Here is a 68,818-nt window from a genome sequence, read left to right on the forward strand (position 1 = left end):
GTCAGGTTTGATGCCAGCGGTGACTTCAGAAGCTGTGTTTTCTCTCCATTGAATGGCCACCTCATCACCCACTACTCTGCCATTTAATGTAACCGTGTCTGAGTGCAGGGCAATATCTCAGGTGTCCAAATCTTCCCAGCCTCACCCGGATTATAACGCCTGTTTTGTCCGGTGTATGGAACATACCTTTAATTTCAGCACTTGGGAGGCAGAGGCAGGCAGATCTCTGTGAGTTCGAGGCCAGTCTGGTCTACAAAGCAAGTTCCAGGACAGCTAGGGCTACACAGAGAAAACCTGTCATGAAACGAACCAACAAACAAAAAGCCGGTTTTGGCACTAACTTTGTCTTTAAGACAGTATGTTGCCTCCCTTCTCTGGCCTTTAGTTTAAACATCAGTATAATGAGAAAGTGGACAAAAGAAAATATGTAGAATAGCCTGAAAGTTCTGGATTAACGAAGGAAAGAAAACAGAGAATCTAACATGAAAATAGCAATGTTTAAACTTATTTTTCCCCTTAACGGGGAGAGGTGGTGTGTGTGTGTGTGTGTGTGTGTGTGTGTGTGTGTGTGTGTGTGTGTGTTCCAGGTGGGCCTGGAATATAGCAAGTTCCAGACCAGCCAGGGCTACATAGTGAAACTGTCTCAAAAAAAAAAAAAAAGTTCTTTTTGGTTAAATTTAATTTGTTATTATTGTATTTGTCAGATGACAGCTTGCAGGAGGGAGTCAGTTCCCTTCTTCCAACATGTTGGTTCCGGGGATTGAACGCAGGTCCGGCAAGCCTTTAACTCGCGGAGCCATTTCGCCATCCCTCAGTGAGTGTTTTTTATTTTATTTATTCCTAGACTTTCCACCCCTTTTCCTCCTAGGAATGGACCTGCTGTTTTTTTAAATCGCCCTCTAGAGGACACGCAAGATTCACGGTTTTATGCCTCACTTCCGTTTGCCTTCAACCTTCCTCCTGCGCATGTGCACACTTTACTTCCTGGCAGCTCTCGGGAGCCTCTTGGGTGATGTAGTCCAGGCTGCATCCACTGCGCCTGCGCGCTCTCAGTACGGCCCGTCGGCCGCCGTCCCCGGAAACGCTTCCTTTCCACGCAGCCGCAGGCCGCAGCTATTCGGCCTCTCTAGGCGGGCAGGTCCTCCGCTCGATGGTCCGGTCTGTCAGCGCAGTTTCGGGAATCCACCGCTGAGGCCCGGCCGCGCTCGGACGCTTCGATCCTCGAGCCGGTCGCGGGTGAGTGAACCCGGGAGGAGCCCGGCGGACGGAACGGGCAGGGTTTCCCCTGACGCCGCGAGTGGGTCCGCCCGCCCCGCTTCCCCCACCTCCAGGAATGGTATCGCTCCTGGGTCCCAGGCCCTCCTCCCTCCCGCGGCGTTGCCAAGGCGACGGCCGGCCGGCTGAAGCTCCGTGTGTATCCCCGCAGGTAGCCCGGCGAGCGCGGGCCGATGGCGGGGCTACGCTGACCGGCGGGGGCGGCTGCCGGGCCCCGCGGGCCGGCATGGCGGGCCAGTTTCGCAGCTACGTGTGGGATCCCTTGCTGATCCTGTCTCAGATCGTGCTCATGCAGACGGTGTACTACGGCTCGCTGGGCCTGTGGCTGGCGCTGGTGGACGCGCTGGTGCGCAGCAGCCCTTCCCTGGACCAGATGTTCGACGCGGAGGTAGGCCACGTTCTCATGTTGTGGACCTAAGAAAGAAGGGGTTCCAGCGCCCCCCCCCCCCCGCGCCCCAGTCTGTAAAATGGAATGACTGAGGGCAGGGGGGAGGCGGATGAGTTCACTCTCAGGTGTGTCCAGTCCTGTGATAATGGGAAACGACGTACTCATTTACGGAGTTCACGCTCAGGAACTGCGCGTTTGGGTTAAGTAAAAAGAAAAAGAAAAGAAAGAGAAAAAAAAACTCTCATAGGGTTTTAAATAATTTTACAGTTTTGTGTTGGGTTGCGCTCATAGCTGTCTCTGCAGCATAGCCTGAGGTTGAACACACATGGCAGATACTACAGACCCAGGCAAACATGGTAAGTCTCCTTCCTGAGACTCTCCAGGAAAGTGACTACAGTTCTCTCAGCTCAAATTTTCAGGGTCCACGGTAGGAAAAGGACTAGATAAAAGGGCATCTGGGGTGGTACGGTGGGAATGTTAAGACTTGGTGTCAGATGGGCATCATATTTAAATTCCACACTGTTTGCTGTGGGACTTGTGGTAAATGTTACCTCTCCTGTCTGCAAAATCATGCTGTTGGCATTAGGTGGTAAACTGTAGTGCAAAGAGCCTGCCTGTGTTTAGAGTCCAGTCTAGCTGAAGGAAGCTGACAAGTTGTTTTACCTTTCCAAGCCTTTCCTTCTTCTAGAAAGTGGGCAGAAACATCCTGTCATGTCACCCATGGTAAAATGTTAAAAGGCTCAAAGGGGCCTAGGAATAAGAAAATGCTTTGTGAGCTGTGTGTGTGTGTGTGTGTGTGTGTGTGTGTGTGTGTCACACCTTTAATCCCAGCACTTGGAGGCAGAGGCAGGTGAATCTGAGTTTGAGGCCAGCCTGGTCTACAGAGCAAGTTCCAGGATGGCCAGGGCTACACAGAGAAACCCTGTCTCAAAAAACAAAAACAAAGAAAATGCTTTGTAAGTTATAGTGGAAGCCTAAGAGGTTGTTGTTAGAAGCAGCTGTGATAGATGGTAATGAGCAAAGTTCTTATTTCAGGAGATCTGGGATGGAGTCCTTGCTCTTGTGAGTTACTCTTTACATTGGCTTTTGGATAACTAATTATTTGAGAAGAGACAGTAGTAGTGTTGTGAGATCATGAATATCAAAGGCCTTTGCAAGCTGAAGTGTGGTTCAGATATTTAGTACTTAATAGTACTCTGTCAGTGATAAGTGTTGCACACATACTAGATGCTGAGTGGTAGCACTTTGTGGGAGCCTCCATCCTTCTTGCAAGGGTATATGGAAATCAGGCTTTGTTGCAAAGGGGCCTGATTCACACAGCCTGAGTTCTAGCTCAAGGTTCAGCGAACGGTTTTTGGTTGTGGCCATTCAGCTCTAGCCTTAAAGTACAAAAGCAATCATAAATAGATCAGAAAATAGTTGTGAACTGTGTTTCAATAAAACTTTATATACAAAAGCAGATGCCTGGTCTGTGGAGCCATAGTTTGCTGAACATCCTTTTATACTTGACTCTTGCTATTTAGTCACTGCATCACCTCCGGCAACTTCTCTGAACTCTTGTGTCTTCTTTAGGAAAAGTTTCTTCCCACGTACCGTGAGGCTCAAATGAGATCATGGTAGATGCGTGTGAAAGAACCATGTTGGAAAAGGGCTTTGGTACGGATGCAGAGGGTGTTGTCTTCTGTACTCTGGGATGAGTGCCTGTGTCATAGGCTGTTTGATAGGATCCTGGGGCTCTGCCAAGTCACTTCTCTAGCATATTTCCCTTTGTGATTCCCCCTCAGATCCTGGGCTTTTCCACCCCTCCAGGCCGGCTCTCCATGATGTCTTTCATCCTCAACGCCCTCACCTGGTGAGTATCACCAGCTCTACTGTACATCTTTTTGGGATCTGACTGGAACTAACTTCCTACATTTAAGCAGGAGGCAGGCTGACACTTCTTAGGAATGGTAAATGGGTGGAAGAGCCTATTTCTGTGGACTGGCCCTGTCATGGGTCTCCATTGTGTTTTGAATTAAGTTCAAAGCTCACCTGTCACTGTGTGTGTGCTGCTGCCTGATGGTGTACCCCAGTGTGGTGTGAGTTGAGAGAAGACTTAGACCAGGAGCCAGGAGCATGGCTTCCAGGGGACCCAGGCTCGTTGTGTATATTTCACGGGTTTGGACTAGATAACATCCAAGGTCACTCATGACAACTACCTATCTTTTGAGGATCAGTTTAGCATAGGGACCAAGATCTTAGACTTAAAGCAGATTCACCTGGCTTGGACTCTTCCACTACCTTACTGCTAGTGTAGTGACTTTGGGCAGTTTTATCTCATTTCCTCATCAGTAAAGTGGGGCTAATCTGATCACTTACCTCCTATTGTAAAGTACTGTGTTAATTCATAGGAAGTACTTCAAACAATCTCTTGTACATATTATGACTTTACATTAAAGATGGGAAAATGTCCAGATTTCTGACTTCTCTTGAATAGAGGGAAAATGGATTGATTCCAGGCTCTAAGCTTCACCTGGAAGCAAGTAGCTTCTGTCTGCATTTTACACAGAACGTGTAGTTTCTGGTACTCCCCAGTCTGTCCCACCCGTCCCATTCCTGGGTGGCTGTGGGTCATCTAACTCGTCTTCCCCACACTGTCAGACCCACTCGTGATGTTACCCAGCAGCTCTCTCAGCATCTGATAGGATAACCCTTGTTTCTCACTCCCTTGCTTGCTTCTGACCGCTGCTGCCATCCTAATTGTCCCCAAGAACCTACTGTAAGGCCAGCACCACCCAGTGACAACTCGCTGCTGTCCTTTCCCCACAGTGCCCTGGGCTTGCTGTACTTCATCCGGCGAGGGAAGCAGTGTCTGGATTTCACTGTCACTGTCCATTTCTTTCACCTCCTGGGCTGTTGGCTCTACAGCTCCCGTTTCCCCTCGGCGCTGACCTGGTGGTTGGTCCAAGCTGTGTGTATTGCACTCATGGCCGTCATCGGGGAGTACCTGTGCATGCGGACGGAGCTCAAGGAGATCCCCCTCAGCTCGGCCCCTAAATCTAATGTCTAGAGTTGGGCCCTTCGGACATTCTGCTGGCATTTGGCCCCCTGTCACCTTGGGCTGCTCAGACCTCCAGATGGGGTCCAGCCCGAGTCTGAGAGGAACCCTGGAAATGTGAAGTCTCTTGGTGAGAGATAGTGAGGTCTCGTCACAAAGGCAGGTAGCAGACATGATCACAGCTGCAAGAATGGCCTCTGTCTGCTGGAGCCTTGATATCTGGAGGCCAGGAAGGGACCTCATTGAGGGAAATAACAGATTTGGACCCACGCCACTCTTGAGCCATCACACTGTCACCAGCCTGTTACTTTACAAAAGGAAAAAAAAAACCAAGGATATCTAATTGGCGCAAACCACTCTTCTGGTCGCCTGTCTTACCCTCTGGGACAGCTGGTACCTTTGCCATGTTGCCAAACCACAGTGATTCTGTGTGGAGAAACATTTGGTTTCTGGGTTCGTAGTCACAGAAAGAGATGTAGGTGCAAAGTACTAGGCTGCTGACAGAGGACAGCAGATGAAGCATCAGCACAAGAGAGATGCAGAGCCTGTGCCCCGTTAGACACACACGTGTGTTTGTGTGTCCAAGAACCCGTGACTGACTTCCTGCAGTTCCCTGTGGACTCTACCCTGCTGCTGGCTCTCAACACAGTGGGCTACAGGACCCAGAGAAGAATCCCATCATCCCCCCTTCCCCAACCTCAGCTTCATAATAAAAGCCACTGTCTGCTCTCTAGGAATGACCAGGCACCAGCTCCCACTGGACCTCAGTTGTGGCAAGAGTTTCTTTTTCCTGTCTTATTTGAATTCTGCTGTGGGGGAGGACGCCCAGCTTCCCATTGCAGGCTCCACTGATGGTGCTGGAGGAGATAGGAATTTGTTGTGAAGGCTAGAGTTTGCTCCTAGAGTGCTTTCCTCTGTGAGGCACTGGCAGATGTCCTTCCTAGATACTTCTGCCTGTGTTTACGTTATGATGTCATTATTACGACCAAGAGAGCTCAGCTGTGCACACGAGCTGTAAAGAATTAGTATTCCTTCTTTCCTGAGCCTCGGGGCTGTTTCTCCATTCAGGTAAAATGCTAAGTGCCAGAGTAAGTATGGGAGCACCTAGTTGCCCTAATACTTGGGAGGCTGAGGCAGAAGGATCATGAGTTTGAGGCCACCCTGGGCTGTATGATTAAACTCAGATGTTGCAGTGAATCTCTGTCTCACAAAACAAGAGCAAAATACTGTATCCTGCTCTCCAGCAGCACCTGCCTCTACGATGCCTAGGGCAAATGGCCGTTCCCCTGCTTGTGATCCCTGAGCATGTACAGTGGCATACACTTATTGTGAAGCAGGCAGTACTGCTTTGGTGTCTGGAGCGTGCCCAAGATAGCTGAGTCTCCCAGCTAAAGATGACTTTTGCATCCTCTCTGGGAAGCCTTTCTTGCCTCTTGGCTCTCAGCCTTGTAGACTAGGGAGTCGGAGCTGGCAGAATGAAAGTCCTGGGCAGAAGCTGTGAGTGAGCCCCTTGGTAACTCAGGGTTGTGCCTACACTGGCTGCAGGGCCTAGGCCCAGCTGGGTTTTTGGATTTCCATCTAGGTAACGCCTCAGGCATATAACTACAATGAAGGACTTTAGAAAATTCAGTGTGGCTGCTGTCTGTCTTGAGCTGTGGAGTCTGTTGCTCCAGGCAAGAACATCTCGAGCATTTTCTTTCAGCTACTTATGCCAGCTCCTCCTGCGTAGCTTCTTTGATGAGAAGCCTATGTCTTTTGACTGCTGATTTGATTTTTGTCAATTGAAAAAGCACTGAGAAGAACCAAGGTGACTTTGTTTTTCCCTTTACCCCAGTAATATAATGGTTGAGCTGACAGTTGACTAAAAACTACATGGTCTTCCCCAGAGGGCATGGAAACAGGCATATCTCCGTAGCCTGCTGGCCATCCGCCTAGCTGAAATGACAAGTTTCCATCTCATTGAGCTACTCTGTCTCAAGGCAGTAGGCAGAGTGATAGAAAACAACATCTGGATGTCCTGCTTTGGGCTGCACACATGCACACCCACACACTCAACCTGTATACACCACACATGTAACCCACACAAAGTTAGGACTTTAAGATGTGTATAATTTCTGAAGCAGCAACATGAATGGTTTCTAGAGGTGAGTTCCAGTCGGTGCAGTGGCAGTGACGTTTTGTCAATGTAATAATAAATGCATCTGTTGAGTGCTTAACAGGTGTCTTATCTAGCAGAGGGCCAGAGACTTGTTTCTTCTCATGTGACAACCTCAGGAAGTCCCATCATCCATATCTTTCTGTTTGTTTGGGTTTTTTTGGGGTGGGGGTAGGGGGAGACAGGGCTTCTCTGGCTGTCCTGGAACTCACTCTGTATACCAGGCTAGCCTTGAACTCCACCTTGAGATCCACCTGCCTCTGCTTCCCCAGTGCTAGGATTAAAGTTGTTATCCACCCCGGGCTCCATCATCCATACCTTACAGATGAGGAAACTATGGAACTTGGTGCAGTTACTTGTCAGCCTCAGAATTTGGGCTCTGGAAGTGACAATGATGAGCTCATGCTGCAGATGTCAATCATTAGGGTGTGTAAGTTCTGATTGGCTCAGCAGTCTGTAACCTTATACCTTCAAATCTCAGTCTTTCTAAGTTAGGTTGACTAGAGCTTTATAGACATAACTAGCTACTCAAGAAAAATGAGTAGGCAGGATACAAATTAGGATCATGGGTTACCAAGTAACGTGGGAACGCAGGCCAGATGTTTCTTTCCAGAAAACGGAGCCTCCATCTAGATCAGAAACCTCCCTCCAGCTTCCTAGTGAAAGAACAGACCTCTGTGGAGAGCTTAAGTCTTGGCCCTGCCTCTCCCTTCACTGGACCTGACACCTGAATTCAGGCCGTTTGGAGAGAAATGTGGAGAACTGTGTAATTGCCACTCAAAACAGTTTATAACCCCCAAAGATAAGCAGGGATGTATGGCTCAGAGTACACTAAGGCCTCATTCTAGGCAGCCCTGTCTAGATCAACTACATGGAAGCTGGAATGCACTGGCAGACATCTTGGAGGGAGGAGTTGTGAGGGAAGACCCTAGACCCTCCTAAGTCCTGAAGGGTTCATAACTCAGAAAGGCTCTTCTGGAGGCGGAGTTTCTTGGACTCTCCTCTGTGGCTTCAGAGTGACTTCCTTCTGGTCAAAGGGTAGTCACATCGTGGAGCAAAGTGATAAAGGCTAATGAAGACAGTGTTGAGGCAGGAGAGTAATGGAAGCTGAATCGCCTGGCACTCCCTACTTGAGTCAGTGGGAATGGTAGCAGGAGAGAGGACTAGAGAGCTGCAGAGGGTCGCAGGAGAATTGCTGGGTTGGAGGCCAGTTTGGCTAGGGTTAGGTGTGTGTCTCACTCTCCAACCCCCACCCCTGCAAAAGATAACGGTGTAGTGTTTCCATGTAACTGTACATTTCTTTCATACTTCAGATGGTGCAATGTCAGTATGGTGATGGAGACTATACAGTATTGTTCAGGGAACAAGGAACGTCTACATATTCAGTATGGATGGACATATTTATCCAGTATTTCCCATTTACAGCTGGTTGAATCCCAGGGTACAGAACACATGCATGCAGAACCGAACCCAGGGCTGTGGAGGGCAGATTGTCCTCATTTCTTTGGATTATTGGGGGAATTCCTTAAGATATCACATTCAGCACAGTATTTGGCAGGTAGGAAGTGGTCCATGAGTCTAAGTTACAGCCTTCCTCCCACTTTCCCGCTTTACAGTAGAGGAGCCTGCTTTCTCCTGTCTGCGATACCGCAGGGTGGTTATTATATACTCTCAATCCATGGAGGTGGGGACCACTATTTCCTTTGTTTTGTGGGCTTGGAAGTTAACAGTTCACCCCAACATCACCCAACTGCTAAACCACACCCGTCACCTGCTCAAAAGCCTCACGTTCCATGTGTTTGAGTAAACTTGATCCAGATATTTGGGATGTCTCAGGAAACTAACAGCTAGTCCCCTGTTTGCAGGCACTTAGGTAGCGGTGGCTCTCAAGGAAGAAATGGAACCAAGACTGGCATGTTATGGTACAGAACTGTGAAGGAAGTTTAGGGAAAGGCTGAAGTCCCCCCAAACTGACTTCCCTACATAAGCCTCATCACTTCAAGTCCCCTGAAATGGGTGTTAGTGTCCTCATTTTTTGAGACAAGGTTTCACTATGTAACCTTGGCAATTGCTATATAGACCAGGTTGTCCTTGAACTCACAGAGATCCATCTACTTCTGCTTCCAAATGCTGGGAATTAAAGGTGTACTACTACTCCCAAGCTAGTGTCCTTTAAAAAAAAAATGAAATAGTGAGCTGTGGTGGCACACACCTTTAATCCCAGTATTCTGGAGGCAAAGGCAGAGGCAGAGGCAGGCAAATCTGAGTTTAAGGCCAGCCTGGTCTACATATCAAGTTTAACACCAGCCAATGCTATGCAATGAAACCCTATCAGAAAAAAAAAAATAATAAGCTTGGGATCTGGCTCTGCATTTGTTCCCCTGTGCAAGCCTGCCTGCGTGCGCGCGCACACACACACACACACACACACACACACACACACACACACACACACACACAAAGCAAAGTTCAGAGATCCTGTGACTTAAGTTGTTGAGTTGATGCTCGAGTTCAGTTTGATCTCACACACATTCACACATGTACACCCCTCCAGTTTACTGTTAGAAAGCTATTTCTGGGATACTCTTTCCTCAGATAATGGATTTTACCAAACCCAGAAGAACCTCAGACTTAAGTGGTTAAATCTGGGAAAGTGGGCAGTGGGCTGTAAGCTGATGGCAGTCATGTCTACGGCATGGGGAAGGCTGGAAGAAGTTCTGTTGGGAGGTACTTCCCACCCATGCCCTTCCTTCCCTAGACCATGTTAGACCTCAGCCTCTGCACACAGGCCTCAGCCCACCTCTTCTCTCTGGGCGCAGGGTGAAAGTTGCCAACCTTGTCCAGGCCTCTGAACAGGCTGCCATGAAGACAGAGCTTGCTGCCCTGGCCATCCACCAAGGGATGCTGATCCAAGGTCACAAGTTCACACAGGTTGATAAACAGAAGGTTGGAAGGAGATTGAGTAAAAGTTTACCAGGGTTGATGGGACCCAGAATGGAGACCACCGAGCAGGAAAACAAACAAAAGCTGGAAGAGTGGTGACTGGGGAAGAGGTTGCCGGGAAAGGACAGGGTGCCACAGAAGGGCCACACAGAGTGTTCAGATACCCCTGGGCTCCACCCATAGGAAGAAGCATGAACTGAAGGGGATGGCCTCCTCCCCAAGGCTGAGCGGAAGCAGTATAGTGGGGCAGTCCTGGTGCCGAGTTTGGCTCTGGCTGGCCCATGATCTGAGGCTGCCCCTCCAATATAGATGGCAGTGCCCGGCTTAGTAGGAGGGGCAATGTGAGAGGATGGTTAAGAGTCCTATCTTCCATCAGTCTCCCTCCCAAATGAGATCTTACACCACTGCCCTGCCTCTCCAGAAGGGCTCTGTGGCCCTGCCCTTCAGTGGCTCAAAGGCGGGGTACCTCACCTGCAGGCACACCATTGCTGCTAGCCTCAGAAGAATATAAGAAAGATTCCAGTCTTTATCCAAAGAAAACCTGGGTTCCCCTGACCCGTCTCCTCAACTGTGTGGGCAAGGCCCACAGCTCCTACTGACAAGTAGTGATTCTAATCAGATAAAGTCAGCCAGGGCTCAGGCTTGAAGGTGACCATTCTGTTACACCTGAGCTGTAGGACACAGTGCCAACTCCCCACCCATCCTGGTTTTTCCATGATCTGTGACCCAGGAGGACCAGTTATTGACACCACATGCATTGATAGTCAGTGGTGAGCTGGATTCTGGGATGACTCCATTGGCCTAGGTGGGCCCTCCATGTGACTTTTTCCTCTCCTGGGAAAGCAGGATGGAGATAAGCCAGGAGACAGAGGGTAGACTCTGCTCCGATGACTTTCCTCTAAGCAAGCTGGGCTAAGTCACTTGCTGTCTAGGTGTACAAGTTTCTGCCTCTCCTTGATCACAGGGCCATTGTGAGGCACCTGCATCCGGGGACAGATGGTCTCTGACTTCATAGAGGAAGTGTGCACTGCTCAAAGGAGCCGGCTTGTGTGGGGGGGAACTTGAAGGATTAAAACTTGGTAGCTTTTCTGTTCTGGTTTTAGAAAGTGACTTTAGAAGCCTAGGGATGGACCAGGGTAGCAGAAACCCATGACAAGACACTCCCTCCGCACCTCCCCGCTGCACCTCCCCCAGGATGCCTGTCCTCCATGTTTATGTGATTGTCAGCCTTAGACAGGTGGAGCCAGTGGTAGTATTGTTCAGTGGCATATGGGAGATTTTATTTGTAGACTCACGAAATTCCCTCCTATTTAGCTGATTGCAGGATTTCTACTTCTCTTCTTACACTTCAAATTGCCATCCAGGGTTACAACACCTGCCAGCAGAGATCTCCATGTTAGTCATAAAAATCACCCCCAGGGGGCACCGTTGTCCAGTGAATGGGCACAGGGCCTGGGAGCTTTGGTTTTTGTGGCAAGTTGGAGCTATCTCATCAGGAGTCAGTCAGCCTCTTCCTCTCATGGATGCCTCAACCCATGAAGGGGAGAGTTTCTAGCTGTCTTTGCTTTGTTTAAGAAGTTTTCTTTTAGCATAAGTCTTATTTAAAATATGACTAAATCTATTGAGTTGATTTGGCCTAAGGGGAGGAGATGCAGCAAAGCCCAGTGTGGCTGCTCCCCTCCTTCCTAGCTTAAACACTGAGATTCAGGGCCACTGCGGTGGGTCTCACTCTCCCGGGGTCTCCTGACAATGAGATGACACATACTGGATCCCACATTTCCATTGCACCTTCCCTAGAGCTCAGAGCCACACCAAGATGTATCCTCAGCCCAGCTGTTAACCTGCTGTGAGACCTAGTCCATGGTTTCCTCTCTCTGGGTGTGGAGCCTCCCGGTATTGCCAACCACGGTCATCGAGACCCAAAGCCCTGAGTCTGGGGCTCAGATGTGGGCCTAGCTGAGTGGCTGCCTCTCCCTGGCCTGGCAGTGGTGCTGTCATACCCACCTCATGTGGATGGTGCATAGGCAGCTCAAAGTGACGCAGAGCAGAAACGGGTACAGGAACGCTTGACGCAGCGTAGGGTAGACGATCTGCACATGATCCGGCGCCCCGGGAGGTGGATGCGTGTGGGAAGCCCCTCAAACCAGACTAACTGGTCAGTTACGTCCAGTGCTTTCTTGTTCATCGTGGGAGCTCTGTGATGGTAGGTCTTCAGGAAGACAATTCTGGGCTTCTTAACATGTGGCTTCCTCTTCTGGGCTCTGGTATGCAAGCCACAACTCTTGGATATCTTGGGGACTTTAGACTTTGCCTGCTTTTTTCTCTGTGGCACTACTGCAAGTGACCCCTTTGACCTTTGGTTGGACTTCCTTTGGTTGGACAACCTTTGGTTGGACGTTTTTTCCTTAGATTCCTCTATGGATTTTGCTTTCTTAGATTCCGGTTTCTTCTCAAGGGCCCTAATCCCTTGGAGCTCTTCATTATTTTGTTTCCCTTTCTTGCAGACATCAGTGTCCCTGACAGGGAGAGGAAAGGTTACCAGCAGAGCAAGGGTTCTTCTAGCCCAGTCCTGAGCAGTTGCTATGTTGGTGGTTCAGGGAGCTCATTAATGCTAGAGATAAGCTGAAAGAAATGTCTCTAGAGCCTGGGGGTAGACGGTAAGATTAGTTTTGGTAGAATGGATGTGAGACAGACATTGGCAAGGCAGAAGGCCTGACCAGTATTTGAAGAGCCTAAGGGTATATATGTTGTTGGCATCCACTACTACACTAGGCTTCGGTCTCAGCCAAGAGGGAAGACTGTCCAGTGTTCCTTTCCAATTATATTCTAAAAAACCATAGGGTTCTGAAGAGACTTCTCCAGTACCCTCGCCTGAGCTAGGTCAGAAGGCAGCATAAGGGCAAGGTGCCCCTCACATTGAGATTTACAGACTTTTTTTTTGGTTTTTGAGACAGGCTGGCCTCGAACTCACAGAGATCCGCCTGCCTCTGCCTCCCAAGTGTTGGGATTAAAAGCATGCACCACCACCGCCCGGCTCAGGACAAATACTTTTAAGAGATGTTTCTGTGCTGTAAGAACTATGGTGGTCTGTGACCCTGAGCCTCTGGTTTAGGGCTTCCCGGTTGCTCAGAAGCCACATCAGAGAGAAAAACTTTATGAAGGAAGTCACAGCTTTCACACATGGAAAGAGTTCATCAGGAGTATGAGTACCAGATTGAGCCAGGCAAAGCTCCATGCTAACTGATCCTAGCTGATGACATTGAGGGCCACTAGGTGCCTATTGTCAAGATCTGCCAAGTAGGAGGCAACAAAGCTGCTATAATCTGGAGAGCAATCTTTGGAGACAGCATGCTAGATTCACATCATCTGAATGGGGTAAGACGTTTAATCTCCCAGAGCCCGGGATCTCCATCATAAAACTTGGATAATGTCATGTACCTAGGATTGTCGGGAAGAAGCATCTAAGTGGGGTGTGTACATGTGTAACATTCTAAGCAGAGTGGCTGGCACTTAACAAGCACTTATATAAATGCTCCCCACATTCTAGAGTAACCCTGAGTAATCAGATTCTGAGCAAGACACATGTATCTTCAGATTCAGAGGGCAGTCCGTGAGTCTGCCTCTGGGTTAGGCTGCCAGGCACAGGAGGAAGAGAAAGCTCTGTGCATACACACTCAGTACCACAGTTATAGATGGCCCTTAACTAGGTGATTGTGATCACTGTTACAGCCACAGCTTTGATCTCAGGCAGGAATGACTTCAAACAGGTACTCTGCCAATTGTCAGTTCAATAAAGATACAAATCCAAGATAAATCCCTTCATCTCTTGAGCTTCAGCCCCTGTTAGTAAAACAGCTTGTATAAATACCCGTTGTACAGAGCCCTTGTGTAAAGTAGGCCACTGTTCCCCCATTCCCTCACCATAATGTCTGCTCCTAGGAGAGACAGCTGTTGGATCCATTTTGTGTGTGTGTGTATGAGGAGAGGGTGCGGACGGAGCTCACCTAGAGGAGATCTGGAGGATCTTTGGAACTCTGAGCATTGAATTCCAGCACCTTCTGGCCAGGCTATGCAGTTCTTGGATCCGGCTATTCGAGCTCTTGAGTAACTTCAAGAGGGACAATTTTTTTAATACCTGCCAGGGTCAAGAAACCAGAAAATTAGAGGCTTCAGTCCTCCTGGGACAGCCTTCCATGCCCTATCTGTGGCTTGGCTCAGCTCAGGGCTGAGTCTTCTGGCTCCCATGGGTCACTGGGTCCAGTACCTGGGGTAACACTTCAAGGGGGAGTTCGGCTCCCCTAAGCAGGGGCTAAAATGGAACATCTCACCATTTTAAGTCGGTTCCGCTCAATTAGTTTGCTGACAGGCTGATTTATCTTGTCCTGCAGTTTCTTATCTTGCATCTGAGGGATAGGAAGAGAGGGAGAATAGCATAGAAGGAATCCCCTTGCATGACTTATACTGTGTCTCTCCCATTGGGCTGAGCAGGGTTTGACCAATCCTAGACTGGAAATCTTGTCACTTTGGTTTTAGAACAGAACTGAGACCATTTTAACTCTGCCCTGAGACCATTTTAACTCTGCTGGCCTCCTTTTACCCTTCACCTTTCCCTTTTCTGAAAGGCTCAAAAGCCTGTCCTTGGTGTGACTGGATCCTCTGGTAGGATCCATCCTATGCCTGGACTCCAGTACAAAGTCTGACCTTGGAAACCACTCTATTCTTGGGCCTCTTCTTTTTAGATGGGCTCATGCTGGGGCCGGAGGAGCGAGACTGGACCCAGCACTGCCTGCACCCTGCCCCTCTCACTTCAGCCAGCACTTGGGCTGAGTAACATATGATGGTGCTGGAGCTGCCAGGCAGGGGAGCTGTGACATCACTGAAATGTGTGACAGCATCAGGGCTGTATCTCTGGAGGGTCAGAAGGCCACTCCCATCAGGAGAAACACAGTAGGTAACAGGCAGCAGTGTACATGATCACAACCTTTGAGGTAAGATGGTGGATGCCTCCTTTTAGAGGAAGAAGCTAAGATTTTAAAAGATACATGATTTGCCCAGTTCACACGGCTGGTTGGTGGTAGAGCTCAGAATATAATGTAGGTCTGACAAGTCAATTCATGAAAACTGGAGTTCCCAAACTGCTCCTTTATTCAGCCACATCACATACGTTGCCTGGCACCTGCTTCATTAGGTGCTGTTTATAATTCCTAGAACAAAGTGAGCTTCCATCAGATGAGATCAGGCACAGCTAGGGTGACATGGCTGTGAACTGACTTACACTCTAGTGGAGGCAAATAGCCTCAAATAGTACATGTGCTTATTAAAAGTTTTCCTGGTGGAAATCTAGAAATAATCTGATAATCTTATAGTGCTCTTTAGTATAAATTTTATCCTTCAGTTACTGTTTTGAGTTTTAAAAAAATCAATTATTTTGTTTAAAAATAATTGTGTGTGTGTGTGTGTGTGTGTGTGTGTGTGTGTGCTGGTGGATGTGCCTGCAGAGACCAGAGAGTGTCATCCATTGGAGGTGGAGTTACAGGCAGTTATGATCTGCTTGAGTGCTGGAAACCAAGGGTCCTTTGTAAGAGCAGTACATGCTTTTTTGTTGTTGTTGTTTTTGTTTTTGTTTGTTTGTTTTTTTGTTTTTGAGACAAGGTTTCTCTGTGTAGTTTTGGTGACTGTCCTGGATCTTGCTCTGTAGGCCAGGCTGGCCTCGAACTCACAGATCCGCCTGCCTCTGCCTCCCAGTTGCTGGGATTAAAGGCGTGCCGCAGCAGCCGCCGCCACCGCCACCACCACCACCACCACCACCCAGCAAGAACAGTACATGCTTTTAACCACTAAGCCATTGTTCCTGCCCGTTTTGTTTTTGAAAGAATTGTCTTGCTGTGTTGCCCAGGTTAGCCTCACACTTGTCCTCCTTCCTTAGTGTCCTCACTAAGTTGTGTCACAACTCAGCTGATGTTTATATTAGACTTTTATCTTGCCTAAGTCTTCTTCCTGTGTATGGCTGGGATGTGGTTATGTCTAAACAAATGAGGTACCCACAGAAGTGTTGGTGTTTGCATTCGAACTGAAGAGTCAGAAAATGAAGATGTCGAACAACAAATGCTGAAGGTTTCTCTCATCCTCCACTGACCTGACTGGCTTTGCTTTACCAGTGTTTGCTCCAGGATTTTCTTTCTTTCTCCCCTCACCCCACCCCACCCTTTTTTGTTTGTTTGTTTGTTTTTTGTTTTGGTTTTTTTTTTTTTTGGTTTTTCGAGACAGGGTTTCTCTGTGTAGCTTTGCGCCTTTCCTGGAACTCGCTTTGGAAACCAGGCTGGCCTCGAACTCACAGAGATCCGCCTGGCTCTGCCTCCCGAGCGCTGGGATTAAAGGTGTGTGCCACCACCGCCCGGCTTGTTTTTTGTTTTTTGAGACAGTGTTTCTCTGTGTAACAGTCCTGGCTGTTCTGGAACTTGCTTTATAGACCAGGCTGACCTCTAACTCACAGAGCTCTGCTGCTTCTGCCTCCTGGGTGCTAGGATTAAAGGTGTGTCCAACCATGCCCAGCCTTTCAGTTACTTTCTGAAGGCCAGACCGGTGGCCAGTCATTTTCTTCTGTAAAGGGCCACTACTGTAGGACTTTTCAGCTATAGTTGTAACTGCCTACTTTAGTTGTGTATAAAGTAGACACCCACAGTACATAAGTGAATGAACATGGTCTTACTACAAGAAAACTATTTACAAATACAGCTGATGAGCTGAATTTGGCCCATGCCAACGGGGCCAAATCAATAAAACAATACACTTAAACCCACTTTGTCATGCTTACCTCTCCAGTGAAATACTCCTACTGAAGTTAATTTCAACTCAGTAGTTGGTGTCACTGGACTCAGAGTAGAGAGAAAATACTCAGGAACATGCCTTTATACATCTTATCTACTGCTCTGCAGGTCTGCAGGGTAAAGACTCTCAGGATGACATATAAACGATGGCTTTCATGGTTAGAAAGTGACAAGCATGAGCATTTTTACCTTTGTGTGTGCTCAGTATCAGTCATGTAATTATAAGTTTAGTCATTTAACCTTTGATGATGGCTGCACTTAAGAACCAGCTTGAAGAGTTTCTCAACATGGAGGGGTAGACTTCCTGAGCCTCTGAGTCAGATTTAGCATGTCACTCAGAGCAGATGGAGCTAAGTGCATGGATCAAAGTAAATGGGGATAAGAAGGATAAAGATGGGGTATGTTGTATTAAAAAGTGTGATTGTGCAAGCCTGGAGTCCCAGCTTGGGAGCCTGGGGCAGGAAGATCAGTTCAAGACCAGCCTGACTACACAGAGAGACCCTATCTCCAAGACAAGACAAAACAGGGCTGGAGAGATAGCTCAGTGGTTAAAAGCACATCTCTTAAAGAGGACCTTAGCAGTTTCCAGCACCTGTGTCGAGCAGCTCACAGCCACCTGTAACTTCAGTTCCAGGGGGTTCTAACACCTCTGGCTTCCACAGGTACCTGCACTCACATACGCACACACATACATGTAATCTTTTTCTTAAGACAGGTGCACCTGTGCGCGCACACACGTACACGTAATCTTTTTCTTTAAGGCAGAAGTCTGGTTTGGGAAATACTTATCAGGATGAGATTTGGCCAGAGCCCCGAAGGAAATGGAGGCTGTGTAGTTGACTATATCAGAATGATCCAAAGAGCTTGTGAAAAATAGCTTCTCAGGTGCTGACCAGTCTGACACCCAATCAAGTTTGGTTCCCACTCCATACTAGACTTTCTTAAATGTCCTCTTTCAGTAATATGAAGGTGTGTGGGGATGTTAATCTGCCTCAGGGAAGATAACAAGGGGTAATTAGGAAGGAAGATATCAAGGACAGTAACTTTGTGCCCACTCTTCTGTGAATCCTAGGACTCCTTGGCCTCTCTGCCTGCCCAGGTATCCTTCTCCTTGCCAGTGCATGCCACTGTGGTGTTTGCCAAATGGATTGTACTAGACTGCACATGCTCTGAGGCCTTGGTGCCTGGTAGCTTCATCAGCTCTGTCAACTCCAGAGGCTGGGATCTGCTGTGGGCACCATGGACAGTAACTGTAGGCAGAGCATGCCCCCTTTCTGTGTGCTTTCAAGCCCATAGGCCAAGGAGAAAGGTCCCTCTAGAATGCAGGCTCCTCAAGGGCAGGAGTTTTTGTCTGTTTCATTTATTGATAAACCCCCCAGGACCTAGAACTGTGTCTGTTAGGATCATAGATTATAATCAGGATAAAGACAAAACAACTCTCCCCAAATATTTAACATTATCTATGACTAGGGTAAATGTCTGTGGGAATTAGCGAAGGAAATAAAGAAGTTAGCCAAGTAAAGGATATGAGGTGGGCAGGGCCTGCTCAGGGCCTGCTCACAAGAGGGAATTTAGAGATAGGTGTGCAATGGAATTCTAAGTCATTGTGTTTTACTGGGGAAGAGAGTGGGACCAAGTGTGGCAGGGTAGACCTGTAAAAGTGAGCACGACTTACATGCTATGTGCTTAGGAGCCTGGCTGAGAGCCTAGGAGTCAGCTCTGAGAGCACCAGGAGGGCTCAGTCTGGAGACACTGGCCGGATTGTGCTGGGGCAAGCCTGACATCCTTTATCATTCCTTGGTAGTTCATCCATCTTTTAAAATGTTTATAAGAGTTTACCCTTACAGGAGGTTGAAGCTTATTTCAAAATTAAGTAGCTGGATATGGTGATGCACACCTTTAATCCCAGCACTTGAGAGGCAGATATCTCTGAGTTCAAGACTATCCTGGACTACACAGTGAGTTCCAGGCTAGCCATAGCTACGTAGTAAGACCCTGTCTCAAAAAGAAAAAAAAAGTTAAGTAGAATGCACAGTAATTTTCCATAACCCTCCCAGCCTTGTATGTGAGTAGCCCCCTCCTCACCCCATCAACATTACCAGTTAAGTCTCTGACAGACATACAGTGTGATACATTAGCTTTATCACCCAGAAGCCATCCTTTATATTAGGGTTCCCTCTTGCTGTTATCCACTGTATGGGTTTGGATGAATGTTTAATAGCATGTCCTTGATATTACATCACACAGAATTGTCTATTGCCCTAACAGTCCTGTGCTTTACTGTATTCATCCCTCCTTCTCCACCAAGCACTGGCAGACACTGACCTCTTTACTGCCTTCCAGTATGTCCTGTGATCAAAATAAAAAATAAGTATCTAGCCACTTTTTATGGGCATTTCTTTAATAACAGCATTTAAGCAAACTCTTTTTAGTGCTGAATAATGTTGTTTTCTGTAAGCATCAGTTTATTTATCCTTCACCTACTGAAGAACTTCTGTGACTCCAGGTTTGGGCAATTATGAATAAAGCTGCTGTGAACATCTGTGCTCAGGTGTTTATGCAGACATACGCTTCCCACTCCTTTAGATAAATGCCTGAGACTGCAACTGCTGATCATCTGCTTAGTTTTGTAAGATAGCTCCGAACTGTCTTCCAAAGTGGCGGTAACTCAACCTTTACAGCTTTTGTTTTGTGTTGTTTTTCAACACAGGGTCTTGATACATAGCCCAACCTAGGCTAGAACTCACTATATAGTCCAGACTGGTCTCAAACTTGCAGTCCTCCTGCCTTAACCTCTAGAGTGCTGGGAATGCCAGAACTCTAGATGTGAGCCTTCAAACCCAGCTTAGTCAATTCTGTCACTCTTTATCTGCTTCCACACCTTCTGAAGTTAGAGCCACCTGAGCAGTTCATACCCAGGAGACCAGAGTGTACAGTAACAGTGGCTCATGAGCAGTTTTCCATATTCCATCTTGTTTGCTCTTTCCATTTACACAGGGAAAATACAAGCTTTCACGGGGGAGACAAATCTACCCAGTGACATAGGCGGTAAGCCTTGAATAATAAACATAAGAAAGCTCTTAAAAATAGGAATAGTGAGTGGTGGCACACAACTTTAGTCCCAGCACTTGGGAGGCAGAGGCAGGAGGATCTCTGTGAGTTCGAGGCCAGCCTGGTCTCCAAAGCTACACAGAGAAACTCTGTCTCGGAAAAAAAAAATAGGTATAGTGAAGTTGGGCAGTGGTGGTTCATGCCTTTAATCCCAGCATTAGGAAAGCAGAGGCAGGCAATGTTATGAATTACTGCGCAGGGAGGGTGAGACCCCAAGGGTATCCTGTGAGTGCAGGGAAACATGCTGGGCAGATGCACGCCATGCAGGTTTTTACATCTAGACTGCACATGCTCTGAGGCCTTGGTGCCTGGTAGCTTCATCAGCTCTGTCAACTCCAGGGGCTGGGATCTGCTGTGGGCACCATGGACAGTAACTGTAGGCAGAGCATGCCCCCTTTCTGTGTGCTTTCAAGCCCATAGGCCAAGGAGAAAGGTCCCTCTAGATGAGGCTTTTACATCAGGACACAGGGCAGTGCCGAGGGGGTGGGATTTCAAGGTCAGAATATTAACATTCCTCCAGTTTGATTATTATAAAAGAGGTGAGTTATGGAAGCAAGTGGGGGAACAAGGGTGCTGATTCTAGAGGCTACTTCAAGCTGACAAAGGGCGAAGTGGGGAGGGGGGAACCAGGAGTCATGCATGGCGGGAGGTGGGAGTGAAGAAGCATTTAGTTAGCTGTCATCATGGAGATCTCAGGTGTCTGTTCCTTGAAGTTGCTAGGAGAAAAAAATAGGTTGTCATCATTGGCCTTATGAGCTGGGCTAGTCATGGGAAGAATGATAACTGCCAGAAAGAATGGAACAGAGAAGTGCCCTGGTTGTACAGAAGAGGCAAGAGTGAATGAGTGAGACACGAGAACAGGTACGCCCTTCATTGGGACATCTTGGAAAATCAGGTTCCAGTTGCTAGGCAGGTGCCTGCCTGAGCCTGGAGAGGTGGCACCAGCAGTGAATTGAAGGATGATGTGTTCTTTAGGAGTGCAGGAGCCATCACATCTGCCATTTCTCTGGAGGTGGGGTGCATCCATCCCAGTTGGCACCTTGGTTAGGAGTTGGCACCTTGGAGCTGGTGCTAGCTGGTGTATCTGGAAAGCCCCTTGGCCCAGGCAGGAGAAGGAAACTGCAAAATATGCTTGAAAATGGCTGAGGTCAAAATGTCTCTGAAGACTGTTAATTTTTATCAGACCAGATTTTTTGATGCAGTAACAGAACTTTTCCCAGGGATATGTAGGTATCTGTAAGCCAGCTGGAATAGATTTTTAACAGGAAACTTATTAATGAGCTATCAAGGTGCTTGTAGTCTTGGGTCATCAAACACCATCAGATCTTAGAAGGATAAATTTAAGAAGTGAGACAGCTTTCCTATCTTCATTTAAACAAACCAGGATATACAGAGAGCAGTCCATAGTAAAAAGTTACATTCCTAGTTGAGGGGGACCTGTGGGTGTTATATAGGGAACTGAGAAGGCAGCTGAAGCAAAGCCTGGTCATCAGATGGAATCGGAGATCCCAGAAGGATAAATCATACCTGAGTGCAGACCAAGCAGCTTTCAAATCTGTTAAAAATGACAGGGATCAGTCCATATCCAGTTAGCTATACCCTGGTCTCCATATCATTGGCAGAAGTATCAGAAGAGCATCAATCTTCAGCCCTCCAGGACCATGAGGTGGGAGTTTTCCCATAGAAGAGGGACATAGGAAAGACTGACTTTATTTTATCTAGGCAAAAGGGGTGCAATCAATTCCCCGATGTCCTGCTGTTTGTCCACAGTCTGGGTCAGGTCCTGGCAGCAGGTGTCACATTTAGGCAATTTGCCCAGAGGTCAGTGTTGCCATCATCCAGATGAAGACATCTTCTTCAGAGACCTTGGGTCACTGTTAGAATCTGGAAGTCTCTGTCTGATATAATAATCTTTTTTGATTATCATTTTAAAAGCCATATTCTGCAGATCTCTGAGCATTTGAGGACTGACTATTAGGAATGAATGGCTAACTGTCAGCCAGTATTCCCTGAGTCTCCCGTATCTTAGCAGCTTCCATAAGGCTAGGACTTGCTGTCTCCTGAGAAGGCAAAGAAGAGTAACGGGAAAGATCCCAAGGCCGAATGAGGACAGGAAAAAAGGGCTTGTGAGTCAGGGTGCAGCCCAACTCTGAGAAAAAGATCCTCTGAGAAGAGGAAAAGGACCCTCTTGGTGGACCAGAAGCTCCATCCTGATTGATTTATATATATTTATATAGAAATAATAATTTCTTTTTTTTTTTTTTTGTTTTTTTTTGTTTGTTTGTTTGTTTTTAGGTTTTTCGAGACAGGGTTTCTCTGTGTAGCTTTGTGCCTTTCCTGGAACTCACTTTGTAGCCCAGGCTGGCCTCGAACTCGCAGAGATCCGCCTGGCTCTGCCTCCCGAGTGCTGGGATTAAAGGCGTGCGCCACCACCGCCCGGCTAGAAATAATAATTTCTTAAGGTTATACAATACCTCCCTGGTTCTGCATAAAGGTCAAGTGTCTTATCTTATTGCAGAACCATTTTAATTAACAAACATCAATGGGCATTAGATAGCCAATTAGTCCTCTATGGTAGGGGGTTTCCTTTTGACCCAGTATTTCAGCCTATTCTGGATAGGGAACATGGGACGATGTATTCTCTTCTGGAACAGCTTTGAGCTGGTATTGGGGCATTGTTGTCAGGGCCCAAAAAAAGACTGAAAGGCCAGTCAAAGGCTGGGCAATGGGGCATTTGTCAGAAGCATTTGGTTATCTGACCTGGCTATAGAGGCAGGGAACAATTATGTTTGGCTGGACTGGTCTACATCACATAGACAAGAATCTCTGCTAGCATCTCTAACAGGGAAAGTGCTGCAGGTTGTGGTCCACAACTGCTGCTTCAGTGTTTCTGCCAGCCTGCTGAAAATAGACTAGAGATGAGAGTTAAAATGTATGAATTTATTTGGAGCCTTTTGGCCCATGGTCTTAGTAATTGGGAAGAGCAGGAGTCCCAAGACCAGGAGAGAGAAAAAATGCCTTCCTTAGAAATAGACAAGTAAGGAAAAATAAAAGTTTTAGATAAATTAGTATCATTAATCAATACTGAAATCCATATCGTAGAAGAGCAGACAATGGGTGTCTGCAAGACAGCAGAAATAGACTCATACCCTTGAGTTCTAGCAGAATTACAGATTTATGTTTAAAAGTATGTACAACTGGTATTTATATCCTGAATCATTTATCCAGAGACCCAGTACATGGCATTTTAAAAAGATTTAAGCCAGGCGGTGGTGGTGCTTGCCTTTAATCCCAGCACTTGGGAGGCAGAGCCAGGTGGATCTCTGTGAGTTCAAGGCCAGCCTGGTCTACAGAGTGAGATCCAGGACAGGCACCAAAACTACACAGAGAAACCCTGTCTCAAAAAAAAAAAAAAAAAAAAAACCAAAAAAAAAAAAAAAAGATTTAAAATCTCTTAAGCATTACTGTTGCCACATTATCCTGGCATAGGAGCATGCTGCCCTTAGTAAAGATGGTAGTGAGGTCATATGACCTGCCTGTTTTGACCTTATTTAAGATGGCAGCTTGACCATGTGATTGCCCGTATTTAAGATGGCACTGCCTGACTACATAATCATATCTTTTTTTAATAAACTGAGCAGATAAGGAACAGATAAATTGAAGCATTTAAAAGTTCGTCAGAAAGAAATATAGATGGCCATATCAATCATACATTTCCGTTTGCACATAGGAAATAGACTTTGTGAAAGAAAGATGGAGAAGTAGCAGTGCAGCTTGGTGGGAGAGAGGGACCCGCCCCTGGGCTGTGGCATGGTGTGAGCAGTCTGAGGGGAATGAACCCAAGCAGTGGTGGGGGCGGGGTGGGGCATAGGCGCATTTTTCCATGAGGAGGTGTAAGTCCTAGTGGACTGACCTCCGGTGTCCCAGAGGGTCAGTGAGGGCCAATAATAATGGCACAAGATAGCCAAAGGCTATGGGCTGTGGAATTGAGTGTGCACAAGCTGTCTCCATATGCTGTTGCATAGGGACGGATGGGACTTAGAGCCTGAAAGATGTGGTACCAGTGATCAAAGCTAGACGAATCCTCACTTGTGGGAAAATGGCCAGAAGGGAAGAGCGGAATCTTACCAGTTCGGTGGGATGAAGAGTCCCCGGCAGTGCTCCAGCCTGAAAAATGGCAGGTAGTACAGGATCCCAGAGCTCCTCAGCCTCCTTGTGGGCAGAGAAAGCAGTGGGATTGCCTGGCAACATTGGGCGCCAATGTTATGAATTATTGTCCAGGGGTGGGTTGGTGGGGGGAACCCCTGAGAGTATCCCGAGTGTGCAGGGAAACATGCTGGGCAGATGCAGTGGCGGGCTGGGCAGATGCATGCCATGGGGGTATGGCAGCGGCAGCAGAGGCCAGTAATTCACAACCCATGAATGGACGCTGCATCCACGTGGAGAGTTTATTATAATAGATGAAGAGAAAGATAGAAAAGAGAGAGACAGAGAGAGAGAAGGGAGAGAGAGAGGTCGAGGGTACATACCTCATGGGAGGAAAAGTGGAAGAGAGAGAGGAAGGGAAGGAGTTTTTCCTTAGAATGAGGCTTTTACGTCACGACGCAGGGTGGCACCAAGGGGGTGGGATTTCAAGGGGTGGGTCAGAATATTAACAGGCAGATCTCTGTGAGTAGGAGGCCAGCCTGGTGTACAGAGCAAGTTCCAGGACAGTCAGGGCTACACAGAGAGATCCTGTCTCTAAAAGTAAAAAAACAGCCAGGCAGTAGTGGTGCATGCCTTTAATCCCAGCACTTAGGCAGAAGGGGCAGGTGGATCTCTGTGAGTTCAAGGCCAGCCTAGTTTACCAATCAAGTTCCAGGACAGCCAGGAATGTTACACAGAGAAATCCTGTCTCTAAAAACAAACAAACAAAAATAGTATAGTGAATAGTGAATAGAACATGTCACTTATCATCTTAATTCTTTTTCTATTCTTTGAAGACTTCATTCACATACATAGTGTGTCTTGGTCATATCCACCCCATTGCCTCCCTCTCAACTCCCCTGGGACTCCCTCCCTAATTCATCTCCCTCCCAATTTAAACACCCTCTCTGTTCTTGTAACACATTGAGTCCACTTGATGCTGCCAATATGCTCATGGGTACAAAGTCATCTCCTGGGGCCTGGACCACCTACCAGTGGCCCCCTCTGGTGGGTGACTGAAGATGGCTCCCATAGGCTTGTAGTTTTCCATGCTTAGTCCCCAACTGATGAGCTGTTTGGAAAAGATTAGGGGGTGTAGCCTTGTCAGAGAAGGTGTGGCCTTGTAGGAGAAGGTGTGTCACTGGGAGTGGGCTTTGAGGTTTCAAAAGCCCATGCCAGGCCAGGTGTCTGCTGCTGCTTGTGGTTCAGGATGAAAAACTCCCAGCTGCTGCTCCAGTACCATGCCTGTCTGCTTCCCACCACAATGGTAACAGGTGAGTACCCTCTGGAACTGTAAGCAAGTTAACTGTTATTGTAACCCCAATTAAATGCCTTCTTTTATGAGTTGCCTCGGTCATGGTATCTAACACCACCCCAAAGGAAAAAAGACTCTTGGTCATACATCCATGCACCATAACGCTTGTGTGGTTTGTCCTTCACTTTTGCTGAAATTAAAATATAATTACATCTTTTCTGCCCTCCTATGTCCCCTCCCACCTTGCTCCCTCTCAAATTCATGGCCTTTTAAAAAATTATTGTTACACAATATACATATATATACATATACATGTATATACAAAATATACATATATACATATATATATATGTATACAAAAATACAGCTTGCCAGTATATGATTTTAAGGCTGACCAGTTGGTATTGGATAACCCATTTAGGGGCTTATTCCTAGGAAAGACCATTTCTCCCACTGTCAGCATTGCTTAGGTTGTTTTGTGTCAGCGGGCCTTATGAGATTTGTTTGCCCTTTCCGGGTTAGCATGCCTGTTGGTGTTGTAATTCCTCAAATGTCTCTTAGGCAGCCATGCTGTTGGAGTATCATGGGTAAAGCTTCCTGTCATTTCTAGGAGACACAATCTCAGATTTCTGGTCCTTTGGCACTTACAATCTTCCCACCTCCTCTTCCTTGATGCTCTCTCAGTCTTTCTGTTTTTCGAGACGGGGTTTCTCTGTGTAGCAGTGGCTGTCCTGGAACTCACTCTGTAGACCAGGCTGGCCTTGAACTCACCAAGATCTGCCTGCTTCTGCATCCTGAGTGCTGGGATTGAAGGTATGCACCATCACAGCTGGCCTTCTGAGTCTTAGGTATAGGAGTTGTGTTGTAGTGAAGTCATGGATCTTACAGAACCTATCCCACTTTACTAAACTAGTTTAATTCCCAACTGCATTCAGGATCTTTGCTCTGAACAGTATAATACATCTGGCAACTCTGAGAGATAATCTTTCTCAAACCAAAGAGGAATTGAAAATCTGTTCAATTTTCTTTGAATCTATAATCATTTCAAAATTTTACAAATGACTTTAGGCTGGCAAGATGGCTTTTGGGTAAAGATGCTCGCTGCAAAGCCAGACAACCTGAGTTTGAGTCCTGGAACTCACATGGTAGAAAGAGAAAACTGAATCCTGCAATTTGTTCTCTGATCTCCACATGCGCACTGTGGCAAGCTGTAAGTAAGTAAACGTAAATTTAAAAATATTTTTAAACAGTGAGGAAAGGCCCCTGTCTCCACAAGTCTACTGGCAGGTACAGGTTGAAAGCACCTCACCTGTGACCGAATACTGAACACACAAAGGTGGGATGATTGAGAACAGAGTTCAAGAGCAGAGTCCACAGTAGAGTGTGATGGCACACACCTGTAATTCCACAGTCTGGGGGGCAGAGGCAGGAGGATTGCTACAAGTTCCAGGCTGGCTAGGACTGTATTGCAGAATGCTCATAAAACAAACAGAACAGAGTCAAAATCTTTGTGGAATTCTGTATAGAAATCTAGCGGTGGTGGCGCACGCTTTTAATCCCAGCACTCGGGAGGCAGAGGCAGGCAATCTCTGTGAGTTTGAGGCCAGCCTGGGCTACAGAGTGAGTTCCAGGACAGGCGCCAAAGCCACAGATAAACCCTGTCTCAAAAAACAAACAAACAAATTATATATATTCTGATTTTATAGGATACAGATAGTAAAATAGTGATGATGAGGAGCGGGGGAGACCACTCAGTCAATAAAGTGCCTGCTGTGCATGCATGAGGGCCTGAGTGTGGTAGCCGGAGTCTAACCTTACTGCTGGTGGCAGGGAAGGGGCTGCCACAAGTGGATTCTTGGGGCTCACTGGCCAGTCAGGCTAGCCAGTGTGTGAGATCCAGATCCGGAGAGAGACCCTCTCTCAAAAAATAATGTGAGTAGGTGATGGAGGAAGATACCTGTTGTTGGCCTCTGGCCACACATGCACACATCAGCAAGCACACCTGTATGTACATACTTGTATTCTCACACACACACACTTGTATGTACACACACACAGAGCAATAGTGAAGCAAACCAGTTACCTATTCCCACATTTTAACAATTCAACACCTGTCTCCATTAGCTTGTTATTTATAGCCCTAAATATTTTTGTTTGTTTCTCTGGTTTTTTTATTCTATTTTTATTTTTCAAGACAAGGAGTCTCTGTGTAGCCCTGGCTCTCCTGGAACTCACTCTGTAGACCAGCCTGGCCTCCAACTCAGAGATCCACCTGCCTCTTCCTCCAGAATGCTGGAATTAAAGGCATGTGCCAACACATCTGGCCTACATCATTTTTTACTCTAGATATGGAATTGTCTTTTTTTTTTTAAAAGAAGAGTTTCATTTAGCCCAAGCTGGCCTCAAACTCACTATGCAGATGAAAGGTGACCCTCTGATTCTCCTGCCTCCACCTCCAAGTGTTGAGATAACAGGTACAGGGTACCAGGCCCAGTTTTTATGCAGTGCTGGAGATGAAACTCAAGAACCTGTACATATCAGGCCGACACTCTACCTACTGAGTGACATCCCCAGCCCTAGTTGTGATTCTGTTTAACTTTTTCATGTGTTTCAGCTTACGTAGCCTCTGCCGAATTGTCTTCAAATCCACCCATTTCTCTCTTAGCTGTGTTGAACTTATTGACGAGTCAAAGGTGTTCTTCAAATCCTGAGCATGTCTGTTTCTAGTGTTGCATATGATGTGAGATAGCTTCTTGCTCTTTGCTAAAATTCTGCTCATCTACATTGTATACATTTTCCACAAGAGCTTTCCATGAATGATCATTCTCTTAAATCTCTGTCAGACAGCTACAACATCTGGGCCTCAGGTCTGGTCTTCCTGATTACTATGACTCTTGACAAAGGGTTGTTGTTTTTGGTTTTGGTTTTTCTGGAAAGGGTTTCTCTTTATAGCCCTGGCTGTCCTGGAACTTGCTCTGTAGACCAGGCTGGCCTTGAACTCAGAGCTCCACCTTCCTCTGCCTCCCAAGTGCTGGGATTACAGGTGTGTGCCACATTTTTGGTTTTTGAAAAAATGCTTCCATGTGTGCACTGTGATTTTTGACCAGTCTGTGGACATAGGATGGTAGGCACAATGCCATTTGTACCTGGAAATTGCTGTCTTGTGCTAGGCCACTGGTGTGAGGGACCGAGTTGTCTCTGTCACTGTTCTATCATCTGGATTCCCACAGATCATCTGCCCCTGTCTGAGCCACAGTGGGCCGAAACAGTTCAATAACATTTTAGCTAGTTCTTCTAATTCTTCATACTTTCATGCATGGAGATTTCATATCCCCTCAGAAGGAAATCGGTGCCTGCATTCTGTGTCTTCTTAGGGCCTCCTGTTCTTTGGAATTCACGTTAACTAGTTTCTTTGCAACCTCAGTTCTCTGAAGGTTGACAAAAGCTTTGAAGACTGTCCAATTGTCATTAATGTGGTAATGCTCTTCCCAGTCTCTGCATCCCAGCTGGAAGCCAGAGCATCAAGCCATCTACTTTTTACTGTTCTTTTCAACTCTCTTGGCCGTTCCATTCCTTGCCAGCCTGGGTCATTCTTCTGGATGACACACTTCCAGTGTAGCTCACTGAATTAATTTCACCTTGGATGTCCCACTCTTCCAACCAGTTTTTGGCAGGTGTCTGGCAACAAGAAGGGACAGACATCCCTAATCTTTCATCATCTTTGATTGAAAATAATCTGTGGACCAACCAATTACAATCAGTTATAGACTGAACTCCCGGTTTATACTCTCCTCCCTTCTACTACTGCACTTTATTAGTTAAAAAAAAGGAAAAGGAAAGAAGGGAAAGAAAAAGTCTCTGGAGTCCTTCTTCCAGAGATGAGTTTGAAAATGGGGCAGGGGTGGGAGATGGTGGTGTGAATTGGTGAGATGTGACCGCGGTAGCTGAGCTCCAGCCCCGTCCTCCAGACATGGCCCCGTTTTTCTGTGGTGGAAATGAGACCAAGTATCGACTCCATCCATTAATGAGACTAAAACTCAAACAGGATAAAAGAGCACACCAGGGGCTGTGGTGACAGCCGTCCGTCTCAGGAGGCGGCCTGCCCAGGCCCACAGACTAGCTGGAGGACCCTGAACAGTTCCTCTACCTCGCTGCAGCTGTTTGTCTGTGTGTAAAGTGGACATACTAGCATTTACCTCCAAGGATTAAGGGTTAATATATGTAAAGCACTTATTGTAGCACCTGACACCAGTAACTTCCATAGAAGTGCTGACAATTAGGACTCCCTTCCTAAATGTCACAAGTACATGGTAGGATGCAGCTCTTTCCCTTTCTCAGAACCCATCCCAACCAAGAGAGCATTTCCAGTGTAGCCGGAGGCCTGCACTAAGCATTTTGTATGAATTATAAGAGGGGGGATTAATTATTCCTAGTTAATGGACAGGATCGAGGATTGGAGATGTGTTTGCTGAGGTGGCCAGAAGCTTCGGTAGGTTTACGTCTTAAGAGGGGTCTGACAGCAATCAGTACCCGTACTCTCAGCCCCTTCACTCACTGCTGCCCCTGAACTAGCTCCACTCTCGCGGAGGAGGAACTTGCTTGCTGTAGTTACTTCACAGGGTTCTTCTCAAGTCTCGTCACAGAAGAGCCAGTGCCTTAGGATTGCTGGAGTACGATCTCTCTGTAGGGGAACCCAATCATCATGCTTCTCACAGCCATCCCTTTGCCCATGCCCTTCCTCTTCCCTGCTTTTCAAGACTTCACTCAGAAGCTGAGCGTGGAAACATACGTGCGAGGCAGAGGCAGGCGGATCTTAGTTTGAGACCAGCCTGGTCGACCTAGCAAGTTCCAGGACAGCAGAGCTACACAAAGAAACCCTGGGGGTGGGGGGTCGGGGGAGACAGAGACATAGAGAGAGACAGGGAGGGGGGAGGGAGAGGAAGAGAGACAGAGAGACTGACTTGCCACACCAGAGCCTAGATTTGACTTTAACAAAGGAGGGGATTAGAACACTTGTGCTCTGCACTGTCCAAGCGGACTGCTGTGTGAAGAATGTAGCTAAACTAGAGAGGACACAGGAGAACCTGATGGAGGCTACTACAGTGGGAGCCAAAGCCAGAGAGTGGTAGAAACAGGAATGGTGGATTGAAAAGATACTTAGGAAACAGAATTGACATGGAGGAGTATTTTAATATGGGCTTCAAAGGAGAGGGAGATGATAGCTTCCAGACAGCTTGACCCCCAACACAGATTTCTAATGAACACACACAGACAGACCTACAGACAGACAGACAGACAGCAAGGGGATGGGTGAGAGAGAAGAAGAAAAAAGGGAACAGGCTTAATCCAGGAGCTGCTATACTGGACACTGCTAGCACTGGTCTGAGCCAGGAGGTGCTGTAAAGTGGGCAGTTTCCATCTGGACCGCCACCCACGCCTGGCCGGACGTCTGGCATCTCTGCTAACACCTCGAGGTGTTGGCTCCCTGCCGGCGTGTAGGGTGCGGCACCGGCTCATCCCCTCCAGCCCAGCCAGACCCGCCTAGTGCGCTGACCAGTAGGGCGGCGGCTCAGTATGGTCCTGGGGCCAGCTGAGGGAATCCAAGGTCCCGGGGTCGTTAGCCGCAATGCACCTGTCTCATTGGGCGGCAGCCGACCCTCGCTTCCCCATCCCGCACCTCCTGGAAAAGTACGCGCGTAAGCGTGGCCAGGTTGTTCGAGGTGCGGAGAGGCGGGCAGTGGGTGCGTGCGCGTGGTCGCTGCGTGGGCGCCGCTCGCAAGTCGGAGCGCATCAAGTGTGCGTGGGCCGGAGCCGGCGCGTGTGCCCGCCGCCGTGCGCTGGGCGGGGGTGCCGCAAGCGCTTCGGGGCGCGCGCAGCACCGCGCAGGCGGTCGCGACCGCCCGAGCAAGGAGGGATGCGTGCGGGAACTTTTCGCCCGCCCCGCAAGTCCGGGTCGCGGCGTTCCGTGGGGCTGTCCCCCGCCGCCGGCCCCGAGTGCCCGCCCCGCCCCCACTTCCGCCTCCCGCCTCTTCCTCGTTCCCGGCTCCCAGGGCCGCCGGTCCCCAGGGAGCCCCGCAGGCATAGCCCCACCCGGCCGGCGCTGCTCGCTCCCACGCCCCCGCCGCCGCTTGTCGGGAGCGCTTCCAGTGAGCCAGCGGGCTGCGGGCGCTGCAGGTAGGGGGTGCGCGGGTTGGAATCAGGTGTGGCGGACCGGGACCACGCAGCACGGGAACGCGGGGCGCCCTCCTCCGCCCGCCCCGTCTTCGCCCACGCGCCGGTCCCCTTTTAGGGAATTCTTTGCCTCTTGCCTCCTCGGGCGCGGGTGGGGCCGGGGCAGAGGGCGTTCTCCATTTTCCTGGCTCCTGCCTGGGTCTCAGCAGCCTGTCTCCAAATCTCCACTCTTCCTAGTACCTATGGTCGCGTAAACAACTACCTAGCTCCCGATCTCAGCTCCGCGGCCCCTGGTGGGCAATCTCTTCAACCTGGTAAGACCACAGCGTCAGGGGGAGGGGAGAAGAGAGAGGCGTCCGGGTTGCCCCCGTCCTCGGCAGCTCGCCCTCCCTCCCCGCAGCTCCGCAGACCGCCCCTGGGGCCCTGGGTATTTTTAGCGTTGTGACCTGGGCGGCAGCTCTAAGAGTCTTTCTCTGGAGTCCGTGTCAGCGTCTCCCTTCTCCAAGGCCAGCCGGCGGCCACATCAGCTCCTGGCACTTCCTTGGCCATGCCTGGCTCATTGATCTTGGGTTCCTCATGAGTTACCCCAGTGCTTGAAGACCTGGCCAAGAGCTGGGATACACTGTGTCCAGATGAGGTTTTGGGAGGATGACAATTTGGTCCTCACCCTAGACATTTTCCTGCTCCTGGGGATGGGTTCAGAGCAGTGTACCAGGAATGAGAGTGAACGTACAGGGCTGTGGTGGTCTGCAAAATTCAGCACTGGGAGTCCAGAGGCCTGGTCTGCACTACCCAGGCCCCACCCTTCTAGTTGGTACTTGGTAGCAGGGGAGGTAGTAAGCCAGACAGATGTGTGAGAGAGGAGGAGGAAAGGTGGCCAGTTCTCTAAACAGCTTTCCTTCATGGAGTCTTGCCATGCAGTTTTACAAGTAGGTAGGATAATGCCTTCAGGTGGGAACCTGGGGCCAGAAAGATGGTTTTCTCAGGGCCAGAGGCAAGCCGGGAAGTTTAGGTCTTTGCCTTCAGAGAAAGGATTTGGAGATAATGAGGATCATGGTGATGGTGTGTGTGGAGAAAAAGAGAAGTGTGGGGGAGGAAAGCTGCTGGAGTCTTTCTTTGGGTTTTGAAGGGGTGGGAAGAACCAGAGCTGCAGCACCCTGTTATTCCCTGGCCTTCTGAGGGGAGCGGGGTCCATGAAGTGGCCAGCCCCTCCGGCCTCTCAGAAGGGCATTGTCGGCAGTTAGGCAGCCATTGGCAGCCTGGGTTAACAGCAGGCTCTTGCGGTGCCTGGAACTGACATCCCCTTTGTGGAACCAGGGCCGGCCCTTCCTCTAAATGAGCTTGAAGTCTGTGGGATGAGTTTTGTTTCACAGAAGGAAAGAGGCTGCCAAGGCCAGCGCTCTCCAGACTGGAGGCAAAGGCCAGGATGCTGGCTCCCACAGGGCTCCTGGTGCCTAAGCCCGCACGTCTTTCTCTCTCATCCCCACAACTGTCTTTGTCTTACTTCTTTACCCCCCAGGGGCTGACATGGACCCAAATCCGCGAGCAGCCCTGGAGCGCCAGCAGCTGCGTCTCAGGGAACGGCAGAAATTCTTCGAGGACATTTTACAGCCAGAGACAGAGTTCGTTTTCCCGCTATCCCATCTGCATCTCGAGTCACAAAGACGTGAGTTTCCAGTCCTGAGGAGTAGAATTAGGGTGGGTTGGGGAAGATGTCCCTCTGGCTCTCAAATCTTGGGGGCTTTCTCCCTTCCTGTTTTTGTGGCCCAGTAAACTGAAATGGGGACCTTACAGGCAAGTCTGACCGTCCTCTCAGCTTTAGCCTGGTCCGCCTGCCCTAAGCTTTCTCTCATCTGCAGCCCCCATAGGTAGCATCTCGTCCATGGAGGTGAATGTGGACACACTGGAGCAGGTGGAATTTATTGACCTTGCGGATCAGGATGGAGCAGATGTGTTCTTGCCTTGTGAGGATTCACCACCAACTCCCCAGATGTCTGGTATGCCTCTTTGCATTGGGGACCTGGGTACCATTTGGCCAGAACTGGATATTTGGGCCCAGAAATGAGGTTGCACATCTGAGCTAGGAAAGATTCTTAAGTAGAAGCTGGAAGTGTGTGTCTCTGCTAGAGAAACAACTGGCTGTTCTGATTTAGGGAAGTTGACTCCCAGGAGGAACTGGTCTAGGAACGGCTAACTAATCTAGCTTTTAAATTTTTATATTTGTGAAATTCATGTAATTACCATAACTAAAATAATGTAAAATGTAATGATCATGTTAGACAACCTAAGCGGTTTTAGTCATAATACTAAATTTTACCAAACAGTTTACTGGGTTCTTAATATTGCACATATTTTCTCTCGATCTTTTTTTTTTTTTTTTTTGGTTTTTTGAGACAGGGTTTCTCTGTGTAGCTTTATGCCTTTCCTGGAACTCACTTGGTAGCCCAGGCTGGCCTCGAACTCACAGAGATCCGCCTGGCTCTGCCTCCCGAGTGCTGGGATTAAAGGCGTGCGCCACCACCGCCCGGCGATCTTTTTTTTTTTTTTAATGATTTATTTAAATTCATTTTATGTGCATTGGTGTGAAGGTGTCAGATTCCCTGGAACTGGATAGTTGTGAGCTGCCATGTGGGTGCTGGGAACTGAACCCAGGTCTTCTGGAATTGCAGCCAGTGCTCTTAACTGCTGAGCCATCTCTCTAGCCCCTTTCTCGATCTTTATAATGTTCTATGAGGATAGGGAGTAGACTCTTCATTTCATAAAGAAAGAAGTTAGAAGCCGGGTGGTGGTGGTACACGACTTTAATCCCAGCACTCGGGGCAGAAGCAGATGGATCTCAGTGATTTGGAGGCCAGCCTGATCTACAGAGTGAGTTCCAGGACAGCCAGAGCTACACAGAGAAACCCTGTCTCCAAATTAGAGGCTAGGGATTGAGTTCAGAAGCATAATATACACAGTATGCTTGCCTGGCAGGTACAAGACCCTGAGTTTGATTCTAGCACTGTAAAGAAAAGAAAATTAGGCTCAGAGAAGTTCTGTCACATAGGCAGGAAGTGGAAAAGCTGGTATTCAAACTCTTATCTGGCTCCCAATCCTGGATGCTTAACATGTAAGACACATACTCTTACTTAAAACTGCTCCCGAGACTTCTAGCTTCGTCTAATGACAGGCCTCAGGAAACAGAAGCAGGATGATAGTGAGTTTGAAGCCAGCTACAGAACAAGATCCTGTCTGCAAAAAAACAAATTGCTATTATTTTCCGATGGCCTCAGATGTTCGACAGGCATTCTTAAGATTTTACTGTAAAAACTTAGAAATGTAGGTGTCCTTTTCACAGGAAGGACAGAGTCCTTCCTTGATAGGGAAAATGACTTGCCTACAGCCATTCAGGAAGAAGTGAGGTAGAGCCTGAGCTCTTGGGTTGATTCCAGCACATAGGATGGTATAGTGATGTGGAAGGGGCTGGAGGTCCTATCCTGGCTCCTTACTGCGTGGGAAGTAATTCTGGACAGGTGCCCACCCTTCTTTGTACTTCAGTTTCTCTGGCCAGATACATCTCTGAGTTCTCTAAAGCCCTGTGTGTGGTCCTAACCAGCTCTTCTCTCTGGGTAGGAGTGGACAGCCATCCAGAGGGGCTGAGCCTGCCAGTACCCACGCCAGACAGGACCACATCCCGAACCTCCTCCTTGTCCTCTGACTCGTCCAACCTGCGCAGTCCAAATCCAAGTGATGGGGGAGCAGACACACCCTTGGCACAGTCTGATGAGGAGGATGGGGATGATGGAGGGGCAGAGCCTGGACCCTGCAGCTAGCAGTGGACCTCTTGAAGACTGATCAGTCTGGCTGTTCTCAGTGGGAGGAGGTCCCAGGCCCAGCAGAGCACATGGAGAAGACCGGACACTTTCCTGGCCATCAGCGCAAAGGGAGGAGAGGATGGCGGATGGTGGACCTGAGACTCAGCCTTCCCCCGCTTTCTGCTAACTTCCTCCTGCTACACCCCTCCCACCAGTGGTTTTCCTCTGTGGTAGGACTTCCAAATGAGAAGCGGGAAGATGAGGTAGGACAAGATGCCACTGCTTTCTTAGTACCCTCCTGCCCCCAAATGGCCCTGTAGTCTTCCACTAGTCTCCTAAGTCAGTGTCTCTGAGGGAGTTCTGAGGAGTTCCACTTGGCACGCTGTGAGGTTGTACTGCAGTAATCCTGCCTCTTGAAGTCCTTTTCGGAAGAGGTTATAGTACAAATAATAAACTATAATATACCACTCATTTCAGCTCATTCTTCATTGCAAAGCTACCAAAGCTGCCGTCCTTAACTAACTAACCTCTGCCACATCTCCATCATTCATTTACTCCATCTAGTCAAGAAAAACGTAAGACTTTAATATCTCTGCGAGGCAGTTGGAATAGAGTTCTGAGTAAGATGAAGTACTTTATTGTTTTCACAGAGTTTACTGTCTGTGGTGGAGAAAATCAGGTAATTATAATTCACAGTATAGTAAGTAGCATGATCAAGTCCTCTTCTGGTATCAGGAAACAAAATTGAAGAAATAATTTAAGCTGAGATCTGAAGGACAATTGGGAGTAGCCAAGCTGGGCAGAGGGGGGGGGGGGTCCCATCCAGGGAGAAGCCAAGCTGGGCAGAGGGGGGGGGGGTCCCATCCAGGGAGAAGCCAAGCTGGGCAGAGCGGGGGGGGTCCCATCCAGGGAGAAGCCAAGCTGGGCAGAGGAGGGGGGGTCCCATCCAGGGAGAAGCCAAGCTGGGCAGAGGGAGGGGTCCCACCCAGGGAGAAGCCAAGCTGGGCAGGGGGGGGGGGGTCCCATCCAGGGAGAAGCTGCAGCTTGTAAACACTAGATGGAAAGAGAGACTGGATGTGGGGACATGCATGCATGTATTCACAGCACTTGAAAGGTGGAGGCAGGAGGATCGGGTTCAAGGACAGCTGTGGTTTCATGACATTTGAGGCCAGCCTGGGTTTCATGAGACCCTGTTTCAAAAATAAAAAATAAGCCGGGCGGTGGTGGCGCACGCCTTTAATTCCAGCACTCAGAAGGCAGAGGCAGGTGGATCTCTGTGAGTTCGAGTCCAGCCTGGTCTCCAAAGCGAGTTCCAGGAAAGGTGCAAAGCTACACAGAGAAACCCTGTCTCGAAAAACCAAAAAAAAAAAATAATAAATAAAAAAAATAAAAAATAAAATTAAGCAGAAGAAGAAAAGACTAAGAGACTAGCGTAAAGAAGCTAAAAAGCATTTAGTTTGGATAAATTGTTGGATTTGAAAATATACAGGGAGAGGTCAACTTGACCAAGGTCAGATTGTGAAACGCTTTGGAGCCTGTGTTAGGTTTCAGTTTGACAGCTAGTGAAAGATCATGACTTAAGACACAAAATGATTTCCTCATAGAAGTCCAAACCATGGGGCTGTGGAGACGCTCCATGGGAACTGAGCACTGAGCGGCTTTTTGGGTTGTTTTCCCTAGCCACCCAAGGCACATGACATCAGTTCTTGCCCGTGTCTCATATTTAGGATGGCTGACAAAGCCTCAGCCAGCGTGGCTTTGAAAACTGCAGAAAACGAGAGAAGAAATGGAGAATGGGCAAAGAGGGCCCCGCCTGGGGTCTGCTCTCACCTGAAAGCTGGGAGAAGTGGTAACCCCTTCTGTTTCATTGCCCAGAATTTGGTAACAGAAAACGTTTGCGTTTAGACATTTTATAGACGCTTTGACACAGCATTTTCTAGAAGAGAAGATTCTAGCTTTTGGAAAGACGGTAACCTTTTCAAATCACTGAGTTGCCAGTGCGTTTAGATTCCAGTACCAGCTGACATCTCTGAAAAACACATCTGGGGGAGCCTAGATACCCCTTTTTCTAGGGCACTCTACTGTCTCAACCAGTCAGGGGTTTCTACTAAGGAGCAAGAGGATAGTAGCCATTAGCAGTGTGCGTGGTAAGAGGTCATGTTAAAGAGTTTGGACTTTATTGGGAATAATGAAGGATTAGAAGTGGTTGTGTTAATCTCAGAGGTGTGAGGAGAGCCGGGTGGCGATGGTTCACGGCAGAGCCAGGTGGATCTCTGGGAGTTCGAGGTCAGCCTGGTCTACAGAGCGAGATCCAGGACAGGCACCAAAACTACACAGAGAAACCCTATCTTGAAAAACCGCGTGCGCGTGCGCGCGCACACACACACATACACACACACACACACAAATTGAAAAAGACTACCGACCCAAATCATCATGGCCAAATTAATTAAAGCAAGCAAGCAATTAAAGCAAACTTTTTCTATTTGTGTATGCAGGCTGTCTCTCCCTACGGGAGGGGTTCAGAAGGTCAGTTTTGGACATGGGGAAGATAAGGTTTTTATAGCTCAGGGGTATGGGGTTTCCAAAGGGGGATTTGGCAGGCAAAGACCATAACAAGGTGGTCATAACAAGGTAGTCATAACAACAGGTAGTGATTGCAACCTTTTGAAACAAAAGTAGGGTTGCAAAAATGGTCATTACAACTTTTTGAAACAAAGACATGGTTGCCATTTCCTGGATCAGGCAGTGCAGAACCGTGTGTAGTGAAAGTTACAGCTGGGGCACAGCCCAATGCTTGAGAAACAGCTTTAATCATAAATAGGAATGAACCTTACTTGTCTTTACTGTAAGATGGCTTTCAAGCCTAAGATGGAAGCAGGCTGGTTCATCAGTTGGACTTGCTTGTTTAAAAGGTAATTCTGGCTGCAGTTTAGAGAATGTACTGGAGAAGGAAGGTTCTAGACAGACAAATAATAATACAGTAATGTATGAAAGCGATAATGGTGGCCCAGTAGGAAGTGGTGATTACCTTTTTTTAGGCTGGAGCAGGATGTAAACAAAATATGACATTAATCGTTCCATAAATATTACATACTGGCATTTAAAGATGTAAAACATAAATGCAGTATTGGCCAAAAAGAGAAGAAAAAAAGAAAACAGAAAAATTCGATTCTGTCGTGGAGCTCAGTGTAGTGGAGCCCAAATATAAATTTGCAGCTATGACTAGTGGCACAAAGCAGCCAGCCTATTCAGAGAGGTCACCAGGGAGTCTCCCTTGAGGAAGTGACATTGGAGCTGAGATCTGAATAACAAGTAGGAATAAGCCAGGGAAGAAAGAAATACTGGAGGCCCCTTGTGGCATACTGATTGGAAGGGATCAATGCCTAGAAACCAGATGATTGCATTCACCTAAATAAGAAATAGGAGCCAGGGTAGAAGTGCTGGGGTAGACGAAGGTGGAAGATTCAGACTTCAGAGGCTAACCTGGAAACCAACCTTCCTAATGGGTGAGTTAGAAAGGAAAGGGACAAAGGTACCAGCATTGTGTGTATCTCATCCTATAGGACGGTTTGCAGGGTTTGGGCTGAAGATGGTAATAAATTTGTTTTAGGTGTATTGAGTTTGAGTGTTTTTAAAACATCCAAGACAACATGACAAGCAGACACCTGGGTCCATGAGTGTGGAATTTGAGTTAAAGGATTAGACTGAGAAACTAAACATAACAAGTATGCATTCATCAATGCATGGGTGGGAAGTGAGGCCATAGTGAGAATGAACTTGCCCAGGAAATGTCGAATGAAAGAAATTTGTTTGTTTGTTTATTTATTATGTATGCAGAAGAGGGTGCAGATCTCATTACAAATGGTTGTGAGCCACCATGTGGTTGCTGGGACTTGAACTCAGGACCTCTGGAAGAGCAGTCAGTGCTCTTAACCTCTGAGCCATCTCTCCAGCCCAAATGAAATAAATTTTAGGACGCAGCCTTAAGGATCTCTAGTTCACTTTTTACATTAAAAAGTCATTAAACGTGCCTCCCTTCACATATCAAACTACTGCCTGCAGGACCGGTGACCCTTAGCCTAAATCCAAAGCTCTTCAGGCTGAGTGACAATCTGCTTACAGTTTCATTTTTTTTCCTCCAGGAAGCCATTGTAAGTTACTATTCCTAAGGATACTGAGAAATTGGTGGCATCTCCAAGGAAGCTAGAGTGTCCTTCAGCTTTTCCCTGTCTCTATGAACTTGTAGCATAAATACCTTCTGCCCAAAGGTCTCTGGGTCCAAGCTGAGATCATCTATTAAGTTAGGCCTTAGGTTAACCCCTAGAATTTCTCTAAGTTGCCTATGACTTTGCTGCATACAGACAACAGTCCCTGTTTGTGCCCACCTTCCCTGAGCATAGCAAAGCTCTACCTCTCTTGATGGGCCTCTGAGCCCAACCAAGCTCTGACGGACTTTTGGGGACCACCACCACTCTTCCGGATGAATGATGAGAAGCTGTACTTGCTTGGTTACCATCAACATTCCAATAAATCCTTTAGTTCTCTGGACACACAATGCTAAGATTGTGGAGTTGGAGCAGGAGCCTTCTTGGGGGAGGGATCTCTAGCACTCTTGAGAAATAGACTTGTTTGTAAGTCCCTGGGAAATCGCCAGTTGAGCTAGTATGAGTCCCAGCTCTGTCTGGAAAAGACTAGGGTCAATGGGACCACAAGACCACTTCCTGGTTGGGACAATGACCTCTCCTTCTGCCAAACCACAGGGGTCTGGCTAGCCTTCAGAGGCTTCATCTACAGCTGACTGTTTCCTCAGGCTACACAGTATCCTTGGAGACAACATGCCGATTTAGAGCCAACTCCAAATTAAGGAGCCCAGCGTTCAGTCTTCCAAGCCACAGTGTGGCTTCTTTCTATTGCAAGGCTTACTGGGTAGACACCGAATAGACTGGAGAGGGAAGAAGACTAAACTCATCTCTGTAGAACCTTGTGCTGTGGAGGAAACAGAAGGGATCACAGGTCAGGAGAGTCACTAAAACCTTACCTTGTAACAGTCCCCAGGAGTGTGCAGAATCCTTCAAACAGCATGGTAATGGGAGGACAACAGTACTGTGGTATCATGTCTGATTGTTCATTTAGATATGACTGAGTATTCCTACACTGTGCTGGCATTTGTACAGACAACAAAAATACCAAGGTGACCAAGAGCTCTTCTAGAACAGACATGCCCCAGATAGTGGACGTAGAACACAGTGAAGGCCACAGTACAACTGCGCTGGCATGCTACAGGAGCAGGGCAAGTCTTCCCAGGAGGTGGGTGCGCTCTGATGATGGGGACAATTTCAGGAGGAAACAGCATAAACTGAAATAACCATGATGGCAGCTTCCTCTGTAAGAAATCATTTGGAGGCTGGTAATGTAGCCACTTTTCCTGGCTCCATCACACACTGTGAACTTAAATTATTTCAGTTTCCATACTTTAGTTTCCTTATCTATTAAATGAAGATGGCCCTCAACTGATAAAGTCATTTGAAGAGATAGGGCTATTAATCTCCAACATGTTAACAATGACCCTGAAAGGTAGGGTTTTTTTGTTTTGTTTTGTGTTTTTGTTTTTTTAATAATTCCTTTTATTTGTGTATGTGTATCCATGGAGGCCAGAAGAGGGCACCAGATGCCCTAGAGCTAGAGTAGTAAGCAGTTGGGCAATCAGGGTGGGTGCTGGGAACTGAACTCGGGTCTTCTGCAAGAGCTGTAAGTGCTTCCAACCACTGAACGGTCTCTCCAGCCCCCTGAAAGTAGGTTTTTACAGATGAGGAAAAGTGACCCTCAGGTTGATTGATTCATACTTATGCAGATTAGGGCTCCGAACCCTTCCCTGACATCTAGTCTCTCCCTTGCTACTGCAAGTCTAATGGAATCAGAAATGCTAGATGTGGGAGAATGAAGTCATTTTTTCAATAATTATATATTTTTAGTTATGTATGTGTATGCATATGGATTTGTGCACGTGAATTCAGGGGCTCTCAAAGGCTAAAGGCATTAAATCTGGAGCTGGAATTAGAGGTGGTTGTGAGCCATTGTGGGTGCTGGGAACCAAACTCAAGTATCTGGAAGAGCAGTGAGTACTCTTAGCCAACAAGTCATCTCTAAAGCCCTAAAGTCATCTTTTAACAATTCATTTCTTGTTGGAGTCTATCTTGGCAGGCCTTCTTATGACCAAGTTTGGGCTCTTCCTGGAAATATAGTTGTGAGATTCACCCAAGAGTCTGTTGACAATCCTTCATGAATGTGTTTCCCGGAGGGCAAGTGGAAAAAACAAATCAGTTTAATATTGGGACAGCCACAGATCAATAATAAAGTTAAAAAAAAAGATACAAAAAAGGTAACATCTTTCATGAGAGAAGATACATGAATGAATGACAAGAACATGAACAGGTGCTCAGCACCATTAGTGAGGAAAATGCAAAGTGTCCCACAGTGAGACCATCCAGATAGCTGAGTCCAAAACCTAAAAATACCAAATGTTTAGTAGGATGTGGAGCAACCAGAACTTGGCTTTTGGGTTTTGTTGTTGTTATTTATTTACTTACTTTGGTTTTTTTGAGGCAGGGTTTCTCTGTGTAGTCCTGGCTGTCCTGGAACTCCCTCTGTAAATCAGGTTGGCCTTGAACTCAGAGATCCGCCTGCCTCTGCCTCCTGAGTGCTGGGATCAAAGGTGTGCGCCACCACTGCCCAGCTAGCTTGCATATTTTTAATAGATAAATAAAATGACAGATTTTGGAGAAAGGTCCATTTCTTACTAAACATTAAGCACACTTTGTTTTTGATTCCGCCTTCCTGCTCCTAAATATTCTTCCAAGGGACATGATAGACCCAAATCTACAAAGCAACTTGTATAGACTATAATCAACCTTGTCCACTATAACCCAAACTGCCAAGAACTCTGAGGCCCACTAACAGAATGGAGAAACTGGCTTATCCACACAATGTTATCACTGCATAGCAATAAATAGAAAGTCTTAGACACGTGGGAACATGAGGCCACACAGCACTGTGTCCCTGGAGACGACAGGATGATGTAGAGCCAACTCCCATGAAGCTATGCTTTCAGTCTGCACAATGTGGTTTCAAAATAATTTTTTTCGAGAAAGAACAGACAAAAAGTTACTACGTTTAGTCCTAGAACAGATCAATCTATTACAAGAACATTAGTTGCCCTTGTTCTGGAGCTAGATATTGACAAAGAAAAGGTATTAGCCACTTTCTAGGAAGTGGGACTTTTGTTTGGCTGTTATGTTTTAAGTTTGGGGGTTCCCTCCCAACACACACTGCTATGCTGGGTATGAACTCAAGGTCTCATGCATGCTAAGCACTCTACCACCACTGAGTTAGTTACATCCCCAGTCCCAGATCTAAGGAACGTTCTATATCTTGTGTAAGATTGGGGGTTACAATGGTGTATTAATCCAAACCCCAGATGATTTTACAAGAGAGAAATGTGAATAAAACCAAACTCTTGAGAATGGAGTACATCTGTGTGTGAAATTTATTCTGTAGTGGCATCAAAGCTAAGATAGATAAGTGGACTTGCTGGTGTTCACCCATAACGTGTTAATGGAATGAATGGAATGATTGGAGAAAAATGTTTAACAGCTGCTCATTCTTTCAATTTTGCTATACAGTTTAAATTATTTATAATAAAAGGCTACGGGGATGGGGTTGTAGAAGTTGCTCGCTAGGTTTGGAGCCAAGTTAACAGACACGACGTTTGCAGCTCACACCTGTAATCCCAGCCCTCGGTACTGGGGTTTCTCAGTACGTTCCTTCAACTTCGAAATGGCCATACTGCATATTGAGCACTTCCTAGTGGGTGGAAACACTTCGAGGTGCGTGGGCCCTCAGGCCAGCCGCCTCTCCCCGCCACAAACCCACGCCCCTTCACGCTGGCTCCGCAATCTCCAGGATTTGTGGCCGGGTCGCAGTGTTCCTCCGGTAACCGCACTGCGGTTTCCGGGACGTCACCGGAAGTCCTTCCTCACACGCTCTTCCTATTGGATGCCGGCCTTGGTGGGCGCGGGCGCTGCTGGGAGGCGGAAGCGGCCGCAGGCATGGCGGCGGCCATGCCGCTCGCTGTGCTGTTCCTGCTGCTGGTGGTACGGGGCTGCTGGGGCCACGCGGAGCGCCCACGCGACAGCCTGAGAGAGGAGCTTGTTATCACTCCGCTGCCTTCCGGCGACGTGGCCGCCACATTCCAGTTCCGTACGCGTTGGGATTCGGATCTGCAGCGGGAAGGAGGTGAGTTCAGGACCTGAGAAAAATTTCTGACACCTTACTGAGTTGGTAAAGCGAGCGGTATCTGGGGGCGGGGCCTGGGTCGCCACTCACCTGCCCTGGTTTCTTTAGTGTCTCATTACAGGCTCTTCCCCAAAGCCCTGGGGCAGTTGATCTCCAAGTATTCTCTGCGGGAGCTACACCTGTCATTCACGCAAGGCTTTTGGAGGACCCGATACTGGGGGCCACCCTTCCTGCAGGCTCCCTCAGGTGCAGAGCTCTGGGTCTGGTTCCAAGACACTGTCACAGAGTGAGTTCCCATTTTGGCGACTGTTACAGGCCATGGAGGGAGTGTGGCAGGGGAAGGTGTTGTTATCTTGCTTTGCCCTTGGGGATTAGCTGCTGTAACGGGTGGCGATGCCACCAAGTTGATTTTGAAAGTAAGGAATGGTAATACAGGGCTGGGGAGATGCCAAGTCATAAAATATTTGCCACTCAAGCTTGAGGATCTGAGTTTAAGTTCCAGAACCCATCTAAAAAGCCGAGCTGATGATGCAGGTCTGGAATCCCGGGACTGAGGAGGAGGTGGGAGACAGGAGGAACAGGTTTGCCGGACAAGCCAGGCTGAATCAGTGAACTCCAGGTTCAATAAGAGACTCTAATCACCGCCCCCCCCCCAAGAAAAAAGTAGAGAGGGAATGAAGATGACAAGTGTTGACCTCTGGCCTCTGCAGCTGTGTGCAGCTGTGTGCATCAGTGTGCATGCATGTGCAACACAAAGAATTACATTAACACAAAGTGATGTTCTTTACTTTGCTGAGTGAACGTTCTATCCTGAATACTTTCAAGTCTGAGATACTATATACATTTCTCTAAAGAGGCAAATAGCAGGTGATTGGTGCCTATTATTGGCATGTAAAGCCACAAATAATTGGCAAACTAGGTGTTTTTTTTTTAAGACAAATATTCATTTGTATTTTAAAAAATAATATCCGTGCCTAACAAAACGTTTGTGGGATAGCACACTGACTGAAGGAGTAAAACCATTGATGAAGCGCTGGCGTGAGAAGGGTGTTTCAGGATGTTTCATTTGCCTCTTTTAACTACCCTGTCAGGATCCATAGCACAAATATTATCAGGTTTAGAGCAATGAAGGAAGAGGTAGTGTTGTGGCAGATCCAAGAAAGAGCCTGTGTGACAATCTGAAGTGGACAGCCACCACTCAGTTCCTATGGATTGCTACCATGTGACAGTGGAGGTCTAATGTGCTTTCAAGAGAGATCAGACTTTAGCATGAAAATTGACTTTGAAATATCAACAAGTAATTTTAAAATTTACTGAATGCTATAGGGTTGGTATTATGCACACCAAATGAAGCATGGCTCTTAGGGCAAGATGCTGCCACCACCTAGCCATCTCCTAAAAGGGAATTGGGTAGGGTCTTGAGTGCTCAGACACACAACAGAGCAAAGCAACAGTGTGCTTGAGGAGAGCAGAAAAGGCTCCTTGGAGGAGGGGGACAAGAATGGGGGCAGAACTTTGAAGGCAGCAGAAATCCATGAGCAGAGTGTTCCCAGGCAAGATGAACTACTTGAACAAAGACCTGCAGAGCTGCCAAGATGCTCAGAGAAGAGGCTAAGGAGGTAAGGTGAGGCAAGGGCATCACTGAGCAGGGGTAGTGATGTTCTGACTCCCATCGTCTGGTCACGGTGGAGATACGGCCTTGTTGTACCATGGACTTGGCAGTTAGCTGTGGCTGTATGAAGGAGGTCACACAAGATCTGGAGTTACAAAGGTATAACCACGGGACAGTAAGTCAGTGTGTGTCTCTGTCTAGTGTGGACAAATCTTGGAAGGAGCTCAGCAATGTCCTCTCGGGGATCTTCTGCGCATCCCTCAACTTCATCGACTCCACCAATACTGTCACTCCCACTGCCTCCTTCAAACCTCTGGGGCTGGCCAATGGTGAGATAGCCCTTGAGGTCTGTCTTCCTTGTACCTTCTACCCCAACATTTGCCTCCTTCACTGTGGCCTCCTCTCCTATAGTTGGGCTAGATCCTAGATCCCATGGGTGTGCAGGTAGCCTTCTAAAACTCCTGTCTGTATTGCCTACTCTGACTGGAGGTGGGAACACTTGGCAGTGGTACTAGAGTGGCACAAGGAGAAGATGGGGCCCCCCACATCTTTGGAGGGTGGCTCCTGGAGAGTAGGACCCAGGTATACTCTCGGTAAACCTCTGTCTCCCTCAGACACTGATCACTACTTCCTGCGCTATGCTGTGCTACCTCGAGAGGTTGTCTGCACCGAGAACCTCACCCCATGGAAGAAGCTCTTGCCTTGTAGTTCCAAGGTGAGTGTGAGTGGGTGGGTGGGTGGGAGTCCCACAAGGGGAAGGGAGTTGGCAGGTGTCCCTTCACAGCCTGGCAGCCAGGGTGTATTTAAGAGAATCTATGCCCCATGTCAAGTGCTCCATGTAGGGTACTGACCAGCCCTGTATCTCTTCCTGTCTCCTCCAGGCAGGTCTCTCGGTGCTATTGAAGGCAGATCGCTTGTTCCACACCAGTTACCACTCCCAGGCAGTGCATATCCGTCCTATCTGCAGAGTAAGCCATGGGGAATGGGGATAGGTGTTATCCAGAGGCTCTGAGAGACAGTACAGGTAAATCTGGCTGATTCTGGCTGAGTGAGTAGTGAGAGGCAGAAGTGGTACTCATTATGTGGGGCATTGGCTGTGCACCAGGGTAATTGAGTGGTTGCCTGGGAAGCACTCAATAAATCTCTATCATGGAGCACAAAGTCAGGAACAGCACCGTGTGATTACAACTGCTGGCTCAGTCACTTGCCAGCTGGCGTGACCTTGAGGATATCATTTCATTTCCTTGAACTCACTCTCTCATCTGTCACATGAAAATAATAGATTCTACTTTGGGGGTGGTTGTAATAGTTCATCAAACTGATGCTCATAAAGCTGTTGACATGGGATCTGGCTCAGGGTCAAGTGCTCCGTAGGGAACAGTAGCAAGTCAGTAGAAGTGAGGATACACAGACAGATAGGGATTATGTCCAAGTTAGTCGTTGGGGCTGTGTGGATGGATGACAGCTACCATCGGTCCTTATGACAGGATGCTCATTGCACCAGCGTCTCCTGGGAGCTGAGGCAGACGCTTTCAGTTGTGTTTGATGCCTTCATCACGGGGCAGGGGAAGAAAGGTAAGCTGCCTTGGCACGTCATCTCTGCCCACCTGTCGCGGTCCTGTCGGTCTGCACGGACCCAACCACCCCAGCCCTGGTTCAGCCCTGTTCTTTCTTTGCAGACTGGTCCCTCTTCCGCATGTTCTCTCGGACTCTCACAGAGGCCTGCCCACTGGCATCGCAGAGCCTAGTTTACGTGGACGTCACAGGCCACAGCCAGGTACCCAGGTGTTCAGCTGCACACTTACCCTTCTTCCCCAACGTCAGCCTGCCCCTCTGCTTGCTTCTGAGTGCCACTCTTGTGTTGCCAGGACAATGGAACACTGGAGGTGAGCCCTCCTCCCACCTCCACGTACCAGGATGTCATTTTGGGCACCCAGAAGACCTATGCTGTCTATGACTTGTTTGACACAGCCGTGATCAGTAACTCCCGCAGCCTCAACCTCCAGCTCAGATGGAAGAGACCTCCAGAGAATGGTGAGTCGATGGGGGGAGGGTGCAGACCCTCGGTTTTATGTCTTTTCTTCAAGTTCATAGGGTTTAGACCCAACTCTGCATTCATGTTACTGGTTCTAAACCCACCTCTTCTAAACTTAATGACTGGGTCAGTTCCTACCTGCGCTGGGCCTTAGTGTCTATAATAGACAGGGACATTAATACCTAGTGATGGGATGTAATAGAGTTCATTCGTATATTTAGCTGGTGAAATAGTTTTGAATTGGTGCCATGTGCTAGGCATAGAGTGATAAGTAATACCGTCTTGTTTACCACTTTTACCATGTAAAAGAGTAGCCTTAGTTCATTACAGTTGTTACCGAAAGGAAAGGGAGAAACACCCTGAGAGTGCTGCTGTGGGCAGGAAGGGACACAGTGTTGGACACGTGAGCACGAGGTAATAGTCATCATCTCATCCTTGTGATCGAGGGAAGCTGGATGATTCCAGAGCCCATGCGTCCCAGTTCTTATGGCAGAGCTTTTCCTACCTTTCCCTGCTTTGGGACTCTGAGTATGGCTCAGGGAGCTGGGGAGGGAATTCAGTGTTGATTCTTTTTCTCTTAGCAGAAGCCCTGCCCGCGCCTTTCCTGCACGCGCAGCGGTATGTGAGTGGCTATGGGCTGCAGAACGGAGAGCTGAACACACTGCTGTACAATTCCCACCCTTACCGGGCCTTCCCCGTGCTACTGCTGGATGCTGTGCCCTGGTACCTGCGGTTGTATGTGCACACCCTCACCATCACCTCCAAGGGCAAGGAGAACAAACCAAGTGAGGAGCTCAGCCCCAGCCATTACACACACACACACACACACACACACACACACACACACCCCAGTTCACCTCAGCTTCTTCTCTCTTCAGGACTGACCTCCAGACTTCCTTCTTACTACTTCCCAAAGTACCCCTGAAGGCCTGTGAAGGTGGAAGAGGGTTAAGAACGGTTTTAGAAATACAACAGAAAGCTCCAGAAGTAACTTAGAAAGCAAAGCCATACTTTTGTACCTCTGGAATTTGTGCTGCCAATGGTTCTTAGAGCATTCCGAGGGCAGCAGCTTCCTTCCTTCTCACTTCCTCCTCTCTGAACCTGTGAGCACGTCCTTCTGATTCATGACAAACAGAGTCTAAGACAGAATGGGTCGTGGAAGCTGAGAAGCTGGCAGGGGGGGCAGATATATGTCTCTTTGCTTTCTTGGGAGAGTAAAGGGGTTGATCCCTTGTCATCTTGATACACAAACACATCACTGTTAAGCCAGAATCTTTTCTTTCTTGTTCTTCCCCTAAATCATTTATTAATGTCAACATTCCAAATTTGAAAGGTCCCAGACATTTAAAAATTCCACCTCTCAAAAATAGCCAGTTTCGCTGGGCGGCGGTGGCGCACGCCTTTAATCCCAGCACTCGGGAGGCAGAGCCAGGCGGATCTCTGTGAGTTCGAGGCCAGCCTGGTCTGCAGAGTGAGATCCAGGAAAGGCGCAAAGCTACACAGAGAAACCCTGTCTTGAAAAACCAAAAAAAAAAAAAAAAAAAAAAATAGCCAGTTTCTTTTAAATTTCAAAGTCTTAGCCAGGTGGTGGTGACACACACCTTTAGAGTTTCAGGCCAGTCTGATCAACAGAGTGAGTTCCAGGACAGCCAGGGCTACACAGAGAGAGTTCCAGGACAGCCAGGGCTACACAGAGAAACCCTGTCTTGGGGGGAAAAAATTTAAAGTCTTTCAACTGTGGGCTCCTGTAAAACAAAAATAAATGCTTCTCAGTCAAGATGGAACTGACACAGAGCCAGACACAGTCACAATCTGAACCATGCAAACCCAAACTCCAGCAGTATAAATCACACAATGTCCAATGTCTAGGATTCACTCATAGTCTTCTGGACTCCTCCAAAGGGCTTGGGTCACTTCCCTGGCTCCACCCCCTGCAGCACACAGCTTGCCCTCTAGGCTCCAGCTGCTCCCCTCCACTGCTGCTGCTGTTCTTGGTGCTCATCCCATGGTGCTGGCATCTCTAACATGCTGAGATCTTCTACTGACACTGGGCTACACTTTCACCAGTATCTTCTCTTGGGCTCTCTTCAGGGACTTCAACCCTGTCACATAGTCAATTGTTCTCCATGACACCTTCATACCTTCAAAACCAGCACTACCTAGGTGACTCTTTGGTTTTTCGAGACAGGGTTTCTCTGTGTAGTTTTGGTGCCTGTCCTGAATCTCACTCTGTAGATCAGGCTGGCCTTGAACTCACAGAGACCCGCCTGGCCCTGCCTTCCGAATGCTGGGAATAAAGGCGTAAGCCACCACCACCGGCACCTAGGTAACTTTTTTTTTTTCTTTTTTCAAGACAGAGTTTCTCTGTGTAGCTTTGCACCTTTCCTGGAACTCACTTTGTAGTCCAGGCTGGCCTCGAACTCACGGAAATCCGCCTGCCTCTGCCTCCCAAGTGCTGGGATTAAAGGTGTGCACCACCACCGCCCGGCTTTTTTTTTTTTTTTTTAAACATGGGGGAGACGTACTGCCAAGAATCCTTTCTGCCCTCCTTTTTTATTTTATTTTATTTTAAAATTTTATTTATTTTTATTTCACGTACATTGGTGTTTTGCAATGGGTGTTGGGTCTCAGGAACTGGAGTTACAGACAGTTGTGAGCTGCCATGTGGGTGCTGAGAATTGAAGCAGGGTCCTCTGGAAGAGCAGTCAGTGCTCTTGACCACTAAGCCATCTCTCCAGCCCCTAGGTGACTTTTATATGACCAAACTTAGTTGCCTAGCACAAGGTACAACCTTGGCTGCCTCTGGAACACAGCTTCTGTGTGCTGACTCTAAGAAAACACTTCCTAGAAGACATCAGTCACCTCAGTGATGCTGTTCGCTTCTTAGAAACTGCTAGTTCTTCAGCCCAGATGGCCAACATTTATTGTCCCAGAAAAGCAAAGGCTTTACTTTAGTGGCTCTGGTCTCTTGTTACTCACGGTCAGTTCTTCAGCTCCAGCTGACCAGAACCACAGATTCTTCACACAAAAGGCTGGGTAGAGTCTTTGCTTCCCTCTAAAACATCACAAGCCAGGCCTTTATTGTCTGCACTGCTTGCAACCTTCCTATCTTCCAGGCTGCCACAGAACATCCCACTGAGCTCTCAGGACTCAGTGACTTTTCTAGCCCAAAGTCCTTCCACAATCCTCCCAGAAACAGCACATCTGTCACAGTAATACCCGATTCCTGGTACAAACTTCTATCCTAGTTTAGGATTTCTGTTGCTGTGATGAACACCATGACCAAAAGCATATTGAGGAGGAAAGGGTTATTTGGCTTACTCTTCCACATCATAGTCCGTCACTGACAGGAACTCAAACAGGACAGGAGCCTGGAGGCAGGAGCTGATGCGAGGCCATGGAGAAGTGCTGCTTATTGGCTTGCTCCTCATGGCTTGCTCGGCCTGCTTTTGTATAGAAGCCAGGACCACCAGCCCAGGGATGGCACCACCCACAATGGGCCGGGCCCTCCCATCAATCACTAATTAAGAAAATGCCCTGTAGCCTGTACTTATGGAAGCATTTTCTCATTTAAGGTTCCCTACTTTCAGGGAACTCTAGTTTGTGTGAAGTTGAGATAAAATTAACCAGCACAGAGGGAAAGTTTAGAATTTGTTATTTTTTTGCCGGGTGTGGTGGTGCACACCTTTAATTTCAGCACTCAGGAGGCTGAGACAAGCAGATTGCTAAGTTTGAGGTCAGTGGTCTATAGAGAAAGTTCCAGGACAGCAAGGGCTACACAGAGAAACCCTGTCTTGAACCCTGCCCCCAAATAAATAAATTAAAAATTTTAAAAAAAGAAATGTTATTTTTTAAGGAAGTATTGACAGTTGCTGATGCTTCCTCCTGAGTGCCTGGTATAGCTCCAGAGCGCTGTTCTTTGGAGGCGAGCAGTACTGATGACGAAGGAGGAGGCTGACACCAATCCCAGGGACAAACTGAAGGACGTTTGTTTGGTTTTTGGTTTTGGTTTTGGTTTTGGTTTTTTGAGACAGGGTTTCTCTGTGTAGCTTTGGAGCCTTTCCTGGAACTAGCTCTGTAGCCCAGGCTGGCCTCGAACTCACGGAGATCCACCTGCCTCTGCCTCCCGAGTGCTGGGACTAAGGCATGCGCCACCACTGCCCAGTCTGAGGAACTTTTAAGTCATGTTTCCTATATTTTCAAAACTGTATTTCAGACACCTTATGTGGATATTTTATATGTTCCTCGGGGGAAATTTTGTGCCTTTTTTTGGTTTTTTTGCTACTAGAGTATTGGGAATTGAATTTGAAACTAGGGCCTTGTACATGCTAGACAAGTACTCTCTGTTAAATTATACCCCCATCCCTCTTTGTTTTGTTTGTTTGTAGTTGTTGTTGTTTGTTTGTTTGTTTGTGGAGATAGGGTCTCCCTGCCTAGCCCTGGCTGGCCTGCTGGGATTGCTGTTATGCTCACCTTTCTTCTGACCTGTACACTTGGAAACAGAGTCTTGTGAAGCTGCTCAGACTGGCCTTGAACTTTCGTCTATCTGCTTGCCTTAGCCTTCCAAGCAGCTAGGAGCACAGGCCTACTCTTTCAGGCTCAGTTGTGTTTTATCTTTGACTCTAGAGAATTTTGAACACACCCAAGCACAGTAGGTTCCCACCTGCCTATCACACCTTTAATAGTCTCCAACTTCCTAGCTTTTTTTTTTCTCCAGACAGGGTTTCTCTGTGTAGCCCTGACTGTCCTGGAACTTGCTCTGTAGACCAGTCTGACCTTGAACTTACAGAGATCCACCTGCCTCTGAGTGTTGGGATTAAAGGCATTCTCCACCACCACCACCCAGCTTTTTCTTTTAAATATTGGTGCTGGTGGTGGAGGTGGCTGGAGAGATGGCTTAGCAGGTGAATAGCACTCGCTACTCTTCTAAGAGGACCTAAGTTTGGTTCCTAGCATCCACATCAGGCAGATCACAACCACCTCTAACTCCAGCTCCTGGGGGAATCTGACGCCCTCTTCTGGCCTTTTTGGGTACTACACTCATGTGCACATACCCACTCACAGACATACATACATACATAAACATAAAACAAAACAAAAATAAAATAATAATTAAAAAAGAACTACTGAAAAACATGATTGTGCTGGAGATTGAACCCAGAATCTCGTGCTTGGTAAGTGCGAACACCAATCTATAACAGTTGGCAGCTTTTTGTTTTAATTTTATTTTTTAATTCACTTACAAAGTAAGAGGTCTTCTTATGACTCTCTCATACATACTTTTTAAAAAGTGCTCTTTGCTAAAACTGGGTCGTCTGTTATATAACGTGTGTAAGGAATGTTCGACATTCTAGATTTGTCCTTGTGCCGCTATTTAGTGTGAGCTGGTGTTAGATTTAGAAACTTGATTAGATTTATGGCCTATATTTTTAGCAAGAATTCCCAAATGACTCTGTGGACTTCCTCTTGCATTACATCAGAGAGTGATGTCTGGTGCCCCAGTTTAATCAATTATTTACTTTATTTGTCTATTGGTTATTTATGGGAGGGTCTTTGTTCTGGGGTGTGTGTGAAGAGGTCAGAGGACAGCTTGCAGGAGGTGATTTTCTCCTTCACCATTGGGTTCCAAGGGTTGAAGCAAGCAAGGCTGTTAGGCTCAGTAGCAGGTGTCTTTACCCATGAGCCTCCTCCCTCCCGAGATGCCCCAGTTTTAGTGAAGATTGATGGTCTGCAGCGTTCATGGCAGCAGCCTCTTTTGATATCCTGGAAGCACGTTCTCCCTTTTCTGAGAACTCATTTCTTCCCTGGCTTGACTTCTTTTTGGTCCTAAGGCAGAGGGGGAGGAGGTGTAGGTAGTGTGATTTTAGGAACAGAGTCTAGGTGGCTCTTGCCTCCATCCAGGTTACATCCACTACCAACCTGCCCAGGACCGGCAGCAGCCCCACCTCCTGGAGATGCTGATTCAGCTGCCAGCCAACTCCATCACCAAGGTCTCCATCCAGTTTGAGCGGGCCCTGCTCAAGTGGACGGAGTATACACCAGACCCCAACCACGGCTTCTATGTCAGGTGGGATCTTCCCCAATAGACTGCATGTCCCCCACTTCTGCTCTGACCCTTTGGTGGAAGGAGCCAGTAAAGAACCTAGTCCGTCTGTCTGCTTCTCTGCAGCCCATCTGTCCTCAGCGCTCTCGTGCCCAGTGTGGTAGCAGCCAAACCAGTGGACTGGGAAGGGAGTCCTCTCTTCAACACCTTGTAAGTGTGACCACACCCTCTGCTCTTAGGTCCTCAGCTGCCTACTGGGCCTTCCAAAGTCATGTGAGATTTAATCAGCCCCTGTGAAAATCCTAGTGGTCTGTGAAATGTGTGAAGATGTAAAAAGGGCTTCCAAGTTGCTGCTGCTTAAACAAATGGGAGAGACTAGTAGTATTAACAACAGAACTACTTAGTGAGTGGCAGGGACTTTAGAAAGCACCTGACATACAACCTGGCCGTCCCCCTGGCTCATAGCCCGAAGGGTAATTGTTCCAAATTAGGGTGGTGCTGGGGGCGGTAGTATAATAAGTTACTTTTTTTTGTGAGGACACCTGTTTAGGCTGAGACTAGGCTAAGGCAGTAGGCAAGGCAAGCCCTTTCCTTCAGTGCTGGTGGCTCTCCTTTGAGCAGACGTGTGTGTGTGTGTGTGTGTGTGTGTGTGTGTGCGCGCGCGCGCGCGCGCGTGCGCGCGCGCGTGATGAGATGCTTCTTTACAAGGTTACAAGACTGGGATCTGGAAGCTGGGACTGTGGTAGAAGCTGGGACTCAAGGTGGGGAGGCAGGCAGGGAGGGAGGAACAGCCAGTCCCATCTTACCAGCTGTTTCCCATCCCTAGGTTCCCGGTGTCTGATGGCTCCAGCTACTTTGTGCGACTCTACACAGAGCCCTTGCTAGTGAACCTGCCTACCCCTGACTTCAGCATGCCCTACAACGTGATCTGCCTTACATGCACTGTGGTGGCTGTGTGCTACGGCTCCTTCTACAATCTCCTCACCCGGACCTTCCACATTGAGGAGCCCAAATCGGGTGGCCTGGCCAAGAGACTGGCTAACCTCATCAGGCGTGCCCGTGGTGTCCCCCCTCTCTAATACACCCCTTCTTTAGCAGCTACAGCTGCACCCCCACACACACCCGCTCACCCCCGTCCAAGGGAGCAGGGGCAGGACTTTTTCTGCCATTCCTTCTGTCTCCAGAGTTAGCTTTTGAAGCACACTCCCCCTAGCCCTGGCCTAGAGCTGTGGTGTCTATTATGGTAGCCTCGAGCCAAAGGTAGCATTGAAATGCACATTTCCCTTTTTCACCTGGAGCAGCCACACTTCTGCCCACAAGTGGCTAGTGCTGCTGTACGTTGGACAGCCTGCGAGACGTTTTCATCATTGCAGGGTGCTCTGATGGCCCAGGTAATGGGATGCAGAAGAGCTTGTGTTACTGTGTGGAGGGTTGAATTTACTGTTGTAATAAAGTGGCTGCCTTCCTAGATCGTTGCTTCCTCCTTGAGGCTTGGGAATAGTTCTCAGCTAAAGCTTCTGTGAGTGCCCTGCCCACCCCTGCCAGAAATTCCTCCTCATCTTGTGTATTCTCCCCAGCCCTCTCAAAGTAATTCTCCAACTCTGGGTTTGGCTGGGAGGTTTTCTGTAAATAGAATCTATGATCATGAAAATGAATCCTATCAGCAAGGGCAGAGGCGGGAACGGCTAACTGCAGTGTGTCAGAACGGCTGGGGCTCACCCTGGCGCTTGGAGATGGTTGATGTTAAGGACCACTCCTTAGACCACCCACAAGCTCTGAAGTCAGCCCATTGGCTGCAAACTTGCCCCTGCCCACCTCCCCTTGTTAGAGAACTCTGGGTTCCTATAGAACAGGTCCTTAGGCAGTGAGCCCCCCACTTTTCCTCCAGCACACTTGAGCTAACTCGTTCTCTCCACCCTACCCCACTTTTTTCTCCCAACATGGCATAAATGCACTGCTCACTAGCCACGCACCCCTTACCTGCCTGGTACACTCTCTTCCAAAGCCAAATGAAGTCTATGACACACCAGGATGTCATCAGTGCCCTCTGCTTGTCCCACAGGCCCTTGCACTTATCTTGTCCCTTGTTATCTGCTCGTGCCTGTCAACTTCATTAGACAGAGTTTGCTGCATAGGGTCTGCGTAGGGTCTTTCAGGAGGACGTGGCCCATCTCAGTCGGCAATGCCGAGCATCTGGGTGAATTCTGGTCAGGGCCACTGGCTGAGCCATTTTAGGTCTTTTGCTAGCCTAGGCAGGTGAAAGGAGGGGAAGGTGCTGGGTTAGTCCAGACCGGGGCAAAAGCAGCTTGGTCTACACGTTTTTCCTTGCCCTTGCTCCCCAAGTAGCAAATAAGCAAGCTGTGCAAGGCATGAGTGTAGCTGGGCCAGGAGCCGTGCTTACAACCTGTAATCTCAGTGCTCCAGGTTGGAGTAAGGATTGTGAGTTCAAGGCTCAGTCAGGCTACGTAGACTCCATCTTTAGTAAACATAGAAAAAAACATTAGCACACATCTTTTATCCAAGCACTAAGGAGGCAGAGACAGGTAGACTAGCTAGGAAGGAGGACCCTAGGAAGGGCACATGGATTGCCCAGTGATGGAGAAATGGATGAGATCTACCTGAGCAAACTGGGGGTGAGGGAGGGTAATGGAGGGCAAGGGATGGGGAATGAGAGCTTAGGGGAGCTGGAAGTTTGAGCTGGGGGAGCAAGGAAAGAGATACCGTGATAAATGAAGACACCATGGGAATAGGGAGAAGCAGAGTGCTAGGGAGGTTCCCAGGAAGCCACAAGGATGACTCCACCATAGACTACTGGCAATAGTTGAGAGGGTGCCTGAGCTGGCCTACTCTGGTGATCGGGTGGCTGAATACCCTAACTGTCATCATAGAACCCTCATGCAGTGACTGATGGAAGCAGATGCAGAGATTCACGGTTGGGTCCCAGGCGGAGCTCCAAGAGTCCAACCGATTAGAGAGAGGAGGGATTCTATGAGCAAGAGATATCGAGACCATGATTGGAAAAAGTACAGAGACAACCAGCCAAACTAGTGGAAACGCATGAACTGTGGACCAATAGCTGAGGAGTCCCCATGGTACTGGACTAGGCCCTCTGGATAAATGAGACAGTTGTTTAGCTTGAAATGTTTAGGGGGCCCCCCAGGCTGTGGGATTGGGACCTGTCCCTAGTGCATGAGCCAGCTTTTTGGAGCCCAGTGCCTATGGTGAGACACTGTGCAGCCTTGGTACAGGAAAGAGGGGCTTTGACCTGTATCAACTGAATGTACCAGGCTCTGCTGACTCCCCATGGGAGACCTTGCCTTGGAGGAGGTGGGAATGGGGGGTGGGTTAGGGAAGACTGGGGGGTGGGGTGGGAGGAGGGAGGACAGGGGAATCTGTGGTTGGTATGTAAAATGAATAAAAAATCTCTTAATAAAAAAAAATGGACTTCTCAGCACCAGTCAAAAAGAAAAAAAAGCCTGCCTGGTCTACCTAGTAAGTTTCAGGACAGCCAGGGCTGTGTAGCAATACCTTGTCTCAAAAAAAACCAGAAAAAAAAAAATTTAGGTGAGTGGCTCTCAAAAACTAAATGGTCTTGGCAGCCAAGTGGTGTGGGATGATGGCCAAGTCAGAAGAACATGAAGTAGGCCTGATTCATCATTAGAAATGACCTCCACACGCTGACGGCAACATCCACACGCTGACAGCACCTGTATGTCGTGTTCGTTTCTCCAAGGATTCATTTCCCCAGCCGCCTTCATCTGCTGCTCTTCTCCATTTGGACAGCCGGAATCCCCACAGCTGAACTTCTCATATCCCTGTTCCACACCAGATGTGTTCACCCATAGTCCTCTATGTCTGTCGGTGACATTCGTCCTCTTTCCATCTGTCCAGCCCCTTGAGTCGTCTTTCATCTCCACATCCTGAGTGCACTTCAAAATAAATTCAGAATCTGACGCCTTTGTGTGTGTGGGCACATATCGAAGCTAGAAGTCAACAGCAAGTGTCATCTTGTGCTTTTTTATTTTAATTATTTTCATGTGTATGAGTGTTTTGCCTGCATGAATGTCTGTTCATCACATGCATACAGAAGAGGTGTCATATCCTCTGTGGTGAGTTATGGATGATTGTGAGCCACCATGTGGGTGCTGGAAATGAAAGCCAGGTCCTCTCAAAGAACAGCCCGTGTTCCTAACCCCTGAGCCATCCCTCCAGCCCACCACCTTGTGTTTTGAGACAGCGTCTCTCACTGCCTTGGGATTGGCCAAAGCTGGCTAGGAAAATGCCCCCATGAGATCTGCCTGTCGACATCTCCCCGGCACTGGGATTACACATACATGTCACCATGCCTCTTGTACATGTCTTCTAGGGACTGAACTCTGGTCCTCATGCTGACTCAGCAAGCCCTTTACCAGGCCAGCCATCTCCCAGCCTTCCGCCTTCTTTTCCCTTCCACTATCAAGTTTTCTAAGGGGTGTTCCTGGTCACACCCTATCTCTAGCTCCTCCTTAAGCCCCAAGCTTGTTCCTTTCCTGGTTATTCTCCACTCCAGCTCTCCCTGCCTTGTCACATATGGGAATGACCTAAGGTCACACAGAAAGCTCCCTGCTAAGCAAGTCAGGCCAAGCAGTTGTCTGTCAGCTTCGGGGTCTTGGTGTGTGCTTCGGGAAGCCTTGCGTGAATATGTAAGGAGTGGGTCAAGTCCTGTGTGAATGTGTATTATTGACAAGGACCAATACCCTCAGGCTGGTGGGAAGGGGCAAAGCCTTCCCCTGGTCCAAGTGTGAGTGTTGACTGAGTGTGCTAAAACTAGCAACTGCTGCTTCCTCATCCAGAGGACTGCAACCTGAGACTTCTCTCCTACAGAGACCTCCTACTGAGACGAGCTCACCCCAACTGGTTCAGCACGGGATAAGCAGGCTGAGAGGTTCTGGGTTGCTGTGTAGCTGGTGCTGCTGCATGCCTTGCCCACCCAACCCTAGCTTTCCTGTACCTGTGTCTGCCCTTTCTTTATTCCCTTGTTGCCCAGTCAAGTTTCCAAGACCAAGCCGAGCCGCACATGGTACCCTGGCATCCCTGCTCTGCCAACACCGGAATGACCATCTATCCCAGCGCTTGGGACAAGAGCATTTCCTTTAAGCTCACTAAGGCTTCTGATGTGGGCCTGATGATGGTCTTCTCCAACAGAGTTGGCACAAGGCAGTGGCATCTGGGGAAAGAGCTAGAGGTGCCCAGTCAGCCCCTTGGGGTGTAAGATGGGGTGGCTGGAAGCGTGAACGAAAAGTGCTTCTATCCCTGACAACTCTTAAGAAAGAGTTAGGAGATAAGTGAGGAGCCTGCAGATACGAAGTAGCTGGTAGAAGCCTTTCACAGCTTTCCCCATGCCTTGTAACCCACTTCCATTCTGTTTATCAGACATCAGCATTTATTACATGCCTGCCAGAACCCTTGCAGGATGCAAAGTGGGTACTTTGTGGATTATAGGAATACAGGAAACTCTGCCTCTGCTAGCCTAGCACCCCCCAGCATTAAGAATATAAGGAGTACTAGTTAAAAGGCAAACAAAACATTCTGTGTTTCACACTGTACGCCTTGGAGGAATTAAGCTGCCAGGCCAGGGTCGTCAACAAGTGATGACACATGCCTCTTATAGAGCATATGGTGACCAGGTCCTGCGCTAAGGACTTGACATGTAACTTGTTCTCATAACAATCCCATGGGATATGTTCGTTTACAGATGAACCTAAGAGCTTAGGGACCCATAAGTTGTGAGGGATGAGACAGGAATTAGAGCTCAGATGGCCTGATTTGTAACCTGTGTTCATGCAGTAACCCTTTCGGGGGGAGTGACCCCTGTCCTTTGTAGAGAGGAAGGTGAACAGCTATGCTAACCCGGCAGATGAGAATGTTTTGAGTTAGGAGGTCCATTTGGTCGGAAGGAGGCATGGAGAACTGACCTGGGAGGCTGGCTGCTGGCAAGAGCTGCCCCTGCTAGGTGCTCTTAGGAGGTTCACAGGGAGCAGTGCAGGGCCCTGTGCACCTCGGGGCTGGAAGGGCTTCGCCCTGGCCCTTTCCATCCACAGCAGGACAGAACAGGAGGCACAGAAGTCTGGGTTGAGGCAGAGCCCCTGCCTGGAGCAGGAAGCGCAGGAGAGGGAGGAAGGGCGGACCCACCTTGCTTAGATTATCTCATATTTTCCAGTTTCTGCTTGGGCCTGTGCTCTCCCTCCACTGCCCAGCTCATTTTGTTTTACGTTCACGAAGACCTCACTGACCCTTCCCACTCCTTCGGTGATTGCATCTTCAACCGGGTTTCTACAGTCACGCAATAATTAGTTCACTCACCGCTGATGTATCTGTATTTCTTTTTCCTATCCATTCTTTTTTTATTTTTTGGTGGGTAGGGGGGATTGTTTCGAGACAGGGTTTCTCTGTGTAGCCCTGGCCTCAGACTCAGAGATCTGCCTGCCTTTGTCTCCCAAGTACTGGGATTAAAGGTGTGCGACACCACCACATAGCCTCTGTCCATTCTTCTAAGCAGTCAACAAATACTTTATCTAGCACTGACTGTGTGCTAAGCATTGTTCTAGGCCCTGGGGACCCGACCAGGAACCACAAAGGGAACTTCCACACTCAAGTTCAGCAAAGGAGGCAGATAATAAACACAGGTGTTATAAAGAAGAATAAAACAGGATTCGCATGAGAGGGCATGTAGGAAAGGCCTCTGAGGGGGTGATGGGCGAGCAGGGATGCTCCTGTCCATTTGATTTAAGGGTTTCAGCTTGGGCTAAAGCCACAGTCCAGGTTCCATTCACTTTGCTTCCCCACTTTAAGCCTAGGTCACTGCTCATTACTTGCTTAACATGTTCTTCTTGGTGTGATTTCACAGGGTCCAAATTGGTCTTTGTAACATTGAAGTATGTCCCCAGACACCAGTGTCATCCCCAAGGACAAGAGTGTCATGGAAATGGCAGTGTGGAGTCCCCGTTTGTGGCTTCTGTCTGATCTTACATAGCTGTTTCCCTTATAGTAAGAGCAAATGTCTATACTAGGTGCTGTTGTGGGATGTTCTGTATGGCAAATGTGTTGCCGATTAGTCAATAAATAAAACACTGATTGGCCATTGGCTAGGCAGGAAGTGTAGGTGGGACAAGGAGGAGAATAAAGCTGGGAAGTGGAGGGCTGAGTCAGAGAGACACTGCCAGCTGCCACGATGAGAAACAGCATGTGAAGATGCCGGTAAGCCACGAGCCATGTGGCAAGGTATAGATTTATAGAAATGGATTAATTTAAGCTATAAGAACAGTTAGCAAGAAGCCTGCCACGGCCATACAGTTTGTAAGCAATATAAGTCTCTGTGTTTACTTGGTCGGGTCTGAGCAGCTGTGGGACTGGCAGGTGAGAGATTTGCCCTGACTGTGGGCCAGGCAGGAAAACTCTAAGTTACAAGGTGCAGGACTAGAAGTGATGATTGGGCATGGGAGGGCCCCCCCATGCCAGGTCAGGGCAGACCCCTGGTCATTGTCAAAGAATGTAACAATGGCGCTTGTTCAACCTTTAAAAGGAAGGAAGCTGACACATGGATGAGCCTTAGGGATCTTATGCCAACTGTGGGTGGGGATGGAGTCCCACCCAGGCTCGTGGAGACTCCCTGACCTTCAGCCACTCCCTCTGCATGCTCTTCTAGCGCATGTTTCCTGCTAGGCAGGAAGAGCCTTCAGGGGCTTGGAATGGAACCGCAGGTGGCAGAGAACAGTAGGCCAGGCTCAGAGGACAAACATGCAAACTCTCCAGAGTGCCATTCATCCTGGCTCCTGGGAGACACCCCCGCCCCACCCCTGCGAGGAGGGAAATCTGCCTTTTTGTTTTCATCATCTTTCTGAGGACACAGGACAGTGACCTTGAACTCACAGAGGTCCGTCTGCCCTGCCTCCTGAGTGCTGGGATTAAAGGCATGGGTCACCACTGCCAGGCCTATTTGAGGGCTTTTCTAATACTACCACACCCACCTGGCAGAGAGTAAGTTGCTGCTTAACTCTGGGGTATCAGTGGCTCATAGTTCTGGGCCGGGATTAGGGGGCTGGGACATACACCTGCCGCTGAAGGAGAAGGGGCCCCATTTCAACCAGGCCTCTGGGAAGAATCTTGCTTTGCATTTTCTAGATGAGCAAGGGGATATGAGTGGAGTCAGAAGAATGGGACTCCTTGTCTTGGAGGTGGGGTCACTCCCTTTGGAGGGGTTTGCGGGGGGGCTACTGAACAAGTTTCATACGCCAGCACTGCCTTCTCCAGAATCCCAGTCTTAGACTCACGACTGTAGATGAGTCCGGGAGATCTTGAACTGGTAAGTGACTCCTTGGGGCCTCAGTTTTCTGCAAAGTGAGTGGGATGGATGGCATGGTCCCTGAGGGAGACAGAATGCCTCCTCTCCTTCTGTTATTGTTGGTCTCCAGCCAGAGCCTTCCAGATAGTTGTCTCAACATCCCGGGAGAGACAGCAGCCCTTTGTCTTGGTTTATTTATTTAATTCAGGAATAATGTGTTTATTGTCTTGTATGAATGGCCGCACTTATTTTAAAGGCTCCAGCCATACCGACGGGTATAAACAGGAGCACCAGCTGTGGGATGGCACAGATCTGCTCCGTGGTTTCCTCTCACCGAGCTCATGTTCGGGATGGGGATCTGCCCTGTCCATTTTCCTACTTCCGTTGGTGTCAACGTGTTCGCTTTGATTTCTCTCTCCTGAATCTAAGCTCTGTTGTTCTTATCCCAGCCCCACAGCGCAGTCTGAGGTTTGCTCCTGCACGCTGCCCTACAAGCCTGAAGGCACTCTGGGGTAAAGGCTGTAAATCTCAGCTTGGTCAGATTTAGAGTCATCTGGGAGACACACGTCTGGATGTATCAGTGGTAGCAGGGAGGGCATTTCCCGAGAGACTTAACTGAAGCAGGGTGACCTGCTGAAATGCTGTAGTGGTTGACTGTGATGGTGGAGGGCACTGGGGTCTTTGATGAAGTAGACAGGAGAAAGTGAGCTGAGCACTAGCATCATCACTGTTTCCAGACTGTCACTGTTGCACGATCAGCCGCCTCACACTCCCACCAGGCCTTCTCCATCCCGACAGACTGCATCCCTTCAAACTGTGAGCCAGAAGAACCCCTTGCCCGGGTTGCTGTTGCCAGACACTTTGTCACGGAAATAAGAAAAACTGGACAGTGCAAAGGGGATTCCACTGGCGCGTCCTTTTACTGTGACGTGCTGTCTGGGCTGTTCTCGGGAGAGCTTTTTCGATGTTCATTTTCTCAGTTGGCTGCTTTGGGCTGTGGGCTGTGTGTTTTCACAGGAGTTCCCTGGCACTTTGACTCATTCAGTCCAAACCTCTAGCCCTGGGAAACCATAACCCTGTATCTTTTTATCAAAGCTGAGACATTAAAAGATTGGGTGGTAACAGGGGCTGGGGTTTTCTAAGGATTCATCTTTTCTTTCTTTCTTTCTTTTTTTTTTTAAAGATTTATTTATTTATTATGTATACAGTATTCTGCCTGCATGCTTTGCCTGCAGGCCAGAAGAAGGCATCAGATTTCATTATAGATGGTTGTGAGCCACCATGTGGTTGCTGGGAATTGAAGTCAGGACCTTTGGAAGAACAGCCAGTGCTCCTAACCGCTGAGCCATCTCTCCAGCCCAGGATTCATCTTTTTGCACTCAATCAACTGACACTTTCCTCTGGCTTAGGGGCTGTCCCGTGACAATTATACCGTGTTCACTTTCTGTTTGGAGCTCTGAGCTGATACGGGACCAGTTCTGGTTGTCTTGGGACCAGCATGCTCTGAGAAAGTCACACAGCTGGCCGAGGGTGCGTGTAGGCGTTCCTGGCAAGATTATTGATGTTTTTAATTCTAGGGACCAAATCCAGGGCCTCCAACGTACTAGGTGTAAACGCCACCACTTACACACATCTCTCCTCTCTGTAAAGATCACGAGGGTGTATTTTATAGTCCTCTGTGTTAATAAGAAAGTCTTTTAAAGAATCTTTAAATTGGTTAAAGATTTTTTTTTAAGGGTGTGCACATGAGTGCAGTGCCCACAGAGGCCACTAGAAGGAGTCAGCTCCTTGGAGCTGGAGTTACTGGACGTTTGTGATCAGTGCTGGGATCCCAAGCAGAGCCTGAGCCCTCTCTCCACTCCCCCTACTCCACTCCCTCCCCCACCCCACCCCACCCCCGTTTTTAAGAATCTTCACAGTCGCTGCATACTCAGGGGGCCTGAAAATGGAGATGAGCCCTTCTCTAGCAGATTTTTGCTGTGGCTTTTGTTTAATGGAGAGAAGTTGAATAAGATTCACCGAAAACCCACCAAACTTTAAGAAGCGTTTATGGAAGAGCTGTCATGTTGGACTGAGCATCGGGACCTTGGAGGCCCAATGGATTCTCTTGGCTCTACTAGGTGCGAGCTGTCCAGGCGCTTTCTAATGCGGGGTGAGGTTTGCCGCCCCCTCCTGGTCTTACGGGGGAATGGCAGCGTCTCAAGCTTTGCCAGGCACACTAAGGCGACCAGAGGCTGTCAACCATCACCAAATTGGCCTTCCCCGCCATCAAAGGAGTGCTTGGGCTGGCTGCGCGCCATCTCGGCGGCCTCGGTTTCCCATTTTTGGTAGAAGTCTCACGTTTCCATCCGTAGCTGGTTGGTAGGAGGCTCGGAGGAATAAGGTAAGAGGAGGTTGTAGCTCAACTCACAAAACAGGTGCAGGCTCTTTGCCCCATCTGCCGGGCAGAGAAAAGAGGCCCCCTCTGTTGGCCTGAGATACGATCCAAACTTTTCTCTCGGGAGCTGTGAATTATTTATCGTTTTCAACTCTAGTCCTCTGTGTTCTGTAATCTCAAATACCTGCTTTAATGTTCGGAGAGGGGCGGGAGGCGTGTTGCTTTTATAAATTCCATTTTGCACACTCAGAGATTCAGAGCCCAGGACACTAATTTGCCAAAACCCCAGGTCCACTTGACTGTGGAAAATGCTCTTTTTCCTTTCTTTTTTTAAGTTCTGGGACAATTTTATTAGAGTTTGAGACTAACAACAGGCAGGCAAGCTGTAAGCCTTGGCAGCTGCTCAGAGGAGAGAAGATGGAAAATCACGTGACTCGGAGCAGCCTCCCTGGACCGAGGTGGGAGGGGGTAGCTTCAGAGAAACAGTGAGAAAACCCAGAGCTCTGGAAGAAGACAGAGAAAGAAGAAACAGTTACACTTTTCTGAGTAACTCAGAACCATGGGCGGCCTTAGCTGAGCAGTGGCAGCCCAGTAAGTGACTGATGAAACCATTTGACATGGTGGCCATCTTAATACTGTGAACGAAAGTTCCTGGAAAGAATTGCACGTTCCTCGGAACCTTCTGCAAGGCCGATGAGCTGATTAGAACTTCAATGATGTGGAGAGGTTGGAATGTTGCAAGTCCAGGATCAAACTCTCTCGGGGCATCTTTTGCTCCCTTAATGGCCGTTTATTGTACTCCTCTGCACATGACTTAACGTCTCTGTGACCATTAGGTAAATCCTTTGGAATGTATGAACAGATCTCTACCTAGTTTCCAACCAATCACAGGGTTAAAGTCAGCAGCTAGCATCTGAGACCTATAGTAAAGTTCCCCTGCTTGCCGTACCCCTTCCCTAAGGTCCCTATCAATGCCTTTGAAAAGCACTTTGTTCTGTTTTTAAAGATTTATTTATTTTATGTATACAATGTTCTGTCTGCATGTATGCTTGCAGGCCAGAAGAGGGCACCAGATCTCATTACGGATGGTTGTGAGCCACCATGTGGGTGCTGGGAATTGAACTCAGGACCTCTGGAAGAACAGTCAGTGCTCTTAACCACTGAGCCATCTCTCCAGCCCCTTGAAAAGCACTTTGATTTATGACTTTTTTGTTCTGTGACTATAAAAACGTCACCAGACTGTTACTATGTTGTGTAACTGACCCCAGAAATTAGCACAACTGACGCCATGTTAGAGGCACCATTCGGACTTTAAAACCTAGCACAAAGGCCCCAACACCTGCCAAAATGGGAACAAAGGCCTAATCCATCAAACATCTGGTCCATAGTTTAGGAAAGCCCCTTTTGGCTTCTGTAGTTCTGCTGCTTGAAGTGTGACAACCAGGATGTGGCTTTTGTGCGTAAAAGATCAAGGGCTGTAAGGCCATTTGGGCAAGTTCCCCATGCAGCCACTGGCCGGCAATAAGACTCTTTTCAGCTTTAGGAGTGTCCATGTCGTGGTCTCTGGTGGGCTTACCTCATAACAGTTGGAACGTGGAATTTGGGGTAACCTGAGTGTGTGTTTTCTTGGGCTATGGTCACTTGAATTTGGCTCTATAATAAGCTACCTTTTTTTTTTTTTTTGAGCCAGGGTTTCTCTGTGTAGCCCTGGCTGTCCTGGAACTCACTCTGTAGCCCAGGCTGTCCTCAAACTCACAGAGATCCACCTGCCTCTGCCTCTCGAGTGCTGGGGTTAAAGGCAGGTACCACCACACCCAGTAATGAGCTACCTCTTCTCCCTTTTGAGATGAGGGTGGTGTTTGGTGTTTACAGTATTAACCTCCACAGCCTGCAAGAGTTTGTTTCTAGTTAGGATAGGAAAAGTGTTTCTCTCTCAAATACACGCTGGTGAGTTTGCTGCTTGTTAATGGGTCCTGTCAGTTTAATCACATCAAGACTTGAAGGCACTAAGCCAGGCAGTGGTAGCAACAGCAGGCAGATCCCTGAGTTCGAGGCCAGCCTGGTCTACAGAGCAAGTTCCAGAACAGCCAGGGCTACACAGAGAAACCCTGTCTCAAAAAACGAACCCAAAAATGAAAAGGGCTTGAATGCACTAGGTGTAGAGGCACACACATGTAATTCAGCCACTTAGAGGCTGAGGCAGGAGGATCATGAGTTCTAGGCCATCCTGGATATCACTGTGAGGCTCAGTGGTGTGTGTCAAAAAGCTCAGGAGACACACTTCCTGAGCAACGATAGCACAGTGGCCTGGTGGCTCTCAGGTGCAGGTTCTGATCTGGCAGGCCTGAGCAGCTGCCTCTCCTGCAGCCCCTCCTGCAGCTCCCTCTTCTGCAGCCTCTCCTGCAGCTCCCTCTCCTGCAGCCACTCCTGCAGCTCCCTCTCCTGCAGCCCCCTTTCCTGAAGCCTCTCCTGCAGCTCCCTCTCCTGCAGCTGCTCCTGCAGCCTCCTTTCTTGCAGCTCCAGCTTTCTCTTAGTGACAGCACAGGGCAGTCTTTGAGCAGCAGGACTGAAGGAAACCTCATCAGTGCTGACAAGTCTACAGAGAAGATGCCTTTCCCACGGCTTGAGGAACTGCAAGACCCTGGAGCCTGGGAGAGCAGCAGAGGAGACACACACACACACACACACACACACACACACACACACAGGGCACACACAATACATACAAGTACACACAGTACACACAAGTACACACACACACCCGGGCAGCGTTGATGGGAATTGCTGGGTAGGGTGACATTAATAATCACTCCCATTAACCGGTACACAAAGTGTGGGTCAATGCATTGGAGTCCGTGCAATAAGCCGTGTGTGTGTGTGTGTGTGTGTGTGTGTGTGTGTGTGTGTGTGTGTGTGTGTGCTGTGCATCTGTGCATGTCTTTGTGTCATTCTTACAGAAGTCAAGTGACCTGCACTGAGATGCAAAGAGGCATAAAGCTGGGGTTCAGCTGGGTCTTTCTGTGGGGTAGCGGCATCTTTGGTTTTTTGAGGCTTGCCTCCTTCTGGTCTTGTCCCCTCTGCTACTTGGCTAGGCCCCAGAGTCCAGCACTTCCTGGAGGAGTGGGGAAGGCACCTTCTCCCGGCCCTCTGCTTCTTCTAATCCTGGTACACAAAGCTCTGCTCAGTGCTGACACTCCAGAAGAAACTGGACAGAGAGCACCCTTGCAAAGACCCCTCCCACATCTGCAAGGGGAACCTGAAAGGTCAAGGGTGGCTCTTCCAGGTCTGTGCAGTGCTTCTCCAGAGCCCTTTGATCCCAGCAGCCAGCAGCCTGAGCCAGGAAGAGACAGGGTAACGGAGACGTCCGACCCCAGCCCCTCTCCTTCCCCAGTCCCCTCCCATCAGTTCCCTCTCTGCTTAGGTCTGGAAAGCCTTGGCAGCTCTCAGGTGACAGAGACAGCCCAGGTGAGCTTTTGCTTGGCCTCTGCATAATTCTTGTCCTTTTGCTCACCCTAGTGGCCAGCTAGGGTGACATCAGCAACTCTTGGGAGGTAAATCTTGGCTCACCTCTGTGGTCAGGAAAATGAGGATGTTTCTTGGAGGGACTCAAGAGGCAAGGGAGAGATTGAGTAGAGCCAAGCTCTGTTTGGACATTTAAACTTTTATTAATTGATCCATCCATCAATTAATTCATTTTTGAAGAGTACTCTTTTTCTGCAGCCCAGGCTGGCCCTAGACCTCCAACCTTGGCCTTGGTCTCCAAGTGCTGGGATTCTAGGTATGCACTACTGGGCCAGCTTCTCTCAGGAGTTTTCCTGCCTCCAGGAAAAAAGTAGGAGGTTTTAGCTCTAAGCACACTTCAGGACTCTAAAGAGTTTATCTTATCAAATGTTCCTCAGAAAGCTCTGTGGGACCCCAGCTTCCATCTGAGGCTGTTGGTATTCTCTGTCGCTGCCTATCCATGGCCACAGCCCCTTCCTTGAACCTCACTGTGGTATGATAAAAGAAATAAAATAAAATAGAAGAAAAACAAGTATTGGGTCTCTGCCACAAGTTCCCAGAAAGGTTCTCCGGGGACTCACCATTTTTACTGATTTGCGTATGCTAATGAGATGACTCAAAGCTTGAGCCCCACAGACAGTCCGATGTGGGCTGGCTGCTGGAAAGCCTGGCCAGGTGACTAAAGCGTTTGCAATTTCAGGCCTGCCCTCGTGATCTTCAGGAAGGCCAGTGGGTCCCTGAGAGCCAGGTCAATTACCAAGGGCCAATGAGGGACTCAGGCATGCCTCCGTAACAAAACCTCAATAAAGCCCCTAGCCTGTGGGTTTGGAGAGCCTCCAGGTTGGCAAACACATCCCTGTGGTTGGAGGGAGGTGCACCCTGGAGATGGCCATCCATTGCCCCATGCATCTCTTCGCTTGAGCTCTTTTAGAACTGTGTCCTGTAATTGTAACCTTGACACTAAGCCGGTGTCTTCCTAAATTTGATGAGATGACTTGTGGAATCCCAAATTCTCAATCGTTCAAAACTCAGAGTAGCCCCAAAAACTCACAGTGGTACCTTTTGAAACATTTGGCTTCCCAGTGACTCAGTTTTCATCATCCAAGATCGCAGCACCATGTGGTGATCACTGCATCAGAGATGGAATAATCTATGGGTTCCAGATGTTCCTTGAGCCCTCATGGTATGGGATAGGAGCTGTGGGGACGAGCTAATAAGCGGGCTAGACATGGGGCTCTGTAATCCATATCCAGGGACGCACCCAGAACAGCTTTCTTTGTATGACTTTATTTAAAAGTGAAGCCTGATGATTACAAAAGGCCCAAAGCCACATTCTCATAAATAACATGGATTTTAGTCCTTACAAAAATAGGATATCTTCACAGTACACTGCAGCCATTTCCCCAATGGCAATAAATAGTTCTCAAAAACCTCATTTATCTGCTAGAGCTGTGGTCTGTTCTATAATAAATATTTATTCACTTCAAAGCATCA

The 68,818-nt window shown here is 48.3% G+C and overlaps 4 protein-coding genes and 1 long non-coding RNA gene across 8 annotated transcripts in view; 4 read left to right on the plus strand and 1 right to left on the minus strand.

The window, feature by feature from the left end:
• Nucleotides 1-1,501: 1,501 nt before the first annotated feature.
• Nucleotides 1,502-32,981, plus strand: Sys1 (SYS1 golgi trafficking protein). 2 transcript variants are annotated; one of them, XM_052726109.1, is made up of 3 exons: nt 1,502-1,663; nt 3,448-3,515; nt 32,867-32,981. In XM_052726109.1, the coding sequence occupies exons 1-3, from the start codon at nt 1,502-1,504 to the stop codon at nt 32,871-32,873; spliced, it is 237 nt and encodes a 78-aa protein (XP_052582069.1). In that variant the 3' UTR covers nt 32,874-32,981. The 2 variants fall into 2 exon arrangements, with proteins under 2 accessions (XP_052582069.1, XP_052582068.1); XM_052726108.1 differs by lacking the exon at nt 32,867-32,981 and adding an exon at nt 4,472-5,462.
• Tp53tg5 (TP53 target 5) lies at nt 11,704-21,953 on the minus strand. The gene is made up of 3 exons (XM_052726111.1): nt 14,127-21,953; nt 13,803-13,933; nt 11,704-12,314 (listed from the first exon to the last, which is right to left on the minus strand). The coding sequence occupies exons 1-3, from the start codon at nt 14,199-14,201 to the stop codon at nt 11,828-11,830; spliced, it is 693 nt and encodes a 230-aa protein (XP_052582071.1). The 5' UTR covers nt 14,202-21,953; the 3' UTR covers nt 11,704-11,827.
• On the plus strand, nt 32,875-35,612 carry Dbndd2 (dysbindin domain containing 2). Its single transcript, XM_052726110.1, has 3 exons — nt 32,875-33,013; nt 33,207-33,344; nt 34,960-35,612. Exons 1-3 carry the CDS (start codon nt 32,875-32,877, stop codon nt 35,157-35,159), a joined length of 477 nt encoding a protein of 158 aa, XP_052582070.1. The 3' UTR covers nt 35,160-35,612.
• A 7,608-nt stretch (nt 35,613-43,220) lies between these two features.
• Pigt (phosphatidylinositol glycan anchor biosynthesis class T) lies at nt 43,221-54,594 on the plus strand. 3 transcript variants are annotated; one of them, XM_052726104.1, is made up of 12 exons: nt 43,222-43,436; nt 43,545-43,722; nt 45,250-45,377; nt 45,663-45,763; nt 45,930-46,016; nt 46,536-46,623; nt 46,728-46,825; nt 46,917-47,082; nt 47,665-47,868; nt 52,985-53,150; nt 53,253-53,336; nt 53,953-54,594. In XM_052726104.1, exons 1-12 carry the CDS (start codon nt 43,250-43,252, stop codon nt 54,203-54,205), a joined length of 1,740 nt encoding a protein of 579 aa, XP_052582064.1. In that variant the 5' UTR covers nt 43,222-43,249; the 3' UTR covers nt 54,206-54,594. The 3 variants fall into 3 exon arrangements, with proteins under 3 accessions (XP_052582066.1, XP_052582064.1, XP_052582065.1); XM_052726105.1 differs by having other exon boundaries at nt 47,668-47,868; XM_052726106.1 differs by lacking the exon at nt 47,665-47,868 and having other exon boundaries at nt 43,221-43,436.
• An 8,766-nt stretch (nt 54,595-63,360) lies between these two features.
• Nucleotides 63,361-68,818, plus strand: part of LOC128102198 (uncharacterized) — a 7,526-nt gene continuing 2,068 nt past the window's right edge. Inside the window, exon 1 of the long non-coding RNA XR_008215350.1 lies at nt 63,361-63,829. This is a non-coding gene — a long non-coding RNA (uncharacterized LOC128102198). The remainder of the gene's footprint in view (nt 63,830-68,818) is intronic.

The sequence above is a fragment of the Peromyscus californicus genome, unplaced genomic scaffold (assembly GCF_007827085.1).
Source record: "Peromyscus californicus insignis strain IS unplaced genomic scaffold, ASM782708v3 Scaffold_7__1_contigs__length_154581171, whole genome shotgun sequence".
NCBI classification, from domain to species: domain Eukaryota; kingdom Metazoa; phylum Chordata; class Mammalia; order Rodentia; family Cricetidae; genus Peromyscus; species Peromyscus californicus.

Coding starts and splice junctions, on each gene's coding strand:
- Sys1 (XM_052726108.1), top strand. CDS start 1,502: ATGGCGGGCCAGTTTCGCAGCTACGTGTGGGATCCCTTGCTGATCCTG. Junction 1,664..3,447: donor ACCAGATGTTCGACGCGGAG/GTAGGCCACGTT, acceptor ATTCCCCCTCAG/ATCCTGGGCTTTTCCACCCC. Junction 3,516..4,471: donor ATCCTCAACGCCCTCACCTG/GTGAGTATCACC, acceptor CTTTCCCCACAG/TGCCCTGGGCTTGCTGTACT.
- Tp53tg5 (XM_052726111.1), bottom strand. CDS start 14,201: ATGCAAGATAAGAAACTGCAGGACAAGATAAATCAGCCTGTCAGCAAA. Junction 13,934..14,126: donor AGCGGAACCGACTTAAAATG/GTGAGATGTTCC, acceptor TGACCCTGGCAG/GTATTAAAAAAATTGTCCCT. Junction 12,315..13,802: donor ATCCTCCAGATCTCCTCTAG/GTGAGCTCCGTC, acceptor TCTCCCTGTCAG/GGACACTGATGTCTGCAAGA.
- Pigt (XM_052726104.1), top strand. CDS start 43,250: ATGGCGGCGGCCATGCCGCTCGCTGTGCTGTTCCTGCTGCTGGTGGTA. Junction 53,151..53,252: donor AACCACGGCTTCTATGTCAG/GTGGGATCTTCC, acceptor GCTTCTCTGCAG/CCCATCTGTCCTCAGCGCTC. Junction 53,337..53,952: donor AGTCCTCTCTTCAACACCTT/GTAAGTGTGACC, acceptor TCCCATCCCTAG/GTTCCCGGTGTCTGATGGCT.
- Dbndd2 (XM_052726110.1), top strand. CDS start 32,875: ATGGACCCAAATCCGCGAGCAGCCCTGGAGCGCCAGCAGCTGCGTCTC. Junction 33,014..33,206: donor GCATCTCGAGTCACAAAGAC/GTGAGTTTCCAG, acceptor TCTCATCTGCAG/CCCCCATAGGTAGCATCTCG. Junction 33,345..34,959: donor ACCAACTCCCCAGATGTCTG/GTATGCCTCTTT, acceptor CTCTCTGGGTAG/GAGTGGACAGCCATCCAGAG.